Source organism: Saccostrea echinata, unplaced genomic scaffold (genome assembly GCF_033153115.1).
Source record: "Saccostrea echinata isolate AGI-Se365-2 ecotype Australia unplaced genomic scaffold, CSIRO_AGI_Sech_v1 ptg000006l, whole genome shotgun sequence".
NCBI classification, from domain to species: Eukaryota; Metazoa; Mollusca; class Bivalvia; order Ostreida; family Ostreidae; genus Saccostrea; species Saccostrea echinata.
The window spans coordinates 5,289,347-5,361,435 of record NW_026889755.1 but is presented as its reverse complement, the minus strand read 5'-3'; the positions used below and the strand labels follow the sequence as shown (position 1 = coordinate 5,361,435).

Here is a 72,089-nt window from a genome sequence, read left to right as displayed (position 1 = left end):
CATATGGGTGAAAAATTCTCTAGAGACGTTAGACAATACAAAACACAAACGTATAATTATTCTATCCAGAGGTGTGAAGTACATTTGAAAATTCCTATAGTACTTAATATTATGTGATGTTACCTGGATTGCTTTACGACAACTCCTTTGTGTTTATGTATAAGATCATGTTTTTTTATTTGCATTGTGGTTAGCTAAAAAAAAAAATGATAAAGTACAAAAACTTCCATCTTTCAATTAACAGAATAAACATCATGGTTATTTGAACTCTTAGTGTGATATTTATTGAATTAGTCCGAGAATTTAACTTCTTTTTTTTTTTTTAAATTCATCTTAGCATAGTAGCTTACAAGAAATTTTGAACTGATTTTCGATGTTTTAAACATGAAATTCCTTGTCTATTTAGGATCTCTTGGGGGCCTGTTCGAAGTCAAACTGTTCCATCAACGAGAAATGTTCAGCTCTTCCCTTTGGTTCCTTTGAATGCATTTTGTCAGGTATGTCGAATAAATCTAAATCAATAGACTCAGATAAGATAACGTTGTCAACGTAATCTAGAAATTGTTATGTAAAAACGTCATAAAGCAAAGACAGAACATTTACATCCATCTTTAATGAAATTTTTGATTTATATTTTTCTTAACCAAACAGAACATCGATATACTCATTAAAGCTGAACACGATTCGTAAAAGGAATGTGTCCGCCATTTTTGATCGGATTCTCGCTATATTTGAGGACCCCTGTATAAGGCGGCCGACTTAGTTCAGTGTAATCAATCGTCACCTGTGTAGACGCACGTATACTATACAGCACTCGGTAGCGACGAAAAAATAACTGTATACTTCTTCTTATGCAGGAAAGTAAGATATCAAAGAAACTTATAATAGTTGCACAGGTCAGTGCAGTATACAAACAAACACAAATACACGTAACTGCAATAAAATGTAAACAAAGGTAATGCAAGATAACCAGCACGAACACGCGTGTCGCCATGCCACGCCGATACCCGTGACAATAAAGCAGTCAGGTGTAACGAATGCGAGGAGTATACCCTTGTGCTGATATCGTAGATAGTAATATAAAAATGGCGTATGCCTATTTACGAGTTGTGTTCAGCTTTAATATATCAGAAACATAAAAATGTTCCTATAAATAAGGGGGAGAACACTTGCTATTTCTCCGCATTTTTGTTCAAAAAAGATTTCCGTTTCTCATAAAACCATCTGAAATCGTACTCATTGTATTTTTAAAGTTTATGATCATTTGAAAAATTTCGTTATATATTGTAACAAAAATAACTGAAATGTATGTACAAACCCTTATCTTCAAATGAATGATATACATCGACCCCAATTGATTTAAAGTGATACGATAAGGTGTGTGTGTGTGTGTGTTTATTTTTCCCCCATTATTGACCCAAAATCATTCTGCCCGCGGAAGCTTAACAAAAAAAAAAAAAAAAAAAAAAACTTGGACTGACTGTGACCAGGCCAATTACATAAGCATGACTTAAATTGCACATTAAAATTGGTATTCATCAAGAAAAGTTGTAGGTTTGATGGTACAACATACAAGTAGGTGAACACGAGTTATCTTTCCCAAGTGTGCGGATTACTTTCACTCGACCATGGAATATTCGACATGTGATAACATAATTGTTACCGTCTTCCTTGGAAGACGGTATACAGAGTTGAAGTATTTTACAGTCTTCGGACTATGCACTTCCTCTCTTTTGTGATTGGTAGAAATTGCATGATGAGAAAATTTTCAATTATTTCATTGGTTGAAATGCTGTTCAAGGCAAGGGAGATAATTTTCTGATGATTTAATTTTCGTACGACTAAACAATTTTTCAAGATTTTCAATCGTAAAAAAATATGACAAAACGAACAGTGGAAATTGGCTGTAATTAATTCAAAATAACATGCTATTTTTTTATAACAATTACCAAAAAAAGTTTCTATATTTTCATTGTTAACAGAATTGATCTCTATTGCATACAAGCTTTACAGCTTGTATGTATTTTTTCCCCTTGTTTGCACTGCCTTTCTAATTTCTGCAGCACTCGGCTAACCTCGGCCGATTCGCACCTCATCTACATATCACAAAGGTGACGGAATCAGTCGAGGTTTGCCGAATGATCTCGGCAGCAGAGTCGAAGTTTACTCAGACAGCTGAGCATCTGTTTCGCTTGGTAGGGCTTATGTCAGGAAAAAAAAAACAATAAAGACTATACAAAGCCAAGAAATTTTCAAGAATTATACGGCCTGATAAGTTTAGGTCAATTTACTTTTTAAGGTTGTTGCTAAAGACGGTAAGCTTTTTGTAAAAGCTTTACTTTTACAGAAATATTTATTTCACTTGTAATTTACAGTGGGTAATTATACATTAAATTGTACGTGTAAAAGTTGAAATGCCAGTCTACGTTAACAATGCATTAATTTAGATTAATTAACAAATATTGATACATGTACATTGTGAGCAGTAACTCCAGATGCATTAAACGCGTGGAATAAGATGGATATTTAATCAGCTTGATTTAATTCCATAATTTCAGCCGACACAAGTTAATTGTAAGTTAGATTTTTTGTTTAAATTATCATACCTATATTACTACTAGGAAATCTGCGTGTATTAAGAAAGAAAACACGTTTTCTCACTTCTTTTCTTTATTTTACCTAAACACCTAACTCAGCGTTAAGATTTATTTTCTCACAAAACTCACGTTTACCGAGGCATATCTGAACGCAATGAAGCCAGACATTTTTTGCAAAATCTATCAACTTATATTCCTCGCTATATGCTACTCACTACTTTTTTTCTATTGTTGACAGGTACATTCTACGATAGTAGTATTTTGAAGATTTTTTTCAGAAAGTACAAATATTTAGATTTCTTCACAATGCACATAATTTCTACCTATACTTTTGACAAGAATTAGGTTAATATTACATATTTGTTTAACGTTCCTTCGAGAATTTTTTACTCATATTGAGACACCACCATTTGTCGTTGGTGGAGGGCTGCAAATTTTGACCTTTACTCGGCACATGGGACCTTTTTAGCAGTGAGGGATCTTTTTCGTGATAGCACCTACTGCCATAGGGGACTTTGGTTTATACAGTTTTATCCGAAGGACTGGTTTCGACCTCCCGAAATGGGATTCGAACCATCGGAGTAAGGATCAATTCCTTACTCCACGACTCTAGAGCAAACGTTCTAATCACTGTTCCACAAGGGCAACAATTGAAAACATTTAAAAATCAGATCTTATTGATGTGATTACACCAACCTACCTGAAATTAAAACTGCTTGAAAAACACGCAAGTGCACAACATACCCTCTAGATCCATCCTCTAATCTTGTCAAAGACGTTTATTCATACTTTATTATTTCATTATTATTTAGGGGAAAAGAGCGTTGAAGTATTCACGTCGGCATTTTCTTCCAGAAGGAGCTTTGCAAACTTCACTAACGGGTGTTAGTGAAACCTGAAAGTGCTCTCTGGTAGAGATTGTCTCGGTCAATTTACTGCACCCAGAAAAAGGAGGAGACACCTTTATCCATAGCAGCCATACTGAACCCCCTAATTAAGATTATAAATAAATGACAATTGCAAAATAATCTTGTAACATTTAGAATATAAAAAATAAAAATTTACTGACCAACACAGGCATCGTGCATGTAACATCATAAACATGTTAGCTGAAGCTTAACGAACGTTAGAGCCTGTTTGCGTTTCCTTTTTTTTTTTTTATTTTTGGTCTATCGACTTTTCTTATTTTACCCAACTAAATTCTTTGTTTTTCTTGACATTTGAAATAATGTAGAATTTGAAAGTAAAATAACACACTTTTACAAATTTATTACCAATCTTCTCATGCTTATAACTATATAATTACAAGCCAACCTGAATTTCCACAGCCTTATAGTCTAATCTAATGATAGACAGACGAACAAATAAGGATTTAAATATAAAAAAAGAATGTAGCAGGCGAAGCCAGCTGTGACCCTCCTTGTCTATCCATTGCGTGCCTTTACAATTTGGTAATTAATATCGGGATCGAAATACTTTAAATGAAAACGAAAGTAAAAACTGACAAGCTTCAAAATCTGAAATAATCCATTATTTATGCTGCAGAATTGAACACACATGTAAAATACATTTAAGATACTTTTAAAAAGAGTTTCAACTGAGGCGCAAAACATTGAGTAAAATGAATCTATAAAAGGATATGCTTCGTTGCGTAGAACACACGTTTTATGAATAGACGCGAACCAGTTTAATTACTGCGAACCAGATTTTAAAACTGTTGAAAGTACACACTACAAAACCTCACTATAGGCAGTTTTTCCAAAGAAATGAGTATTAAACGCATTACTGTTTTATACTATATTTACATTTTATTGGTACATGTATATGGTGTTAAAATAGGGATTTCGTTGTTTAATCAATATTGATTTTACTGAAACGAAATCAACAGGATTTACTCTACGTCAACCTTCCAGAATCGCTTGTACTCCTTGGGTTAACCGATGTCAGGGTACCAGATCTACCTCCCAGATTCCCAGAACACGCTAACGCCTTTGTTTGTATGTTGTTTAACGTCCCTCTCGAAAATATTTTACTCATATGGAGACGCCACCACTTGCCGGTGGAGAGCTGCAAATTTTGTCCTATACTCGGCACTTACGGCCATTGAGCAGTGAGGGATCTTTTTCGTGTCCGCACCTACTGCGACACGGGACCTCGGTTTATACGGTCTCATCCGAAGGACCGGTCTCCACGCCCCACAGTGGGATTCGAACCCGCGACGTAAGGATCAACTCCTTACTTCGCGACTCTAAAGCAGACGCTCTAACCACGCTAACGCATTTGAAAATCTTCGTAAGATAACTAGTCAGCCCGGGGGCTGACAAAATATACACTGGCATTTCAACTTTCAAGTACGACTTAATATACAATTACCAACAAATTAAGGTGGCGGAGAATAGTTTCGGATTAAGTACCGGATCCAATTACCCGCAAAATAAAGTGGCAGAGGATAGTTTCGGATTAAATACCGGAAAAATTATTTTTTAAAAAACGGCCGCCACTGACCCAAGCCATCAAAAATAGGTAGAGAATGTTCCTTCGCCAAGCGCTCGGCACTTTGAAGTGAAAATAGTGGGTCCTTCGGATGAGACCTTAAAACTGAGGCCGTGACGAAAGGCGTTGGCACGATAAAGAACCCTCATTGCCTAATAGCCCTGAATGCCGAGTAAAAGGTCTTAATTTGAAGCCCTTCACTGGTTTATGGTGACGTTTCTATATGAGTGAAAAATTCTCAAACGAGAGATAAAACAATATACAATCTATCAACCAAACGTTGCCCTCGTGGTGCAGTGGTTAGAGCGTTGCTGTAGAGTAGCAGTTGATCCTTAAGTTGCGGGTTCGAATCCCACTGTGGGACTTGGAGACCGGTCCTTCGGATGAGACCGTATAAGGTAGTGTATAGGTCTAAATTTGCAGCCCTCCTCCGGCAAGTGAGGCGTTTCCATACGAGTGAAAAATTCTCGAGAGGGACGTTAAAGAACAAACAAGGGAACAAAACCGCTCCAAACTAGGGCTGGGACGATACAACTTTTTCTTTATCGATACGTATCAAGATATTTGAACCACGATACGATATGCATCACGATACGTTAATTAGTTATAAAATCTTTTTTGTATTGAAAAACATTGCTTCACAAATAAGAATAATTTATTCAAAGAAACAAAATTATTTTACACAATTAGTGTTAATTATTATGTATTTCATATTTATATTTAGCATATTTATTTTATATATTAAACCCGAAATGTTAAGTAAACAAAGAAAAAAAACAGGAGTCAGAATGTTTTTTCTTACGCATCGATATGCATATCGTCCTCACACAGAATCGATATTTCGATACATGTATACTCATCCCAGCCCTACTCCAAACAGAGAATTTTACAGCTGTTAGGGTATCTTTCTGTAGGGTAAGGAGTAAGGAAATTATCCTTATGCTGCGGGCTCGAATCCCACTCAGGGGCATAGAGTCGATCCTTCGAATGAGTAAATCGAGGTAAGGTTTCGCAGTAGATGCACGATCAAAAAAGATCCCTTACAGTTCAATGGTCCTAAGTGCTCAGTAGAGGTCTAAAGTTTGCAGCCTTCCACCTGAAAGTGGTGGCGTCTCAGTATGGCTGAAAAATACTCGAAGAGTCCATAAGCAAGCACAGAAATCAAAACGACAGTCATTAAACCAGTAAAGCTGAACTTCATTCTTTTTTACTGACAGACTGTGGAATTCCCAACATAACAGGAGCCGACATTGACAGTGCTGGACGATGGGACGCTATTGGTCTTAGAAGACAGATGCATCTGAAATGTTTAGACAAGGACAAACAAATAGGATCAGGGCGTCTTTTGTGTCAGTCTAACGGGAAGTGGACAGAGGATCTGAAATGTGGTATAGTTGATTTCAAAAAATAAATTGATATTTACTTATACTAGAGCATTGACACATTTTTAGATGTGATCTCCCTAAAAGACAACATATTTCTTATAATAACAACAAACTACACGTGCAAATGTGTTTATCTACGAGTTATTTAAATAATCATTGAAAATTACCATTGTTCATTTATTTTTTTAAAGAAATAACAAATATCTTTATTGGTAATATTGAATTTTGTAGATTGGTTACGATATAAGAGTAGTGGCTATAAGTTTTTCTTGAAATCAGAAACTTGGGATAATGCAGAGGTAAAATATTAACTACTTAATGTTGATATGTTTTCTAAAATAAAAAGGTCAGACTCAGTCTCAGTCTCATAATGTCCTCATTGCATATAAAATAACAGAAATGCGTGTCAATTCTTGCATTAAAACATATGCGGTTGATTAAGTCACCCAATTTTTTTTATTTCAGGCAATATGTAAAAGGCACGGATCATCCTTACTAGGAATCGAAACACAAGAGGAAAACGCATGGATAAAACAAAATTTTTATAAAGGTATTTAAAAAATCATAAGCAGTATGAAATTTATTTCATGAAGAAAATTGTATCCTTAATACTTAATAAAAGTAGAAATTTGGTTGTGTATCAATGCAAAATATTAAAACTTTAATCCAAAAAATCAAGAGTAAAAATGCTAGAAAGTAATATCAACTCGCTAGAATTATACACTTTATATTTAGCCGTAGGGAGCACATTTGTACAGTATTGTGTTAGAATGACAAGTCGAGCCCCTCGAAAATATCAAAAGTTCAACGATATCCGCTTTACTATAAATTGTGTATTTTTAAACACGTGTAGCTATTATTCTTACTATTCTGAAAAATGCTAGGAGCTGGTTGTGTAATGTTTATTTATTCTGTAATAAAACATTTTTCTAATGCGTATCACATCGGTGTATTGAGTTTATAGAAAGACGGCTACATTTTACCCAATTCCTGAGGAAGTTGCTCCCAACACTTTTCATGTTAAGGAATTTGTCTTAAAGAAAACAAATAAATTTTATAACGGAAAGTTGAACTTTTGTGATCTTTGTAGTAATGCATATATGTTCTAATTTTAAACCTTTCACGTGACCAACAGCTGATGTAAGCTATGTCGCTGTGGCCGAATTCAGCACAGAGTTTTCTCGGATGCTTGATCAGACCTTTATTTCCGGAGGAGTGAAGTTTAAATTGTTCATAGTAAATTCATTCCCAAATGACACTAAGGACTACCTGGTCCAAACTTTCAAGGACAATGCATTTAAACTTAGATGTAACTACACTTGCTTTAGATGCTTGATATAACGTACATTTTCCGGGTAAGACAACAGGTTAGTTTTTTATGGAGGTTCATTCCCAAGTTACAATGAGTCCTGAGTAGACCAAACCTGTACGGATGCATATACGGATGGACACTACCAGACTTGCTTTAGATGTTAGATCTGACCAAAATTTTCTAGATTTGATACAAAGTGAAAGTAAAAGTGAGAATGTTAATTCCAATATAAGCCTTACCTATACCAATCTTGTAGGGATGATGCCAGACCTACTCCGGATGCTGGATCTGATCTACATTTTCCAAATAGGTGCATGGGTTTTAGTCCTACCTAGGTCAAACTAGCATGGGTGATGCATTTTTTATTGATGGACACTACCACACTTGCTTCGGATGGTAAATCTGACTTACATTTTCCGGATGATTGAAAAGGTTAATGTTATTTTTGGAATAGGCTAATTACTTCCAGTAGTTGTAGATCCTAGCTGGATCAAACTTAAAAAGATGTTGCATCTAGGAATGAACACTACCAAGTTTGCTTTAGATTCTGTATTTATTTTTATTGGTAGGTGTAAATATAGCGGGAAGGGGGGTTCTTCACAGTTAAGATATCATACTGTTTTACAAATCGTGTGCATTGCAGAACAGCAAAAATAAAATTCTCTCTCTCTCTTCAACAGTAAAATGGATTGTTTCTACATGCGCATAAAAATACAATGATCAACATACAAAGTAACCTCTACGCCCGCTTCTCCTCACCAGACACACACACACATGCACTTCTAATTTTGCTAACCAATGTAAACATGCACTCATACATGTATATCACGAGCTTTTAATGGGCCATTTCTCAATTTTGGGTAATTGCCGGGGTAAGAATGTAGGTGATGGATATATGATACAGATTGATTTATAAATAGAATTGTCAATTAATGTTAAGTTACTACTTTATACGTATTCAATAAAAATGTTAGAGACAGAGATAAAAAAAAAATATACAAGTAGATTTAGTAATGTCCGTAAAAGCTGTGACGTTTGTTTCATAGTCACAGGTCTGTCTGTTTATTTAGTAAAGTGAGTTTCCCAATTGTTATATGTTTTGTGATGTTTCGCGTTGAACACAATACAATATATATAAAATATATAAAACAATATATATACATACATACATATATATATATATATATATATATATATATATATATATATATATATATATATATATATATATATAGAAATATATATATATATATATATATATAGTTTGATTACATTTTGTTTTATTACATTTTGCGTTGTCCTCAAAGCAAAAAATTTAGTAACGCAAAATGTAACAACCGGAAAGTGCATTAGTACATTTTGAGTTTATCCCAACGCATAATGTAATAACGCAAAATTTAATAATCCAAAAATCGGAGTTATAACATTTTGCGTTATTACATTCTGTGTTGATCTCGACGCAAAATGTTATAATCCAAGTTTATTATATTGTGCATTATCACATTTGGCGTTGTTGCAGAGCTTCGTTATTTTTGATAACGTTATCTTTGATTACCTTTGGTTGTTTTTTGTCATCATACTAGGGAGTGCTATTTGGCTGGGAGCATCAGAAACTGAGGGAACCTGGATCTGGAGCCACAACAACAATAATCTGGATTTCGAAAACTGGAGTAGAAATGAGCCGAATAATGTAGATCCGAGTGGAGGAGAAGCGGACTGTGCTGCTCTCGATAGAAACGGAGAATGGTTCGACCGAAGCTGTACAAACAAATACTCTTTTGTTTGTGAGCACATGTGACACATTAATACTGAAAAGGACCTCAAGAACTACAGGACAGGGGCCGTTCTTTGTTAAATCATTGATGGTGATATTTTTAATCAATTGTTTCTCCGAACTGAATGATGTCTTTGCTTGCTGTTGTATTGATAGAAATGCTTGCTATTCTTATCTTCATTTTCATACTGTTTCATTCCTAGATAAATATGAGTTAATTCCACCTGATGTAATTTAATGCTTGTATTGTACCGGAAGTAGTTCTTGATAATTTTGATTTTAGCATTAACATTATATACGCTTAAATTCTTTTTTTTTTTTTTGATATAAACTAGTATTTAAATCGTATTTTGAATAAACCTATTTGACCTTGTGTTATAATGCTTATTTATTAATTAACAAGGGTTATTCGGAAAGTAATCAATTATTTACATGTAGTATCTCGTATAAGAAAGAAATCAATTCATTAAAACTCACAAAGAAAAGTCATGACGTACAAAAAAACTTTTTAAAAAAAATATAGCATACTGTACATGTACATAAATTGACGTTTTCAAATTTTAGCGCAGTCACTAGATATTCAGTGAATTTGCGCTATGCACGTCTGCACCATGTATTTGTTTCAGGTCCAATAAATATAAGACTGCTGTATGGGTTCTATTTTTTTATTGAGTACATCTTGATGAATTGAGCCCTAAAATTGTAAATATATTATAAATACATGTAAATCTACAAATCAAATAATTACAAACACAAACAATCATATATATCACATGAAATACAATGGTATAACATTATGCTCAACATTATACTTTCCTTCATGATACAGTATGTACAGTACTCTGAATAAAGGGCAATAACTCTTAATTTCAACTGAACAGATTCATGGGGCTTTACAGATAAAACATAAAAAATAAAGGTAAAAATGGATTTTGGTAATTAAGCTTGGTAAATCAAAAATATTTGTCAAAGACACTTTATAACCAATAGCTTCATTAACTAATTCAAAGTAATAAAAATATCTAAAATAAATAATACATGTTCTTACCAAAGACAATGTGTTTGGAGGCTTCAGATTTATATATTTACAACAACTTGTCATATGGTAACCCAGCACCTAGTCATCAAAATAACATAAAACAGTTCAAGGTGCTGCATACACACTTAAATGTAGTTTTTAACATTCAAATTATTTAAAACCAATAAGTCTTTTAATCAAGCTAAATAATTAACTTATTCAAATCTTAAGCTTTAGATAAACTTTATATTAACTTTAAATGTCATAGTCAAAAGTATAGAGAATTAATTTAAACAACAAAATTAGTAAAATTAGTAAGAGAAATCTAACCTGCTGCTACATGTATCAGGACCAAGGTCTGGCTAGAAAGTGAAAAGCATGAACTGCATGGGATACATGTACCACCTGACTGACCAAAATGACTTAACCGATAGCAAGACAGGGCAAGGCCTCAATTATAATAATAATACATCAAATGACACTACCAAACTGGACAAAACACTACATAGAACACAAAACACAACACAAGCACATGGCCAGGTAAACTAAATTACATAAACAAACACATTTAATATTTTAATAAATTTTATTAATCTGACCTTACTACATATTGGTAAAGAATTAATTCACGATATTTATAACGCCACGCCAAATCCGCTAAAATATGAAGCCCTTTTTTTTAAGTACACATACAGTATATAGTAATCAATTTGTCAATTGAACATTCCGCAGAGATTTAAGATTAGCCTATATTTTTCCTTGTACATGAAATTTAATGATCAGGAAGGAGGTCATGGGCACAGAACCAGTCGGATGTGCCTACTTGTGCTGTGTTTTTTGACAATTCCAAATTATTCTACATTGGAGCTTTTTTATTGTTGAAAAAAAAGTTTCTTGTGGAATCTTAAGTTGTTTCCTAATACTTGTGTGTAGAAAAAAGTTGATGTTCCTTCTTGGATTGTAAATAATTTTTGTACAAAGTTTATTCAGCGCAGTATTATGTTTACTTGCCGTTTACCTGGTAACAGTGAGTAACATTCACCTTTTTACATATGCTGCAACATTAAACTACCATGTGTGAAAACGATCTGGAGACTCTTAACTCACTAACGGTTGACTACACATGTAAAACATTGTACCTTACGGACAGATGATACAAACTTTTATCAAAAATCTTGAAAATATCAATAAAAGTTTTGTTTATATACAAAGTAAAATGAATAAGTTTAACCGCATAGATTTTTTTTTCATTCAAAATTTTCACAATAATTGGAATTAAATTGACAGAAATTTGTTTAGATTAACAAGGATGGTTGAAGAAAGGTGGGATTTTAAACATCATAGAAAGTTTTATATTTCTTGATATTTTAGAAATTTATTATTCTATTGATTTACAACCAACATACATGTGTATGTCAAAAATATAAACACCAATCCAGGCATCCATTTTCTGTTTGTACCATCTGTCCTTAAGAAAAGTTTAAACATTGCTGTGATGTCATTCCTTTGTTCTTGTAGTCTAAAAATTTACCCGTGGCAGTCCGATATTAGTGAGCAATCTGATATTAATCATAATACATGTGTAAGACTGTCTCAGTACTGATATCCTTCAAAATAGGACTCTTACTGAACAGACGAAATTCAAGTGTGCTTATTTAGCAAATACCAATGTTTGATCTTAAAGTTATGTGTACATATTTTTTTAAAACTGAATATTGTTTAGTGATCATACAGAATTGGAAAGTTTTTTTTTAAAAAAAGACTCATTCTATAATAAAAAGGGATAAAATAAAAGATTCAAACACGATCTCTCTGAACTTGACTTCAAGTCAACTTGACCTTTCTGACTTCAAGTGGTGTTTTCATCAAGTGTTAAAATTTCAAATATTATCTTATTCTGAGTTGAAACCAATGAATATTAAAACAGCAGGGTTGACTGGTAAATCTCTCATTTTAATCATAGAAGAGTTGTAATTCTGGTTATATTAAGAAATTATCCAAAAATTATCCAAAAAGTAATTTTTTATAAAAATTCCCCCCACACACAATCTCTTATATACATATACACACTTTTTGTTCCTGTAAGGTCAAGCACTGGCAAGTTTAAGATTTTTTTTTTTTTAGAAAAGTGTATTCAAAAGTAGAAAAAGGTTCGTTCACCCCCTTTCTTAATAGGAATTTCGGGTTAAAAAGGTTTATTTTTGGGGGGGCTTGTCAGTTTATTTTTTTGGAGGTCCCCCTTTCAAAAGCGTTGCTACGGGCCTGTACTGTTATTCTAAATGCCAGTATTTAAAATCAATAATTACATCTCGCACTAGCTTCATATTTTCTCTTTGTTCAGTTCAAATCAAGGTCCTAATCTGTATTTTCCTTTCCATGTACTATGTCTGTATCATAATCCAATGCAATGGTAAGTTCTATGCACACAATAGAGGATATTTCAGTCCTCTTACCATTTCCAAACAATTATATAACCTCAAAGCCCATAATTGTGAAACAGATTTAAAAAATACTCAATACTTTTCATTCAAGCATGCATTCTTGAAGGCATTGCTTCATTGGCCATTAACACTTTTGTCTTCTGTTAAAATATCGGACTGTCTCGGGTAAATCAAATTGTCATTTAAAGAGCAATGTTTTAAGTACGATATATGCCTCACACAATTCTGTATGAAAAAATATCAGAGAGTTTTCGGCCCTAACCGTTCTCAAATTGTCTGATTTTTTTTTCAGTAACAGAACTGTATTCGGCATATATCCATTACTGACATGCGGTCAGACGGAGGTAAACAGTTCACCGATTATGAATACACAGGAAGAAAGACCGTCTTTAAGCAATCGCTTAATGGTGGCTTAATGGTAGCTTAATGATGGCTTATAGAAAACTGTAGAGGAGTAGCCTTTTAAAAGAATTTTACAGAAAATTCGATTTTAGTAACCATGGAAACATCATTCAACAAAATAAAACCAATAAAAACAATTATGTATCTCAGTGTAGTCTACTTTCGTGCTAATTTATACTGAAATAAGACCAACACTGTAGAAGGAGTAGTGTTTTGAATGTATTTCAAGGAAATTTCTATTTTTAGTAACCATGGCAACACGATTTATCAAAATCAGAGCATTGTGTATCTAAGTATATTCTACCTGTGTGCAAAAATATACTGAAATCAGATCAAAACTCTTGGAGAAGTAGCATTTTGAAAGTATTTCAATGAAATTTGTATTTTTACCATGGTAACACCGTTCATCGAAATCAAAAACCGATACAAAGAATTATGTATCTTAGTGTAGTCTACTTGTGTGGTAAGTTATATTGAAATCAGATCAAAACTTCAGAAGGAGTAGCGTTTTGAAAGTATTTCCCAGTAATCATTATTTTTAGTGACCATGGCAACATCGTTCATTGAAAAAAAAAACGATACACAGAATTTTTGGTCTTAGATTATTGTACTTGTGCACCAAGTTATCTTGAAATCAGACAAAACTGAAGGAGGAATACCGTTTTGGAAAATTGTTTACAGATGGATGGACAGACAGACAGCTGGACGGACGGACGACGGACACCTTACTAGTGCATTTAAGCTCTTCTGGTCTCTGACCAGTAGAGCTAAAAACTGAAGCCCCGTGTCACAGTAGGCGTTTGCAAGATAAAGAACCCTCACTGCTCAATAACCCTGAGTGCTGAGTAATGGTCCAAATTTGAAGCCCTTCACCGGTATATGGTTACGTCTCTATATGAGTGAAAAATTTTCGCAAAGGACCTAAAACAGCATACAATCAATCAGTCACTTACAGTACCAACCAGATCCAACCTGACACCCAAGCAGTCCCAGAAAGCAGTCCCCGGGACTTCTTTGGGACCGCTGTGGGACTACTCTTGAAAGCAGACTCGGCAGTCCCAGGGACTTTGTTCACTCATGCATGAAAAAAGGTTCTGAGTGACATGATAGCTCCGCCCCTTGTGTATTGTGAATTTGCAGGCTCTCTGTTGTTGTTTTGTTTACTTTCAGCGAGAGGTGTTTAAGATAAAGAATTAAAAAAAAACCAAGGGTTTCATACAAAATTTTAATAAGTAGAGATAGATATACATATAATTACTAAATGTCTTCAGGTGCTGTAAATTTACACAATCGTAGTCTAGAATTAATTTAAAAAAAAAAAAAAGGAAGTCAGGAGACGACTTCTATCCCTTAAATTGAACTTTAATACAGGTGTTTGAAAAAAAATAACTAGGCCTATTTAATTAATGCTGTCAAATTATGTACTAAAGTTTGCATTAGCACTATTTAAAAAAAAAAACAACAAAAAACAAAATGCAAACAAAACAAACAAACTTGTCATTACAGTAAGATATTCAAAGGGACGTACTGTACTGATTTTTTTTTTTAATTGAAAAAAAGCATGCTAAGAAATTTTCCATGCTATTTTTTTTTTTACCGCCCTCGAATAAAACCTAATAGATTATTAAATGATTATGAAATAGAAATATTCTACAATTCTTCAGTCATTTAAACAATGTGAACAATTATTGGGGGATTTATTTATGAATTTGTTTTTTGATTTATAAACAAGTTATTAAAAGAGTAAATTTATTTGAATTTATTTAAAAAATAACTCAATCCTCAAAACCATTACAGAATGGGTAAATTTTGATGAAAGACCCACATGGGAAGAAAAATCACATCTTAATGAAGCCCACAAGTATTATTGGGTCAGATATGATTCCAAAGTGGTATACTTTATCATATCTTGGAGAATGTCCAACCAAAATATCAGATAGCCCTCTCCCTATCCTTGAAAAACCAAGTCTTCCAACAGTTATGTAGTGTTACTGATGGCCATGTGGATGTCCACAAAACTTTATTAAAAGTCAAAGACCGATATTTCTGGCATTATATATCTGATGATATCAAAATATTCTGTAGGAAATGTGACATCTGTCCTTCAAGAAAGTTGCCCCGTACATTACCAAAAAGACACCTTCAGAAAAATCTGATTTAAATCAGATCCTTTGATCCGCTCACATAGATTGCTACACAAGGATCTGAAGAAACCCCATTCAGGGTCATCTCCTGGTGACCTTTCTAGCAAAAATATTCATTAAACGTTTCACAAATCAGAAAGATCGTTCTTCAGCGACATTCGGGAAAATGAATGTAGAAGAAAAAGTAGCTGTGGAGAAGATCTTATCCTTTCGTACAAAACAAAGAGCTAAAAAAAAGCACTAAATATATTTCTGTAAAGAAAGGACTCATGTCGTTCTTAAGGAGGTTGATTCCTGCCATCAAAAGTAATGAGAATTTTTTATCAAGTATATTTTTAGATTTTATACACATAGCTTACTTAAAAGTCAAAACAAAAATGGGGGTCAATGCGCTTCTTTTGGCGCTACAGAGCATTTAGTTGACCTTTTTGCACTGTAAAGAAGTCTTACACATAAATCAATTTTTAAGGTCAGACGATACGTTCCTCAAATATCTGTTTTGTATATCATCATATTGTATGGAAAATATTAGAAATTTTAAATACTTTCTGATTTCTAAACTGGTTTCTAATTGTCTTTTAAAAATTGAAACACTAGAAAATGTGATATTGGCAAATTAAGTTTTTTCCCAAAAGGATTTTATAGGAAACAACATCCTCTGGTATCTTGCACAAATGCCTGGTAAGGTACCTCAATTTTTTGCGAGTAAGCATATTAAAGTAGCAATACTTCAATGACAAAATCTTAGAAAAAATTATATATTATTGAGTAACGTATCGTCTGTCCTTAAAGTTTTTCATCCAATATTTTTTATTCAAATAACTTAGGGGAACAAACACAGCCTTATTTCATGTTGAAAAGACACATTAAAATTTGTGACAACAAAAAAAAATTTCAAATTACTCCGCATGTTCAATTATTTGACCTTTTTGCACTCAAAAAAATTCATTTTCAATAATTTGAAAGTAATGACATTTTACTGAATTTAAGAAGAATGGCTAAAAGTATCTTATATATTCAGGAAAGAAAATAAAAAGTGGGGTCTGTGATGTAAATTTTTAAATATTACTAAAATAGTGCTAATTTTAAGCTTAAAAAAGGAATATTTTTTTTCTTGATTTTCACAAAATATTTGCTATATTTATGAAATATGATGATAAAATTCATGACAGTTTATTTGATATATAATTTAGGACCAGTATAAAACAGTTCACTGCACACAATAACTCTGTGTGCAGGCTGCATGGAAAAAGAGGAATCCAAACTTAAAATTCTTTAAATACTTCGAAAGAGAAAAAAAATGATCATTTTCTTCTAAATAACCTTCCGCCACAAAATATATTTCCTCACTTAATGCTTTTGGTATGGAATTTAATCATGGAGTTTTAACTGAATATAGTTTAATTGGCATTGTAGAATCCAAATTTATTGTAAGAATTAAAACTTTATGCAGAATTTTTGAAATATAGGTTAAGATATAAATCTGCTCAAAAGCTCAGAAGCTCGTTAAATTGACAGGTTACGGAAACCAAGTCACAATTTTCCGTTCGTGTATCATCGGGGCTTTCACTCTGTAACTGAATTCCGAGATACTTCTATATTCTTGCAAGCAAACGTTTGATTGGATAATTGAAAGGTCACTAGGAGGTGACCCCGAATGGGGTTTCTTCAGATCCTTCTGTAGCGACCTATGTGAGCGGATCAAAGGATCTAATTTTAATCAGATTTCCCAACAGAAATATGTGGTGGGAAAGATAATGGATCCACTCCCACTTTCAAAAAAAGGAATTCTTACGTTCTTGTAGTGGGTGACCATTGTACCAAATGGGTAGATGCCATCCCCATTAAAATCAAAAAGCCCAAATAATTTCCCATGAACTTTATAAAAAAAATAATACCCATATTTGGGGTTCCCAAGGCAATTCACTCTGACGACGGGAGATCTTTTGAATCCAGTATATTTCAAGAACTATGCAATATTTTCCGTTATTAAAAGCTTGTACAACCCCATATAGACCCAAATCTGATGGCAAGGGTGAACGGTCTAACCGCACTATTGAAAATATGCTACTTGCTTTTGTAAATTAAAAATCAAGATTGGGATGAATACATACCCCTCATTATGATAGCCTTTTGGTCCTCAGGCGACGAATCAAGAGCGTCTCGTCCCTACCAAATGGTTTTTGGCAGACTCATCCATTTACCTGTTGATCTTGTCCTTAGCTCCCCAAACCCTGAAATTGATAAACAAATATAGAACTGAATTTTCCAATCAATTAGCCCAAAAAAAGAAAAAAAAACTGGAGACTATCCATAATTTCGCCTGTAATAAACCCCCCAATTATTATCCAAACATAAGAGAATATAGCTAAAAGGTCCACCAACATTTTTATAAACCTGGTGATGCTGTTTGTTTTTATTCTCAAAACATATGGAAAAGTTATCTGGACAGGCGCATATGTCATTATATGGCATTAATGATGTTACTTGTAAAGTCAAGGAAAACCAAAAATTAAAAAAGTCCATCATAACCATAATGGAGACCACAAACCTTCTCTACCCTTGTAATGTGATGAATGGATCCGAAGTCACTGTCCTATTATTTTCTGCCAATCCATTACACACCGCCTTACCAAAAATTTCTAATACTTCAGATTCAGCGCGACAAATGCTTAATATATGAAAGGGAATTTCCTTGGCCTGGCACCGTGAACGTCATATCACCACAGCTTACAGTGCTTGACCTGCAATTTTTTTCTTTCAAGACCAGACCAAAAACTCGGCTGCCAGGGACACACTTTTGCAACTTGTGAAAAGAACACGGAGATACAACGGAGAGGAGGACCTTGAATTGAAGCATTCCAAGAAAGTCGCGTCAAACTTTGTGATCCATTCATGAAGCCTGCCACTCCCAATCTAGGAAACACAAATCTGGCCGCTTCCAAACCTACAACTTAGCAGACCAACCCACAAAAAAATGCTATGGTAAATCTCCAAAGAAAGCCCCAGCCAAAGCAATACCAGCATTAATGGTCATAAACTTGCCAATTCCAGTTAACTCCGGAGACTCAGCAACTGCCCTCAAAATCACAAAATCTAAAAAATCTCCACATCCAGAATTTACCATCCTGTGTACATGAAATTCACTTAACAACCCCCCTCCGAGCCGACCAAAACAGCTGATATTTCATTTCCAAGTCCACCTTCACCAAAACAAGGGAAGGATATCCCTATCAACCTTGCTCTTTCCGAGTCCAATAAATTCCGTCTTTGATAAAACCACAGTTGTATCCAAAGACGAGGACCAGGTATCTAGGTTTATTGAGGGAATCATAGATCCTCTAGCAGAATATTCCGTTTCCGACCCCGTTCCCGCTGGTCAGTGTTATAAGCCTACAAATAAGAGAATGTTAAAGAAAAAAGCAATTCAAGATGCATAGAGTATTACTTTAAACATGATTGTAGAAAAAAAATGGAGTGGGAGTTCTAAAGCAATGGAACCTGTAATGGCAGTGGATGTTTTTACAACCATCAAAGATAATGAACATGAAGTGAAAAAACTTGTAAGGGATGATGATGATGCAACCACTATTTCATAAGTGAAGTGGATAAAACAATAGAGAAGTGTAGTGACAAATAGAGAAGTGTAGTAACATATAGAGGAGTGTAGTGACAAAAATAATATCATAAAGAATTTTACAAGTTATCTTCATGCATTACAGAAGAAATAAAAAAAAACCTTCAAAGGGTGATTAGTACAAAAACTATAAATCACATAAAGAAGTATTTTTCTTACGCAATATCAAAGAATAGAAATTCTGCCATATTGACAAAATAACCTTGTAGTTTACCCAGTCATTTATTTGGAAACAACCAAAAATGTGATGCATGATATCTACAACATCCTTAAACCTGTGTGCCAAGGAATCTTCCTGATGGAAAATGCTTGTCAAACCAGGATCTATTTGACAGGCTGCTGGAAATATTTACAACATATGCAGAAAAATCAGATTATCAACATTGGAAAGTACACAAAACAATGAATCTTTCAAAGGACTAGTTTAGTGAAGGTACATGTACATGAATCCTAAGAACAATTTTATTCGCCCAAAGTGGCAGTAGCTCTATGTCAAAAGAAGTTAGAACAAGAGGCCCAAGGGCCTTAACCGTCACCTGAGTATAATATAACCGGAATGACAAGATTACAACTAAGCATGCACGCAACTATCCTATATCACTGGGCAGGAAGTTTTGATGGACGGTTAAGTCACCAATACTACAAGACCTCTGTGATAATGATAACCAGTATGCAGATGCGAAATACAGAATTCTACAAACTGAATGTTTAATCATGAACTCAGTCTGTTGTCAGCAAGAAATTATTTTGGAATAGGTATGCAGGTATGTAAAAAAAAAAAAAAAAAAAAAAAAAAAAAACAACCCAGCATATTTGGAAGAATCCAGGTATAATAACACCCCACGCGACAAGTTAGGTAGATGGAATATTGGTTAAATGAATGATAATCTATTCAATTAATTTAAAATGATGAAAGACCCAATATCAAAAACAATACAGTATAAGCTTTTCTGTTAGACATGAACTTTAACATGTATAAAATATCTAAAACCACCATATGTGCCAAGAGGAGATAGCATCCTCTGTTGACTGGTCACATCCGCCGTTTTCTTCTGTCACGATTGGGCAAACGAAAAAAAAACTGTAAACAATTCAGGGATTAAATAATGACTTTACAATTTTTTGTTTGTTGTTTAACGTCTGTGATGAAGTAGAATTACGGTGCTTATCAGTTTTGTTGTTTTATGTGTAAATAGTTGTAATTATATCCTTAGTTTGGACCCGTAGTTGGGAATGTTCGTAAATAGGGCTATTTTTAGAGTAACCGGTTTGGTCAGTGAGAGTCGTTGCTATTTGTCAAGTGTCCTGTAGTCGATGTTCCATGGCGAATTCCAGAAGTTAGTCTGGTAAACGGGTAGCAAAGAAGTCGGTAATTTTACTACATGGGCATTTCTTTCTCCAGCCGGTAAGCTATAATTTTCTTTTGTGTATATTTTGTGGGCTTTGTTCTAATTTTACCAGGTTGGGATTCATCCCCCGATATCGGGATTTTCTCTGAAATGAGGAATATTTCCTTTTATGGTTATAATACAGTCGCGCCAAAGCAGGGTTTTTTCATGCATTTCAACTCATCCGCGTTCGTTATTTATTTGAAGATAGTCGCAGGATGTCAGCAACTGTAGTAAGTTGAACACATTTATCCGACTTTGTGTGAGTCAGAAATTTTACATAATGTTGTCTAATTAATAGTAATTAACAAATATTAAGATAACAAGAGTGTTTAAGACCATTAACGACAACAAAAATGTTGAAATTGAAAGGTACCTGGAAAGTTTACATGTTATGCCTCCGTTTTGAATCGTCACCTAGCTGTGACAATTGTGATTTTATTTCATAAAACTGAAGTAAGGTATAACAATGTATTCTCCCTGGCTTCCGGTAATCCCAGCCTATTTAAAGAAAGAGATCTCGCGAGATCTTCCTTCTTCCGTTTGGCTTCGTTGTTAGCAGACGACTTAATTTTTTTGTTTTATCTAATCTTCTACAATCCTTTCGGATTTCGTATTGTATATTAGTAATGTTTCGGACATGGATAGTCCTGTTTGTAGCCCAGATGGGGCAGTAGATTTTGGCCAAGATGGCATTTCTGCAAAAGCAGATAGTAATTTGTGTGGCCAAGATGGCGACCCCAAAAAGTGGGGTGGTTATTGCATCCCTAAGAAAAGTTTGCGCAAGGGGGCTATTAATAAAGATCGTTATGAAGACGACAGTGAATCGACCGATCCTTATGAGGATCATAGTTCATCAGATGAGGAAGGCGAAATTGACAATTTCACTTACAAGTCGCCCCTGACACTGTCGCACACCCGAGACGAGCCACAGGCCGACTCTGACGATGAAATGGACGCTAAAAGTTTTGACCACCCACTCATTGATGAGACGGAATACATGCTAGATAAAAACAAGGCAAAGTATGCCAAAAAGTATTTCAAGCTTCATTTGTCAGAGGACAAAATTCGCTCCAGCATTTTGGAAGACGCGCCTATACCAGGCAACCATTTTTTGAATCCTCCAGATATCGACAATTATCTCTCGGACTTAGTGGCGGATCACAAGTCAATGAAGTTCTTGAAAATGCACGATTCTTCACTAAAATTTGTACAGAAACGAGTTTCTCAGTGCATGGGACCCTTATCTAGAATTTTGGACGAAATGGACAAAGCTGATGAGGGCAGCAAGTCTAGTCTGGAAATAGAAGTGGTGAACTTCCTTGTAAAAACTAAACTCATGATTGGTCAAGTGAATGTTGCGTGTCTTTACGAACGAAGACTGAATTTCCTTGCAAAAATTCTCGAAAGTACTAAGAAAGCTAAGAGCATGTTACTTGAAAACGAGACGAAACTTCAGGACGATTACGTCCTCTTTGGGAACGACTTTTACACCACCCTGTACAGGAAGTCGAAAGACAGAAAGAGTGCACGAGAGATGTCAAGGGACATCGCCAGACCTGTCAACAAGAAACAAAGACAGAGTGTTGACCAGCCCTTTGGTCAGGGACCCTCTGGTGAACAAAGAAAGTCCAGAGGGTCGAGCTACTCAAGAGGCACAGGCAGAGGCGCCATTACAAAGAAACAGAGGTATGTCAAATTTATCAATTACGTCACACGTAAACATACCGATAGTAGTAGAACAGATGTCAAAAGTTCTGAGGGATCATCACAATCTCCACTCAGGTATAGAAAAGTTAAAATTAACGGAAATTGTACAAAATCAAATCCCCTTAGGGGCAGGCTAAAACATTCCGTTTCAAATTGGGCAAAGATTACAAAAGACACTTCAATCTTGGCAGAATTAGAAGGGTACAAAATAGATTTCTCGAGAACACCCAGTCAAACATCAATCCCCGTGATAATTTATTCAGAGAAAGAATTTCAAATTTTAGATACAGAAATTCAGGAGATGTTACAAATAAGTGCGATGGAGATTGTAGATCCCAGGAACATAGTTCCAGATCAGTTCATAAGCACTTTGTTTGTACGCCCCAAAAAAAGGTGGGGGGTCACGTCCCATTTTCAACCTAAAACGACTAAATTTGTAATTTACGAACATTTCAAGATGGAGGGTTTCCAAGTCGTGAAAACCATGATGATCAAAAACGACTTCATGTGCAAAATCGATCTGAAGGATGCATACCTTTGTATTCCAATACACCAAGCTCACAGGAAATACCTGAGGTTCAGTTGGGGGGGGGGGGGGGTCACCTCCTACAGTACACAAGTCTGCCTTTTGGATTAGCAGCCGGTCCCCGTCTGTTCACGAATGTTATGAAACCTATTGTAGCAACTCTGCGCAGAATGGGGATTCGACTGGTAATCTACCTGGACGACATTTTACTTCTGAATCAAACCAAAGAAGGGTTGATGAAGGACAGATATTCCCTTATTTGGTTATTGCACAACCTGGGGCAGACCTGCCTACCCTTCCGCTTTTGGCGTAATTCTTCCGCTTTCTACAACGAAATTACGCTGTTACGCCATGAAATTTAATTTTACGCTTTTAAATATTTTTCCTAGACAACTTAATGAAAGGCTAACTTGGGAGTTAAAGTAAAGGCTTTCCTAAATAAAAACGAGAAGAAGGTAATTAATACTAATTATTAGAGGGGTTCGGTTCTTGACGACATGATTATTTACGATACAAACAACATACGTAATATACTTTGTAGTTATGCCTTTTAAACGGGTGGCCTGCCAAAAATTAGAAAAAAATTTTGAATGATATGTGCAGTAAGTAAAGTCAGTTTAATTTTCAATTCCGTTTAAACTTACATTGCTTAGAACAGCATAGAGACAAGTAAATGTAAGGAAAACCAAAACGATAGCGCAAATATGTAGAATTTTATTAACATGCAAATGAAATCTGGAATAATGTGATTTTCTATAAATTTTCCAAAAGTTCATTAGGCATGCAAGTTAAATAAGTTTGATATGACTGCATTTAGGATACCAGTACCGTTCACGGTAGCTCAGTCGGTAGAGCGCTCGCTCCGTGATCGGGAGGTCGTGAGTTCGAATCTCGGCTGCGACTGACCTAAGTCGATAAAAAATGGGTAGCAACTGTTCCTTCGCCATGCGCTCGGCACTTTGAAGTGAAAATTGCGGGTCCTTCGGATGAGACCTTAAAAACCGAGGCCCCGTGTCACGGCAGGCGTTGGCACGATAAAGATCCCTCACTGCTCAATGGCCCTGAGTGCCGAGTAAAGGTCAAAATTTGAAGCCCTTCACCGGTATATGGTGACGTCTCTATATGAGTGAAAAATTCTCGAATGGGACGTAAAACAACATACAATCAATCAATCAATAGGATACCAGTTTTACAACACATGGACTTTTTGTCAATAAATGATTTGAAAACGGAACACTCATGCTTGCTTTGTTTAATGATGTACAATTGCAGGTTTACCTCTGAAATTCCGCCAAAATGAGTATTGAAATGACACACTCGCAATGAAAAGGGTAGGCAGGTCTGCCTGGGGTGGTTGATAAACTGGAAGAAATCAGTGCTAGAGCCCAAACGATAGAGTTTTTGGGTCTAAAAGTGGACTTAGTAGAAATGAGTGTTTATTTACCTCGGGACAAAATTCAAGACATAAAAATGAAATGCCAAAACGCATTAGAATCCAACCACATTACATCACATTAATCTTTCTGACTTTTTTGAAAGTAGAACAATCAAAAAAGTAAGAGGAAGTTTGTACCATCATTTCTTGCTGGAAATCTTTTGAAGGATTCTAATATTCAAGTTATGGAAACATCTCAAAATAAAAAGCAAAAATTAGAAAAAGAAAAAAAGCCAGAAATATCAAAAGGGAAAGGAAAAGCACTAGATAAGGGGAAAATTCAGCAACTTCAAATTGAGTCCCAAACCAGGAACATCTGGCATTCAAAGCAAAACATCTGGTCCAATACCTGTAGATACTTCAGATGATGACAATTTTACGGAAGACGACGAAGTATGTTGTATTTGCAACAAATGGAAACCTGAGGAACTTTCACACATGGCAGTAATCAGTTTTGTTGGTTGGGGACAATGTGGCATTTGTGGACATTGGAACCATCTTAAATTTTGTTCTGAAGTAAATGTTCTCCGGAGAGGAAGTTAATTCAAATGTCCACATTGTGTTTAAACAATTTAATACATGTAATAATAAAATGAACTCAATTAAAGTTTAAATGATTGCAAATTTAATTTCAGTTCCTTTTTTAAAAGTGATATTATATTTAACTAAACAAAAAATAAAATAAATACCTAATTACTGAACCAGGCTTCCATACATTCAGTACCGTGATACAATGGAACTCTCCATTTTGAAAGGTAAATTAGACTACTGTTTTAAAAATAGCACACAAAAAACGAAGAAAGGTTGAAAAAATGGGGTTCCACTAAAAAGTTAGCCAAATGTAAGCTTTATAAATAGCAACCATTGACATGTTAAAATTACAACATGTAATATCCTTTTTTAAGGAAAAGAATTAAGTACTGTGATATAATGAGACACCAGAGGTGTGTTCAGCAGAGCGAACGCTCGCGATTGTCCGCTAGCGCCCGCTTCTGAACGGAGGTGATCGCCAGAGAGTTCGCGATCGCTCGCGAACTTGCTTCTTAGGTAGTTCGCATCAAATCCAATATGGCGTCGAATGTGTCGATCGATGGATGAGAAGCTGTATTTTTCATGAAAACTGTCTAACTACTGTGTATCTTCATTCCGGAATTTGAACACCTGAAAGGTTTCAACATGATTATAAAAATACCACAACAAAGAATACCAAACAAAGCTCAAGATCGGTCGTGTTTCGGTTTTATTTGCTGTAAGATGTGATGGAAATGAGAAGTGACAAACTTTTCACCACTTTTTGTCTCTGTGTTAAATATGTAACAGATAGAGTTACTTATAAGTGGTTTGTCTGTCATATCTCTTTAACGTCTTACTCCATCAAAACAATGGCATCCTTGGAGGGCTAAAGCTCCGGCATGTCCAGTGTTGCATGTATACAAGATTTATCGATACACAATGCAAATTAAAAGATGAAAAAAAAAAAAACAATAAGAAACATAATGAAAAAAATCTTTAAATGCATTATAGATTAGTTTAAATTGAAAAAAGCTACAGAGAACCACATTTTATAGTTCAGAGTGCAAGTACCAGATCACAATTCAACTGTAAACATCATTTAGTGATTTACTCATTTGTTGTTATATCTTTCATATGATAAGTGCGTAATAGAATGAGATGCTTAAGATGATTTTGACTTGCTCAGCTTAAAAGTTGTGTCTCATTAAACCAACAAGAATTAGGCCCAGATACAGAATCATATGTGATTTATTTTTAAAATCTCACATAGGGATATATATTTTATGTGCAGACTTAGATATTAAATTCACATGTACATGACATAATATTATTTATATTTTTTCATTTTTGTCTTGGATTTCCTGTTATATAAAAATTCGGTCATTATTTCTTTCACAAAATTTGAAGAGATTATAATTTCCTAAGCCAGTAGAACCTGCTTACGTAATAGTGGACACAGCCACAATGGGTTCAGTTCATACTTTATTGTTGATGTAGATGGATATATTAGATGACATAACAATTGTTATAGCCCTGTAAAATGCCTCAGTATCGCAAGCTACCAAACGATACGATACATATCATGATGTGTCATGCAATACATGTATAATGATACAGTTGTCAACAATTGAATTCACTGATACCATTACATATTCTTGTTTGCTTACCTCCACAGATACTGAAAACATAAAAAGAATACCTTTATACCCATAACCAAAGTTAATTATAGGTTGACCTATAGTATTAACATTGTATTTTTTCTTTGCTACCTTGTATTTAGTCATTGGAACATTAAAAATTTTTATGTTGCAGGAAAATTTAAAAAAAAAAAGACAATGAAAATTAAATTGCACTGTATAACAATACGTACATGGTAATATGATATGTGCATTGTGGGCCCTTGCGATCAATACGGTCGATGTATCGCTGAATTGTTACTTTGATAACTTTAATACCAAGTTTACTCTAACCCAGGAATTAACATCCCCACTAACCCTACTAACCATGAATTTAAAGTTAAATAAATGACTCTACAGTATGTCATTTTCTGTCATCATAGGAAAGTTATTACGCAAGTTTTACAAGAGGAGTTGGTGGATATTGACCTGACTAAACATGACTATCTTCAAAGTGTTGAAAATTTTTTGACAGCTGCTATCTTGGATAAAACCTTGAAGCTGGAGAGAGGGAGAATTACTGACTATGTTGAAACAACAGTGCCAAGTTACAGCAATCCAATGATTCACTCTCATTTTGGAATGAAACGCTCTTCAATAAATGTAATGTTATTTAAATGCTTGGGTTTTTATGTTTTATTTTATTAATTGACGTATAAACACATGATAAAGCTACCCTATGCATCAACACTGATCATTTTCTTTCATTGACATACAAGTATATTAATTACGAAGAAGAGACATAAAAATGATTTCATTCATAAGTAATATTTACCATAATATAGATATCCTTTTTTAAAGAGCTTACACAAGTTCCCTTTTTAGTTATTTGTCCAATTCCCCATTTTTGTATTTTAAGGTCATAATTATGTTCCCCAAACGAAGTTTGGGAACATATTGTTTTTACTCTGTTTCTTATTATTATTATTATTAAGGTCTTTCGTCATCACGGAAGACCTTATAGTGATTCTACTGTTTCTTATTAAGGTCTTCCGTTTCAGTCGGAAGACCTTATAGTGATTGTACTGTTTATTATTATTATTATTATTAATTTTTTCCCATTTTTTGTCCAAGCGATTTCTCAGAGATGGCTCAATGGATTTTCTTGAAACTTTCAGGGTTTATGACAAATAAAATAAACTAAAAACATTTTTAAGGATTTTGCAAAATTCACTTCCGGTCGTCAAATATGTCCGATTTCCGTTTTTTCAAAAGAGTTCATGTCCGGACGTTTTCTCAAAAACGGCAAAAGATTAAGACCTCAAACTTTCAGGGATTATAGATCATGACAAGTATGTTTGTGGAACATGTTTAAATCCGTCAGCCGTCACTTCCGGTCGTCACAGGAAGTGATCAAAGAAATCGAAAATTTCAACTTTTCTTATTTTAATTAAATCTTGCATCACTTAATTGCATCTGTTTTGCAGTTTCGAAATATGTTGGTCCCACTGGAAACAGAAACGTCAACTTCCGGTTACAAGCGAAAAACTACATAATTTGAGCATTTTACTTTCCCATAAATATCGCTTATAGAAGAAGTATTTGAATTGATTTTTAGATATGTTATTCAGACTGCAAATGTCTAGAGTAACGTCAAATATCTTGGTAAAATTCACTTCCGGTCGCGTGTTTTACTGTCCGCAAAATGAGAACTTGTCAAAGTGAGATCTCAGAAACGGTAAGAGATTAAGACACCAAACTTATATGAGTAATAGAGCTTAATGAGTAGGCAAAACCCTTTGGGTTAATAGCGTCAACCGTCACTTCCGGTCTTCACAGGAAGTGATCAAAGAAATCAAGAATTTCAACTTTTCTCTTTTGAGTTAAATCTTGCATCATATAATTGAATCTCTTTCACAGTTTCTATATGTGTTGGTCTCACTGGAAACAAAAAACGACAACTTCCGGTTATAAGACAAAACTATGTAAATGGGATTTTTAACTTTCCCAAAAATATCGCTTATAGATAAAGTTTTTGAAATGATTTTTATTTATGTTATTGAGACTGCAATTGTCTAGTGTGAAGTCAACCATCTTAGAAAAATGTGCACTTCCGGTCGCGTGTTTTTCTGTCCTCAAATTGAGATTTTGTTCACCAAATTGCTCAGAAACAGTACATTGCTGAAGTCTAAAACTTTCAGAACTGATAGAGAGTCCTCAGTTCATCTGCATAATGTAAAAATCGTACGTTGCCGTCACTTCCGGTCGTGACAGGAAGCGATGAAAAAAGTAAATTTTTAAAGTTTTTCTTTCTTTTTACAGAAATGTTTGGCTAATACGGATGTTAGATAGACTGTAACAATGCAATTTATTTTCACCGGAAGGCCCAACCGAAAAACCGGAAGTTGTCTCAAACATGAGTAGTTTTTCATAGAAACTTTTAGGGAGGATCAGTTGTGAATAATTTAGGTGTAGAATGAACATTTTATTCGTTTGGAGCACTTTCAATCATGACGTAGTACATAAAGAAAACAGGAAAGTAATTCCGTTTTTTTTATTGTATTTACATATCTTTGGGAACCTTGAGATAACTTTTGTTAATTATTTAGAGTAATCTTATTGACAAGATTGTGGTTTTTTTTCCCGAAGAAGTCAAGAAAACGGAAGACCTGTTATTGCCTAGGCAATAAGTATCTAGTTAAGGTCTTCCGTCTTCACGGAAGACCTTATAGTGATTCTACTGTTTCTTATTATTATTATTATTATTCTTTTTTTTGACAAAATTTTGTGCACGCGATTTCTCGAAAAGTATTCAGTCGTTTGCAATGAAACTTTCAGGAAAAATCAGTCATTGTATGAACTTTGTTCATCACAAGGAAAATTTGGAAAATTCCATTTTGGTTCCAAGTTACAGGCAATTTCCTGATTTTAAAATGAAATTTTGTCGCCCCTTTTTCTCAAGAATGGCTAAAGATATGAACTGGAGACTTATTGGAGAGCATAGAACGTGACTTCTCGATTTGCAGAATCGCCTTTTCGTTCGTCGTCGGCACTTCCGGTCGTTTACGGAAGTGATCAAAGAAATCGTAAAATTTCAACTTTCTTTTTTTAAATCAATACTTACATCACATTATTGCATCTCTTTTGTAGTTTCGAAATATGTTGGTCCCACCTGAAATAAAAACGTCAACTTCCGGTTATAAGAGAAAAACTACATAATTTGAGTATTTTTCTTTCCCATTAATATCCTTTGTAGATAAAGTATTTGAAATGAATTTTAAATATGTTATTTAGACTGCAAATATCTAGAGTAATGTCAAATATCTTTGTAAAATTCACTTCCGGTCGCGTGTTTTCCTGTCCTCAAATTGAGAAGTTGTCTGAGCAAGATCTCGGAAAGGGTGAGAGATTAAGACACCAAACTTATATGAGGAACAGACCTTAAGATGTAGGCAAAACCATTTGGGTTCAGAGCGTCAGCCGTCACTTCCGGTCGTAACAGGAAGTGATCAAAGAAATCGAAAATTTCAACTTTTCTTTTTTTAATTAAAAATTGCATCACTTTATTGCATCTTTTTCTCAGATTCGAAATATGTTGGTCCCACCGGAAATAAAAACGACAACTTCCGGTTATAAGAGAAAAACTACATAATTTGAGTATTTTTCTTTCCCATTAATATCCTTTGTAGATAAAGTATTTGAAATGAATTTTAAATATGTTATTTAGACTGCAAATATCTAGAGTAATGTCAAATATCTTTGTAAAATTCACTTCCGGTCGCGTGTTTTCCTGTCCTCAAAATGAGAAGTTGTCTGAGCAAGATCTCGGAGACGGTGAGAGATTAAGACACCAAACTTATTTGAGCAACAGACCTTAAGATGAAGGCAAAACCATTTGGGTTAAGAGCGTCAGCCGTCACTTCCGGTCGTAACAGGAAGTGATCAAAGAAATCGAAAATTTTAACTTTTCTTTTTTTAATTAAAAATTGCATCACTTTATTGCATCTTTTTCTCAGATTCGAAAGATGTTGGTCCCACCGGAAATAAAAACGTCAACTTCCGGTTTTAGGAGATAAACTACGTTATTTTTATATTTAACATTCTCATATATATTGCTTATCGATAAAGTACTTGAAATAATTTTATGTATGTTGTAGATACTGCAAATGTCTAGAGAAAAGTCAGAGATTTTTATAAAATTCACTTCTGGTCGCGTGTTTACCTGTCCTCAAAATTAGAATTTGTTCTAACAATATTGCTCGGCAACAATAAAGGACTGAAGTCTAAAACTTTCAGGACTGCTAGTCAGTCATCAGTTTATTTGAATCGTGAGAAAATCTTGTATCCCCGTTACTTCCGATCGTGACAGGAAGTGATGCAAAAAGGTGAATGGTTAATGGTTAGCACGTTGGATTTTCACGCTGACGACCAGGGTTAAATCTCCAGGATGTCTGAATTTCTTTTATCACTTTTTAAGCTTGAATTTTCGTTTTTATTTTCAGAATCGGACGGAAGACCTCTCATTGCTCGCAATGAGTTTCTAGTTATTATTATTATTATTATTATTATTATTTTGACCAAATTTTGTGCAGGCGTTTTCTCGAAAACTATTCAGTAGTTTTCAATGAAACTTTCACAAAAAATGAGTCATCATATGAACTTGTTTCATCACAAGGAAAATTTGGAAAATTCGCTTCCGGTTCCAAATTATGGGCAAATTCCTGATTTTTAAATGGAATTTTGTCCGCGGCAAACCTAAAGAACGACTAAAGGTATGAACTGGAGACTTATTAGAGATTATAGAACATGTCTTTTAGATTACCAGAATCGGCTTTTCGTGCGTCGTCACTACTTCCGGTCGCTACCGGAAGCGAATCTAAAAAGTGGAATTTTTCAACTTTTTTGTTTTTCAATATCTTTCGGTGATCTTAGTAGGGTTAATCGAGACTCTTTTTAGAATGCATAATATATAATTTGTTTGAAAATTTATAATAAATATCATAATTAATATTAATATTTTTAAGACAAATATTATGCAGCGATATCTCGAGAACTATTCAATGCTTTTTCGTCAAACTTTCAAAATTAGTACGTTTTATAAAGCCATTGTTACATTTGAAAGAATTTTGGAAAATTCTCTTCCGGTTCCATTTTACGGACAATTTCCTGATTTTTAAATGGAATTTTTCAGATCTAAAGAACGGCTAAAGATATGAACTGGAGACTTATTAGAGAAGATAGAACATCACTTCTAGATTTGCGGAATCGCCTTTTTGTGCGTCGTCAATAGTTCCGGTCGCTACCGGAAACGAGTTTAAAAAGTCGAATTTTTCAACTTTTTTGTCTCTCATTATTTTTTAATGAAATTCCTAGTGATAATAGAGACTCTAATAAGAAATGGTCCAATTAGCGTAAGGGTTAGCGTGTTCAATTTTCACGCGGGCGACCTGGACTGGGTTGCTCAAAACCTTGGTCAGCGCTAACCGCCGGTTAAATCTCTTATCCAGCGGTTAACTTTTAACCATTGGTTAAATTCTGTTGCTCAAAATTTATCCACTGGTTAACTTTGCTATCCAGTGGTTAAATATTGGCCAAAGTTAGCCAGTCCACAGAGGTGGGTTAAGTCTCTTATCCAGTGGATAATCATGGCTACCTTGTTATTGTTTTTAGTAAATTTTGGAGAATAACAAAAGAAAACAAAGGTTTATATGCATTGTAATCATGAATTTAATGTTAATGAGTACTATAACAAAGACACAGTCAATTATAAGTCAAGTAGAAATGGCTTTGCAACAATATGGAAGAGGGGTTACAACACTATCAAAGATATGATAGGATTTCATGTCTTCAGCATCAGCAGGTGTTTCGAATGGGTTCTTTCAAGGCTAAAATTGTTGGTGTTGCAAAGGATGTCATCAAAAGGCAATTCCCTGATGATAGAAAAAAAAATGATGATAAATATAAATATATATATGTACCGGTATGTAAAAATTAATAAAATTGTTTGTCATTTGTATATGGGCTTAATAATGGATACAAGTAAATTGATATATTAGTTTGGTAAACAAACATAAATTATTAAAATACATTATTGCCCCCCGCCTCCCTCTCTTCAAGTGTCTTGTTTTTTTTTTTATTTAACCATTTTTTTTAAAACAATATTAATTATCATTCGCTACACAATTATTTTTTCATTGGCCCCATTTTGTTAAGCAATGCTTCTTGCCTTCTGCGTTAAATAAAGAATGTACTATAATTCTTTGATTTTACATTCTTTTTGACTAGGTCCCTCTATGATTATAAATAAATAAAAAAATAATTATAGAAAATGATTTGCACATTTGATATCTTTAGATACCTATATATAGTCCTTTATTTTCTCTAAATATTGATGCTTATTGAAAGGTGTGGTATTTATGTAATAAACGTTGGATAATGCATTCATGCATTGTAGTTACACAGGGTATTGATACGGAGTGAAATGCCTTAGTGACGAACTCACTTTATCTATATATTTGACCAGGACCTTTCTGTTATTTACAAAAGTGCAAATAGTAGTGACTACCAACCATCAGTGTTACAAAGACAGATATAAATGTGATGAAAGTTTTTTTTCTTTGTAAGTATTTGACTTAAAACATTGAAATGAGTTCCTTCTGGCAAGGCATTTAACGCGAGAATGCAACCAGTGTGAATTTCCTCGGATGCATAGCAGACGACGTTTACATAGTGATAACAGGTAAAAGTGTTCAGTTATTATTTAAGCATGAGACGATGCAAATTGATGTACTTACCTTGTAAGTATAGCCAAGTATTGAATAGGAATAATTCCGAAGAGATATGGCGAGTCAGTATGCATTTTCTTTGACACTAGATTTAATGAGGGCTATGGTGTTCCATCATCAGTCTTTACACAGCCTACTATCCACCTTGGCTGTGGTGCTAATTTTCCTATTAATACCACTCTATGTTCTTCTTGATCCTCCACTTGAATTTACAGCATACTAGTATTTTAATTTTAGCCAAACCTGTGCTTTCATGACTTTTTTGTGACTTAAACTGTTTTTTTAGTGTTGATAACTGTTACATCTATGGGTATTTCTCCACTTTTTCAATACAGCTGTAACATAATAACTTCTCACTTTTTACTCATATTGTATTAAACCATGGTAGCCATTTTTTGGGGTTGACAAGTGGACAAATGTAATGAATTGTGGGATACTAACCACTGGTTAAATCATTTAACCTATGGTTAACTAACCAGGGGCTAATTTTATTTTGAGCAACAGATATTTGACCAGTGGTTAGTTGGCCAGTGGATATAGAATTTAACCACCGGCTAACTTAACCAGTGGGCAAAATTAACCAGTGTTTTTAGCAACCCAGTCCTGGACTCAATCCCCAGAATGTCTGGATTTTTTGGTACCTTTTTTCAGCTGAAATATATGACTGTATCTTTGAAATGATATCTGGGTTTGTTTTTTTTTTCGTTCGAATTACCCGATATTTTTATTATTATTTTGACCAAATTTTGTGCAGGCGTTTCCTCAAAAACTATCCAGTGGTTTCCAGTGAAACTTTCACGGAAAATAAGACAAATTATGAACTTTATTCATTACAAAGCCAATTTCAACTAAACCTGGTATAGAATATACTTGGGTGAAAGGGGTTCAGATTCGTTCAAATGAATGGTCACGCTCTCTTCCAAGGGGATATAATTACAAAAAAGTGAAAAATTAATGGCATATTTTAAAAATCTTCTCAAGAATAACTTGGCCAGGAAAAATAAAACTTATGTGGAATCATCCTCAGGTGGTGTAGATTGTAGGTGGGGCCACAATGGGCGATCAAAGTTTTACATAGGGAGTATGTAGGAAAAATCTTTAAAAGTATTCTCGTCAAGAACAGCAAAGCCACGATTGGTGATATCTACAGTGCTACCTTGGTATATTGCCAACTTTTGTCCAAGACAGATTTTGGCATGAAAACGAGGGGGGCAATATAACGAATTCTGCCATAAACTACAATTCAGTGGGTAATCAAAATAAATAGTTTACGTAATTTATTTCATTTACAATCTGTTTATGTCATGCTTGCGCACATATGTATAAGGACAGCTCTCATTTCTTTTTGGAAAAAAGTCATTATTATTTTTTTTTTTTGTTTACAATATTTTGACTGAAAAGAAATAAAATGTCAAAATATTGAACACTTATTAATTTCCTGCTCTTTCGCCATGTTCTAATAATTTAAGAACCCGATGACAAAGATGTCAGTAGTTTTATAGCCTCTGGGTATAAAATTTTTTGAGAATTATCATTAATTTCATCTAAATCGAAAGTAGAATTTTTCACCGTCTCAAGAATTTCTGAATCAGTAAAAAAGTTCGGTTGGTAAAGTGTCTTGACTGACGATTGGTAAGTCACATATCAAGATACGTCAGCCCGTTGTAATAAACATGTATTTTCATGTTGCTAGTACTTGTGTTCTTCTCTTCCGATTCTGTTTCGATATTTATCAATCAACCCAATATGTGCCTAACAATTTATGAACATTTCAGGGTTAACGAAATCCCTAATATTTTCACATGCGGAATTATAGTTAGTAGTCTAAAAATAGAGATTGAGTTTCCTTTTAATCGATAGAATAGCTTGTTAATCTACATGATTCAAGGGGACTAAAATGAATTTTTGCATTTATTAAGGTTTGGTGTATTATCCATGATCATAAGCAATAATCGGCGATTTACAATCAAAAAGATCGAATGTTGATCAATATTTTTTTCCTCGTAATCCATATTTGTACGCTTTCTCTTGCCTGACGTTTCCATTATTGTGATGAAATAATTTTCTATCTTATGAAAACACGCCAAAGACATTGTTAATTTTGAGTTTTATTCCACAATCATCTTAATTTAACTGAATTCCTTGTCCAGCCAGTCACGCTTCACCGCAACCACTGTCAAAGCACGGATGTGTTGTCCAAATTTCTGACACACTCTAGATAATTGGCATTGTTATCGAGGATTTTCTTATTTAATTTGACCTTTTGTTTCCCGAAACCAGTGGCGGATGGCAATATAACGGGTGTATTAACACAGGGGGAAATCCGTTCTTGGAAAATTCCTGGCAATAAGCGAGGGTGGCAATAAAACAGAGGGCAATATACGGAGGTATCACTGTATATGGAAGCATCCTCAGGTAGTGAAGATTCTTCCAAGTTTGTTCAAATCATGACCCCCGGGAGAAGCGTGGGGCCATAATGGACGATCAAAGTTTTACATAGGAATATATACGAAAAATCTTTAAAAATCTTCTTCTCAAGAACAGCAAAGCCATGATTGGTCATATTTATTGGAAGCATTCTCAGGTAGTGTAGATTCAAGTTTGCTCAAATCATGACCCCGGGAGTAGGGTAGGGCCACAATGGACGATCAAAGTTTTATATAGGAGTATACAGGAATATTTTCTCAAGAACAGCAAGGCCATTATTGGTCATATTTATATGGAAGCATTCTCAGGTATTGGAGATTCAAGTTTGTTCAAATCATGTCCCCAAGGGAGCGTGGGGCTACAATGGACGATGAAAGTTTTACATAGGAATATATACATATAAGTGAAAAATAAATGGCAACTTTAAAAAAATCTTCTTATAAAAAATCACTTGGCCAGGAATCATCCTCAGGTGGTGTAGATTGTAGGTTGGGTCACATTGGACGATCAAAGTTTAATATAGGAGTATACAGGAAAAATCTCAAGAACAGCAAAGCCATAATTGGTCATATTTATGTGGAAGCATCCTCAGGTGGTGTAGATTGTAGGTTGGGTCACATTGGACGATCAAAGTTTAATATAGGAGTATACAGGAAAAATCTCAAGAACAGCAAAGCCATAATTGGTCATATTTATGTGGAAGCATCCTCAGGTGGTGTAGATTCAAGTCTGTCCAAATCATGACCCAGGGGATAGGGTGGGGTCACAATTGACGATCAAAGTTTTACATAGGAGTTTGTAGGAAAATCTTTAAAAATCTTTTTTCTCAAGAACAGCAAAGCCATAATTGGTGATATTGTAATGGAAGCATCCTCAGATAGTGTAGATTCAAGTTTGTTCAAATCATGACCCCCGGGGGTAGGGTGGGGACACAGGACACAATGGACGATCAAATTTTTACAAAGGAATATATAGAAAAAATCTTCTTCTCAAGAACAGCAAAGTCATGAATAGTTATATGAAAGTATCCTCAGACAGTAGATTCAGATTTGTTCAAATCATGACCCTTGGTGGTAGAATTTCAATCCGAGGTTTCCTTAAATGTCCGCGCGAAATGAACTAGAATTTCAATGTAATGTTTTCTCAGACGTCTGCGTCAAATGTAATACAATTTCAATCCTGTCATGCGTTTTCTCGAAAACTATTCAGTAGTTTTCAGTGACACTTTCAGGAAAAATGAGTCATTATATGAACTTTAAGTTCATATAATGACTCCGAGAAAACATTACATTGAAATTCTAGTTCATTTCACGCGGACATTTAAGGAAACCTCGGATTGAAATTCTTTATTTATCAGAAAAAAATGGAAAATTCCTTTTTTTTCCAGGCTGTGGGCCATTTCCTGATTTTTTAAATGAATTGTGTTCGAGCCAAATCTATAGAACGGCTAAAAATATGAACTGGAGACTTACTACAGATGATAGAACATGACATATAGATTTGCAAAATCATCTTTTCGTGCGTCGTCAGTACTTCCGGTCGCCACCGGTAGCGAATTTCAAAAATGGAATTTTTGTGTTTTAATTATTTTCAATGATATTAGTTAATACAGAGTCTTCTTAGAAAGCTAAATATATTATTTGTTTCGAAATTGATTGATCCATACTCTAGATATTTGTCACATTCATTATAAACACCTTGTCTTGGTGGCGTAATGGTTAAGGAGTTGGATTTACAAACAGGGGATCCGGGTCAATTCCCAGTATGGTCGTAATTTTTTTTTATGCTTAATTAATGGTTTAATGTTTAAAGTGATGTGTTAATGTTCGATTTTTCACAGTTTGCACGCAGATGAGATAAGTAACATGATTAATTTGATTGAAATAGCTTTAGAGTTCATATTTTTATAAAATATTGTAAGAATTAACAAATAAATACAGTTTATAATTTCCATTGTTCTTATTTTGTGAGATAGTATGAAAGCACGTACATATACGTGCACTATGAGTCAAAACTTGAGAACTGAATAAAGCAGTGATTTGGAAAGAGGTAGCATTCAAAGTGCCGAGGAGTGACAAAACAATAGAAAAGAGATATCCGTTGACCACAGTCAATATTTTTGCAATGAAAAAATCATAGCAATTTTATTTGTACTACATTAGTTTATTAATGTGGTTAAAAAAATTGAATTAACAGAGTGTGTAACGACGCCCAATTTTCTTCGCGGTTTTTAGTCATGCTATACGAGTAGTTAATGAAAATACACTTCTCAAAAAATCCTTGATATAACTTATGTCAGGAGTGATATACTTCAATATTTTTTCTGAGAGTTTTTATTACATGAGATGATCAGAATGAAGAGGGTTTTTATACATTATTTTGCATTGAAACATGTCTTTGAAAATTTGGTGGTAGTCGAAGAAAATGTCTTTACATCATGACTTGTAAATGTAAATACACTAGTTTTAATTTGATCATCTCTGTAAATAAAAAATCAAACCAAAAATTGTCAAAAAAAAAGAAGCTTATTAATCATTTAGCATCTAACTAGTAATTGTTCAAGGGAATTTGCAGAATTATTGGACAGATTTGATTTTAATAGCTTTTTTTGGTATCGATATTAACCTGTACAAGAAAAGAAATCAAAAGGTTGAATGAAAGTTTGTCGCATCAGAAGATTTAGAAAATTTTACGATTTTAAAAAGAATCCCCATTTTTGCAACTTGTAAATACTGCCGAAACACTTTTCAAACTCTATATTTAAAAAAAAAAAAATATTTCGCAAAAAGAGCTTTATCGTGGACAATATTGACATGCAAGCATCAAAACAAGCATTTTGATAAACTTATTTAAAGTCAATTTCAAGTCTATCATGTTCAGTTTCATAAATCTGTCAAATTTGAAGTGTCGTTAAATAATGAACCTTCTGCTTTTCATAACTTTTTTAAAAATCTATTTTGTTATGAAACAGGATTAAGTTGTCATTTAAACTTCTTGGTTTTGAACGTTTTATGCGTTATAAAATTGGTGATGGTAAACTGGTTTTATACACAGATGCTGAGCAGTCTCCATTTAAAATAAAATAAACCACACATGTTCCCATCAATAAGAAATCCATTCAATAATTTTAACAAATTAAGGAAAAGGCATGTTTTATAGTCTACTGTGTTTTTAAATGCACTGTTACATGTATACCTTTAGGATTTTATAATCTACTTTGTTTTAAATGCACTGCTATAGCTTTGTGATAGCTCTAATATACTGGCATGGCCTCTAGACTTGCTTCCATTTGCTCTGTAATATATACATGATCCAGTATAGTGTTACCCTCAGTTGTTGCAAAGTTTACCTTCTGTTTAAATCCGTTTGTCTCTAACATTCTTTGAATCGATCCTTTGAATATCGCATCTTCATTGAAATCCCCGAGTATAAGGCATCTGGAATGCAGTACTTTAAAGAAATCTATAACCTTTTGAAGACCTTCAATAAAATAGCTGACATTAAGAACACTTGGTCGGTATACAATGATGATTACTGTGTTCTCCTCACAAAGCTCCGCAGCCATTCCCTCGATATTTTTTTGAGGTAACACATGAACTAAAGCTTTTTCCTTCCTATTCTGGTAAATTCCAACACCTCCCCCTTTCGCTATGCTTAGTTTTTTTGGTAATGTCCATACTTTCGTCACAACACTGTTTCCTTGTAACGTGCTTGAATTCAAAGTCGTATATAGCAAAGTCTTTGGTATTGTCATTGTACGTCAGCCATGTTTCGGTAAGACATATAAAGTTTGCATGCAGAAATCTGGTGTCACTTTTTAGGTCTACAATATGCCCTCTTAAACTTTGCACATTAAGTAAGAGAATTGTTTTGAACTTTCCATTTTCAGCGCAGAAGTCTGGATTATCTTGCTCCAGTATTAATTTCTCCATTTTACTCAGTGCTGATTTAATGTCTGGATTAGCGTAAATCTTTTTTGACAATGCATTTTCATCTCCAGTTTCTATGAATAAACCATTTTGTGAAGTGACACGGCTAATAGCAACATATGCTTGTCCTGGAGCAAAAGTGCGATCTAAATTAACAACAACGCTGTCTGTTGTCATTCCTTGAACTTTATGTGCTGTACAGGCCCATGCAAGTTTCAAAGGAAACTGGTGTCGAACAACATTCTTTTTACTTTTCTCCTTGATGTCTTCTTGTATTCTCTGAATCAATACTTCATTTCCATGTGTTGTCTTTTTTCCTTGTTGTCTCCCAATATCTTCATTATCAAAAATTATTTTAATTCCTTCTAATCTTTTTCTTTCTTGAACATTTCCAAAGTCAAAACTTGAAATATGTCCAATTGCACCATTTACAAGTCCATCTTCCACATTGATATTTCTTGTCAACATCACTCTAGCATTCACAGAAAACAACAAAGAAGCAGAGAGACCATCTGTTCCAGTCCTGATGAAAGGTTTCTCGCGCAAAGTCAGCCTTCCTGTAGTTTTGTCTTTCTGATAATCCTCAGCAGTTATTTCTATCAATTCTTCAAAGTTTGTTCGCAACATCTTCAGATTATATTCATTTGCTTCCTCATTTGTAGGATACACATGCAGTGCCTCATCTGGCCCATCTCTGATGCATTCTTTTAACATCGTTTTTGCCTCTTCTGAAAGTGGTTCCTCTATGGTTCGAATCCTTAGTGAATTCAAAATTGTAGCAAACGCAGCATCGTCACGTTGTCGCATTATTTCTTCCAATTCAACGATTTTGAAAAAATCTAACCAGTAGTCTACAGGATATTCACCATTTTCCTTGTACAATATTTCTAACTTTCGTTGTTTCACAGGAGGTAATTGGTAGAAATCTCCAGCAGCTATAACTGAAATACCACCAAAGGGTTTCTTGATTTGAACCAAGCGTTCATGAATGTAGTACAAGAGTCGCTTGTAAACCATTGACACTTCATCAATGACTAAAATCTGCAAAGAAGCTAACTTTGTTCTCATTGCATTCAAACTTTGTTCTTTCAGAGGTTCATATGGAATTGGTAGAGCTTTAGTTAAAGAAAATACATGGTGAATTGTGTTTCCCCCGATATTGAAAGCTGCAGTTCCAGTAAAAGCTGTGAAAATAACAGACAGATCTGAAGGAGACGTAACCATTTTTTCAAAAACTCGAGATGCTTCATACTGAATAGTCTTGACAAGGTGGCTTTTTCCTGGTTCCTGCTCCTCCAGTAACAAAAATATGTAATGGTTCTACTTTTTTTTCCAGACACTTTTTTCAAACACCATTCACGAACTAAGTAGAAAACCTGCTTTTGCCTTTCATTTAAAGTTCGCAATAAAGGGAGGATCTCTTGCCTCAAGTTTGAATTCTCCCTTATGTGATATATCAATTCTGAAGAACCTTCATATTCAATCTCATCAGTGATTTCTGGTTCTTTATTTTCCGATTGTTCTATTCTGCTCTTTTCGTAAAGATATTCTTCCCGATTCCTTGCAGTTTCTGGACGAAGGTTAGCCCAAGCATCTTCAGGTTCACCACAAACTTCAAGAGTTTCTTGGGCATTTTCAAGAGCATCTTCATTCTTTGAGAAATTACAACGATTGGTTTCAACCACATTTCTGACTGATTGTAATTTGTCTTCATTTCTTATCCTGACAAAACCGTTTTCAAAAAATGTCTGATAGAAGTCAAACCCAGGTGGTTTTAGTTGATCTTGGGTATAATAAGGAAGGAAAAGCTGAAGTATTGATTGATAATACTTCTCCGGTGCATTTTCAGAGTTAAATCTGGGATATCTAATTACAGCTGGCTTAGCTCTTGTTCTTTTCTGAATGTAACCATTTCCATTTTTCAATTCATAAACACCTTTTTCTCCCTGAGGAATCTGAGATTTCGCTAAAACACGATACTCTGAGCAAAATTCTGAAAGGCACATTTCAAGAAAAGGATGTAGATCAGGACGACTTTCGTATCTTTCCACTATATTTGTTATCCAAATGCTGTTTTCATCATCTTCCCCAATACTTTCATTCTTTTGTTTTTTCATTTGTGATAGAGGTTTACTTAACCGAGTTGGATTTTCACCAACAGGAATGAAAACAACTTTTCTTGAACTCTGTTTCATTTTAAGATTGCAGACTCTGTACACTGCTTCCTGGGCACTTACTCCTCTATGATTCAGATAAGCTGATCCAGTTTTTTCTTATTGTTTGATGCGCACTTAAAATTCCCTCTCTAGATTCTACTTGAGTTTGTTTCAACAGCATTCCCATTTCCCTTTCCGACTTTGAAATATATGAAATAATATACACAAAGCAGCTAAATGGGTCAAGGATATACTGTATGTCCATATTTGCATCCCAGCATTTGAGAAGGCACGGGTTGTACTGGTTTGTCCACATTTCGTCTGGATTTCGTTTCAATGTGGTACTTGTTTTTGCAGACAATACCCTATGTGCCATTTCATAAACATCTTGTGACAATTCTATATCAGTGAAAATTTCCTCTGTTGTTTTGCATGCGTTGTCATCATTCAAAACTTCATTCCAGACATGCAGCAGAATATCCTTCGCTTTGGATTTACATAATCCTCTATCATTCTCCGAGTCATCAACATCATTCTCACATTGCCTTGTAATAAATGTTCTTTCTGATGGTGGTCTTCGAAAGTGGAATCTACAATCTGTTCCTTTTTTTCTACACGATTTTGAGTGATTCTTGCTATGTTGCTGAACACCTAAAACAATATTTCGAAGTTCTGGGTCATCATTTTCAGAAGGTAAAGCACATGTGATATATCTATCGATGAATTCACAAACAGTTTCCTCGTCTTCTTCGTCAAATTTGGGTGCATTCTCAACCCAACACAAGCAATGCATGTGTGGAGAACCCCTTTGTTGAAATTCTACTCTCACAAAAAAGTCAACAACATTCCCTATTGGTTTTGATGGTGACAAAATGACATGCCTTTGAAACATATGGAATCTATGTTCAAACATCCTGGCCACAGTAACTGGATTGCTTCTCAAAATTTCACTTTTTTCTGACCAGTCCAAATCAGACGGGGATCTACAATCATTTTCATGACGCAATATTGATCCAATTATTTCGTTCCACCTTAACTCAGCCGCAGAAAATGAACAAAACCATGTTGGGATACCTAATTGTCGAAGCATAGCAAAAAGATCCTTTTGAGTAGCTGACCCAATATGCAGGTGTTCCTCGAATAGGTTGCATAAAACGTAAAGCCTCATCATTCTTGAGGATTTTTGAGAGTACATCTGGATTCTGCAACATTTCAGATGTTACTGCTTTCCCACTATCAAGCTTAGATAAAGACTTTCGGATTGAAATTTGTGTTTTCTCAATAACTTGGTTCAGTTCAGACATGAACTGATAAAAGAAAATGTAATTTGTGTCTTTAGCAAATCTGTTATCAGCATTCATAAGCCTGTTGTTAAAATATCTTGATATGGTTATCTTCACATATCGATCTTCATTGAAAGAAAAGTTACCACTTGAAAATAAATGTGGAAATGTCTTTGCTTCATTCCCCTCTTCTTGTAACATTCGTATTGGATTTTTCCCTTCGCCTGGTGCTATATTGTAAATATCGTCAAAGTAATGGTCAAGAACTTCTTGTGCAACATCAACAGGCTGTAAGCAAGTGTCAGTAACGACTTCTTGAATTCCATCTCTTTCTTCCTCATTCAGTTCCTTATCTATAAATTCAGTGGTCTCATTTGATAGCAGATCATTTTGGTCGCTATTTTCTTCCCATGTGGTATTGATTACTACTTCCCGATACCATTTGTTCTCTTTTTTTAAATAAGCAAGTGCCATCTTAATGTGATAGGGATTAACAAACTGGTATTCAAAATATCTCTTTCTTCCTCATTCAGTTCCTCATCTATAAATTCAGTGGTCTCATTTGATAGCAGATCATTTTGGTCGCTATTTTCTTCCCATGTGGTATTGATTACTACTTCCCGATACCATTTGTTCTCTTTTTTTAAATAAGCAAGTGCCATCTTTATGTGATAGGGATTAACAAACTGGTATTCAAAATAGCCCTTGTAAGCTAGCTTTCGTTTCAGCTTAACTCTTAACAATAAACTGTCATCTCGATTTCTTGGTAAACTCGTTGCCTTTCTAATATTTGATGGCACACAAACAACAGGCCCATGTACATTCTTTTGACCACCTTGTGGAAGAGCCATTACTTTCATAAAAGGAGTATGTAAAGCAATTAAATGCTGCTCCAAACTGTTTAAATTGTTAAGTTCACATGGAATTTCCTCCAGTGACATTTTATTAACAGCTGCCTCTGCTGGAATATTGCCACTCAATATTTTTCTATGACAAGTAAAACATATCCACAATGATGACTGTGGGCAATGCACTGGACAAGACGATGTACAATCATGACAGTATTTCTTTTGTATACAGGTCTGCGCAATTTCATTCGCTTTATGCCTTTCTTGATACATGTTAAGTGTGCATCCTTGGACTTGATGTTCAAACAATAAACGATGACAACAACAGCATGTGTACTCTGGGCCATCTTGTATACTTTCTTTATACAATTTCGCAACTTCCTCTTCGTTTTCCAGCTTTACTTTTAGTACCCATCTTTGATTCAGAACATTTTCTATCTTCTTCTATTTATCATCAGCACTGATATGATACTTCATCCTATTAACAGTCTTTACCTTAAGTTTATGTACTTCATCATTCTTGTACTTTTCTGTACTTCTTTGTTTCACATCTTTTCTGTGTTCTTCATCATTCTGGTACTTTTCTGTACTTCTTTGCTTCACCTCCATTCTGTGTACTTCATCATTCTTGTATTTCTCTGTACTTCTTTCTTTAACATTCAGTCTGTGTCCTTCATCATTCTTGTGTTTCTCTGTACTTCTTTCTTTAACATTCATTCTGTGTACTTCATTATTCTTGTATTTCTCTGTACTTCTTTCTTTAATGTGATAGTGATATTTTAATTTATTTTATTAAGTGAATATTATATTATATAGTTCAGTGACTTAATATTCACGTGTATATATTTTATTTTTAGCATCGCGCAGCATTTCGTTTTCACGGAGTTTTGCGCTCACCGTTAATAAAATTAATAAAATATTACAACTTCATTTGGTTTTAATCTTTACTTATGTTCTAGAATTTCTTACTTATCCTGAGGGTATATAATGTTATTGGTCAGTTTTAATAACCAAGCTAGCGATTGGTTAGGGACGTTTTCCCGCCGATCTCTTTGTTTGATCACTTTGACATCGAGAGACCATTGAGAAAGATATACATATACATATTGTGGTCATTATTATTATTATCCTTAATTTTGAGACGAGACCTCAGGACAGTGACTGTAAGTTGACTTCTATTTCTTTTATCTATACTAATTCTTATTCTATACTTTCCGATAATTCATCGTCTTTGATTTTTAATGTAATTTTGTGAAGATATACTGAGTTCAACTTTATCATTATTAACTGAAGCTTAAAGTATAAATTCTTTGAGTATGTAAATAAAATATCAATTATGCAGAAGTGTATATAGAATATAATTATTGTTTAATAGGAGTCTATATATCAAGACCCGTTATTTTTATCGGGTGGCCCATTGTTTGAGCCTTGATCCACAATCAGGTATACCTGCTATTATTTTCTATTTATTATGTATATATTATTGTAAATAGATTTGTGAACTATTCATTTTATTGTAATAGTTCTGTTTGGAATAGTTCGATTTATATTCTCGTTTTCAATACGTTGATGTAAGGGAAATAACTCTTATTTCTCCATGTATTTATTTCAATGCTCAGTATAATGTGTAATACTTTTATGATCGATTATTATAAAGTAATTCATGCCTAAATTCATGAATATCATTATAAATGTAATATGTTTGTTTCTTTTCTAAATACTTATAATTTGTTATTGATATTTTCAGGGCTTTTGTTTGTTGGTTTATAATACATTCAACATTCACAATAAACTACATATGAGAACCTTAGCCGCAGGAGTTTGTCTTCACTAAGAAAACCCTGTTACAATAACATTCATTCTGTGTTCTTCATCATTCTTGTACTTTTCTGTACTCTTTTTTTTTAACACACTCTCTGTGTACTACATCTGAAATATATTTCTCAATGCTCCTTTCCTTCATGTACTGATTGTGGACTTCATCTGTTTCATATTTCCTTTTGTTAGATTCCTTCAGTTTCAACTTGTGTTCAGCATCGAAAGTGTATTTGTCCACACTCCTTTGTTTTGTTTTTGCTTGGTAAATTTCACCACTTTTATATCTATTTTTTCCATCTGCTATTGCCTTCAATCTAAATTCAAGGTCAGTCTTGTACTTAAGCTTTGCTGATCTTAATTTCCTTACTTTCCTTTCATGATCTTTACTTAATTTTTTTGCAGATAAAGTGAAGCGTACTTCCCTCATGCGGTTTCGATTTCTACGTCTCTCTCTCTGTATCCTACTTTGCCAACATAAACAGAACGTGTTTTCACAGAACTATCTGTTTCTTTCCCAGCAACTCTCACCACTACATTATAATGATACTGATTTTCATGATCTAGATAAATTAACCCTGTGGAATGAACACTGGCTGAAGGTTCCATCAATTGTCTTGAATATGTCACCCAATGACTCTCTGTATAGGTATGTACATCAGTACTCAAAAGATGCCAGAGAGCTAGAGTTTCTATTTCAGTTGCCCATGTACCATCTTTTGACATATCTGTTAAAGACAAGTGATTTTCTACAGAACTTTCTGCACATCTTATAAAAGGTTCAAACATTTTCCTATTGTGTAGAAGATGTTTACACACTGCTGTTCGTATTACGTAATGATAATCCTGCACTCCAGTCAAACAGAAAGAAACTGCCCTGAAGAAACAATTTCCGTCCCTTTGAATTAATTGAAGCGATAAAGAACCCTAGCTGCTCAATGGGCCAGAGTGCCGATTATAGGTCTAAAATTTGAAGCCTTTCACCTGTATACAGTGACGTCTCTATATGAGAAAAAAAAATCCTCGAATGAGACTCAAACAACATACTCGTACAGACAACAGACTTGTTTATTCATTTCACTCAGTCCTACATATATACAATTTAATCCATAATAAGAGCGTGAAATGTCTGAAAAATATTTATATTGCTCATTTACAATAATACACAACTCTTAAATTTATAATCACCATTTAACCACCTTTTTCACTCACTTTTAAACACATTCAAAATCACAATCAAACAGGATGTTAATATTAAGAACAGACCTGAAATCCTAGAATTAAACACTCAAAGACAATGAAGTAAACTGCTACACCCAAGACATCCTGTCAACTTAAACACAAAGACTGGTATGACCAGTTCTTCACAAAAATACACTACCCTACAGATTTCCCTCCAAAACTCCCTCGACCAATGAAATCTCACTGACGGGAATGAAATCTCACTGACGGGTCACTTTTCAGGCCACTGACCTCTCATAGCTCTTTCCTATAAGGGGAACATATATTTAATATAATACTTAAATAGTTGGTAAATAATACTAAGGCTTCTAAAGTATAATATACCTTAAATGATAAATTGCGGAAATATAAATATAAATAAGTTAAATGAATTTCCTGTAAATATATATAATCAAACTATTTTAAGGAAATTATTATTTATACAAAGTATTAAAATGCTAAAATTCTAAAAAACTCTTTTTCAACTATTCACACTTTACCAAACACGTCTTGATTCAAATTCACCTAATATAAGCTCATCATTTTCACAAGGGGGAAAGTAAAAGGACTTATCACTCTCTCTATATATTGAATTTAAGCTATTAGGTGCCTATTGTTACCACAAGTCTGCGTTAATCCAGTGTATTATTGGAGTTCGTATTAGTCAGAACTTTAAAGATGTACAACACACCCACCCCCCAAAAATTCCTGTTGTTTAATTTCCGTTATTTTTGTCTATTTTATACACGAGTATATTGGTTGATTGTATGTTGTTTAACGCCCCATTCGAGAATTTTTCACTCATATAGAGACGTCATCATATACCGGTGAAGAGCTTCAAATTTTGACCTTTACTCGGCACTCAGAGCAATTGAACAGTGAGGGATCTTTATCATGCCAACGCCTGCCGTGACTCGGGCCCTCTGTTTTTAAGGTCTCATTTGAAGGACCCGCAACTTTCACTTCAAACTGCCGAGCGCATGACGAAGGAACAGTTGCTACCCATTTTATATCGACCTAGGTCAGTCGCGGCCGAGATTCAAACTCACGACTTCCCGATTATGGAGCTAGCGCTCTACCGACTAAGCTACCGTGAATGGTTACATGGTATATCTACTATGTGTATGCACATTTTGGACAAAATCGTTTAAGTCGTATTTGGACAGGAAGTTCCAAAAGTTACCCCCCCCCCCTTTTAGCTGTTCACGAGGAGAAGAGATTTTCAATCAACCAACTATAAAATCCTTGATTTTCAAAAACCTCGAAATAGTCTGGCTGTCAAACTTCATCGACTAATTCGTTTGACCATTAAACACACAAATAAAGTAATTTTGTAGAAGTATATATCGACACAAATTTTTCTGACCACCTTAAAGTGAAAAAACTATGGTTCATCTTAGCCTTGAAAAATGCATATTTTTCAATTTTAAATATTTTTTTATGATAAAAAAAACTATCGTTTAAAGTTGGAAAAAAACTTTATGTAGCTTGTTGCAAAAATAATCTTCGTAAATTTTTGTAATTTTTTTAAACGACCCGTTTTGAATTTAGATCGGAAAATCACACCCTGTGCCTTACTCTGGAAATCACGTTTCTCAAGCGTCTTTCAGACTTGGATATAATGCTATGACTCTACAAATACACATAAAAAATTCCGAGTTGGAAAATATCTCTTGCCTTAAAAATTATGTTGACATTCTATTTTATCAGAATTTTCAAATGTAAAGCGCATTTAAATGTAGATTTACAGGTAATTTTTTTACTACAAACCCCCCGCCCCCTTTCCCCTTCCTTTTCTTTTTTGCGACACAGACTATTCGAATTTGATCAAACATCGGATATATTGCAGAAGTATTTAGTTTATTATTTATTACTGAAGTACTAATTTGGTAACTCGTGTATGCATATTAAATATTGTCTACTAGTATGTTTTGTAATTAAGTAAAACTTACTTACTAGGATTTTATGCCCACGTGTCCGGTAGCCGTATGTAGTCCACGTGTATGCATTCATATTTCATACCTGGATATGAAATTCAACTGTCATTGAAATTTACTTTTATTTGATGATTTTTAATGTTATTTATTGTTAAAAGTGAACCCACAATGGCGTGTGTTCAACTCTTCTGTGATATAAATGGAATATTTATAGTTTCTTTATATTTTCAAACAATAAGTTAAGGAGTGTGTGGGGATACATGTACCAACTCCCCCCACCCAACCCCCTACGATATTGTATGCAAACTTCCGTTGCTTCTATAGATAAAATGAATATTTCGTATTCGTCCATATTAACTTCAATTTATCAAACTTTCAATTCTTTTATTTTAAACTGATTCATGCCTACAGTGATGTTTTAAATCGAGGAAATGCTAACCGACACTGTGACAGCAGGTCGGACAGTTTTCTGCAATGAGATATTCAGGAATTCAAAGAATTTCTGTAAACAATTTTTTTCTCGCTTCCGATACTTACTTTGTATTTTTTATAGCATTCAGTTCTCGAGTTCAGCCCGGTCTGATAAATTTATCAGTGTATTCGTGAAAAACATAATTGTTCGGAAAATAGGAGGAATAACTCAACTAAAGGGATGGAAAACAAACATATTCCAGATTTTTAGAGTTGATGCTCTTTGACCAGTGAGCTTCTGAGAACGGTGTCGATAATTACATTGTAAAATATTTTTTTTTCTTATTTGTTTTGTATATATATATATATATATATATATATATATATATATATATATATATATACTTAGGGCAGTTATATTAGTTTAAGAGTTGTTGTAAAATGTGCTTTATAAATAAATTTAATTCCATTACAACGTGTATTGGTAACGATCCTCTGATAAAACTAATGTCCAAATAACTGTATCTCACTTCCATTCTCAATGACCGTGTAGTGTAGGACAGCGCCGCGAGAATTCCATCGACATCGAAAGCAAGTTTTTTGACTTGCCTAGATAGCCGAGCGGTCTAGCGCGCTGTTCCTGTACTGCTAGGAGACAGATTCCGCAGGTCGAGAGTTCAACCCCGCGCTGGGGCGGAAGTGGGTATCCTTATAAAAGTGAATTTCTCTGCGCTTTCTATATATATATATATATATATATGAGAATAACAAAATATTTATTTATTAAATGTCCAGATAAACCTGTAATCGGAATATTATGTAGCAAATTGTAAGGAGAAAAAAACAATGTAACATAAAAAAATTTAAGCTGAAAAATGCTGGGCTTTGATCATGGATACGGTTTACATAATATGAAATTTTGTTTCTTCCTTTTAAAAAAATAAATGACAGAATTTGGTACTCATAAAGAAATCACAGTCAAGCCCTAATCCCATTTTTTATTTCTAATTAATACATCAGAATCGTATCGTTCGTCATTTTGACGCTTTATTATTAGCGTCAAATCTTACCTATCACGTTAAACGTTTAAATGAAATCGCAAAGAGGTATCTCCCCCACTGTGTTGTACGTCTTTAAGTTGTTGTGCATCTTTGTATGTACACCACAAATGCAGGTATAGTTTCCTCCTATCTGCTGGCCGAGCAGGATAATCTTCACTGAAAACTCCAGCTTTGTTTTGCAATACGATGCCATCACTAGTTTGTCGGGACTGACTGCCAGATTAAACCTTATTTATGTCATCTGGTCCACATCTGTATTGTCCAATCAAGTATATATAACAGAGGCAGATCTACAAGACTCACTTTGGATACTGCTAATTCTTTCTGTGGGATGAAGCTCTGCGAATTCCTTGCTCATCGGTTTGATAATACACAGAATCATACATGAAGGACACCATGAAGCTGACATAAGATATTTTTAAAAGGTCAGGGTGTTCATGCCAAATTTTCACATGCCTTGAACTTGTTTAAGTTGTTCATTTTCATTTCTTCTCTTTTAGTATTTCTCTCAGAATGTTCAAAGTTCTTCCACTTGCTCCTCTGTCATCTTATACTGATCGGGATCACTGGTGCCACCTTCTCTCTTATAAATATTTCACCTCTTGCAATACTTTATCTCATGACTTAAATAAGTTTTCAGTTATTCTTGATGTTGGGACTGATACTTTGGTAGCAATTCTTTTCTATATTCTTCTTTTTCTTTAGTTAACACTGTGGAACTCTGCTTTGTTCTGCTCAGAGGTACAGTTTTACCAAAATTATAGTTATCTCTTATTTTCCTAAATTTGTAATGTATTAGGAAACTCAGTATCTTAATAACCATTTAAATATTTAAAAATCATTCAAATATGCTGTTTCAAATTGACTTGGATTTAGGGGCAAAACAATGCTATCGTTTGCAGTTCTTTGAAATGGATTTTGAGCTTGAATACTGTTCGGTAGCTCCATATTTCAATTTCAATCATTAGATTAAAGCTCTGCATTAGAAATTATCCGTTAACGACATATACGGAATCGAGGAAAGGTCATGTGTTATATCAATATTTTGGCTTCATCAATGGGATTCAATTACTTGATTCAAATGCTCTATAATCGCAAAATTACAGTTCATTAATTTCATTATTTCACCGTGCATACTTTGAACAGTACAGATGGTTTATGATTTTTTAGGTAGTACAAACAAATTCCTCTGTATGGAGATTAATGCAGCATATTTCCTTATATATCTCATAATTTGCGGAGTTCAGCTGATAAAGGGAGGACAATGTCAGGTATTGAATATTCAATTTATCCAGATCTTTGAATAGTTTTAAAGAAAAGACACGATGAACAGGGTTTCCGTGTATACATGTACCAAAACAGGTGTCAATATAATTATCTTACTTTAAATGTAATTATCTGAAAACATACTATGATTACGATTAAAGCATATGCTAAAATGCATTTGTTATCGGCCGCAGCAGCAGCTGATCTATTTGCGATTGTGTTAGAAAGTGCACATGGGGAAATGAGACGTTATTTCTTTATTAATTCAGTCAAATAACTCTTTCATGAAAATCATGAGTAAAATATTTTGAAAATTTGCTTTAAATTAAGTCTTAATTGTTGTTATATTTCATTTTCCATGAGATAATTGTTAATTAAAAGAGTTTACAATAGGTACATGTAATCCCCAACCTGGGAGTGTGTAAGATATGAACGCAAATAAGATTGATTTTCCGGATACGTGCATATTAAATAAAAATTGAAGAGTTTTTCAACAAATAAGAATTGTTTTGAATATGTTATAGCTGCAAATGAAACAAGGATATTTTTTCTACATTTTGCACCGCGCGGTGCAGCATAGTTTATCGGCATAATCACGTGACAAAGATCCAGGGTATCAGCACGTGGTTCATCTTGAGATCTTAATATAAATAGGCCTACTTCTTATTGATGACAATAAAATTTTAATTCATTTATTACTGCCTTTATTACATAGATGAATCAATTTGATGAACAAATGTGCTTAAGATTATATTTTTTTTATTTTTTATTTTTTTTGCTTTGAAGACAGTAGTAAATAAAAGCGATCCCTCTTTCAGCTTTGAATATCTTGTGCTTTCCTTGGATGCTTGATTGAGAAAGTACTTTTTTGAAACAGAATATTTTTGTTCTTACGATAAAGGATTAATTTTAATTGTAAATAATTGTTACAATAGAAGCTCATCAAGAGAATTTTTGTCCTCCCTGGATCCTAGATGCAACGCTTGTAAAAATAGTTATTTTTTTTTTAATATTTTCAAACTTATTTCAGCAGACATGCCCTTGTTCGACATCCGCTACACCTGAAGTCACTTATAAGGAAATAAGGCCTTATGGGAACGTGGATTTTCAGCCATTATATATCAGTAACAAGAGTATTTGATATATCTACCTTCACTGTGACGTATACAGCCAAAATTTAAGATCCTGATGACTCCGTAAGTGGATTCAATGGCACTTTGAAAAAGGGTACGTACTTTTAATTTAGGTCTTCTGTATTAATTCAGTAGAAGCAGGGCATGACTCAATTGAGTCAGTCATAATCTCTGTTAATGAAGGTGTTAAACATTTTCGTGTAGAAATATTTATAAGTTTTAATTATCGTGTCGGTATTTACAGACAAACACTCGATCCTTTGTTTCCTTACATTCATATCAAACTAATCAATGATGCCATATGATTTTCAAATGCAGTAAGTTAAAGCATACGTTGATTTCACAGTGAGAATTATAGCATAAAAACAAATTTCAATTAGTGTGTCGTAGGGGATTTTTTTTTTTTTTGAAACAGGAAACACAAAAATAGTTTTACGCGATGGCAATAAAAGATTCAGTGCAGTAAAATTTCACTTCGCCAGTGAAGTTTTCGTATGACTGATTTTAGAAAAGTGAATGATTTATCCCGCGTGGATTTTCTGAGCAAAATATTAATTATTGCACATGCATCATTTTATAAGTTTAACATTAAGTGACGTACATAAATACTGCAAATTAATGTTTTACTGATTCCTAGACACCATTGATTTTTAGCTCACCTGAGCCAAAGGCTCAAGTGAGCTTTTCTGATCAAAATTTGTCCGTTGTCTGTCGTCGTTGTTGTTGTAAACTTTTCACATTTTCATCTTCTTCTCAAGAACCACTGGGCCAAATTCAACCAAACTTGCCACAACGTATCCTTGGGTGAAGGGGATTCAAGTCTGTTCAAATGAAGGGCCACGCCCTCTTTCAAGGGGAGATAATTAGGAATTAGTGAAAAAATAATGGCATCATTTAAAAATCTTCTTCTCAAGAACCACTGGGCCAGGAAAGATGAAACTTATGTGGAAACATCCTCCGATAGTGTAAATTCAAGTTTGTTCAAATCTTGACCCCCGGGGGTAGGGTGGGGCCACAATGGAGGATCAAAGTTTTACATAGAAATATATATAGGAAAATATCTTTAAAAATCTTCTTCTTAAGAACAGCAAAGCCATGATTGGTCATATTTATATGGAAGCATCCTCTGGTAGTGTAGATTCAAGTTTGTTCAAATCATGACCCCCGGGGGTAGGGTGGGGCCACAATGGGGGATCAAAGTTTTACATAGAAATATATAGGAAAATATCTCTAAAAATCTTCTTCTTAAGAACAGCAAAGCCATGATTGGTCATATTTATATGGAAGCATTATCAGGTAGTGTAGATTCAAGTTTGTTCAAATCATGACCCCCGGGGGTAGGGTGGGGCCACAATGGGGGATCAAAGTTTTACATAGAAATATATAGGAAAATATCTTTACATATCTTCTTCTTAAGAACAGCAAAGCCATAATTGGTCATATTTATATGGAAGCATCCTCAGGTAGTGTAGATTCAAGTTTGTTCAAATCACGACCCCCGGGGGTAGGGTGAGGTCACAATGGGGGATCAAATTTTTACATAGAAATATATATGAAAATATCTTTAAAAATCTTTTTCATAAGAACAGCAAAGCCATGATTGGTCATATTTATATGGAAGCATCCTCAGGTAGTGTAGATTCAAGTTTGTTCAAATCATGGCCCTGGGGGTAGGGTGGGGCCACAGTGGGGGGTCAAAAATTTCATAAAAGTATATAAAAAAAAAAACTTTAAAAATCTTCTTCTCAAGATAAGCAAAGACATGATTGGTCATATTTATATGGAAGCATCCTCAGGTAGTGTAGATTCAAGTTTGTTCAAATCATGTCCCCCGAAGGTAGGGTAGGGCCACAATGGGGGATCAAAGTTTACAGAGGAATATATAGGAAAAAATCTTTCTCTCAAGAACAGAAAAGCCATGATTAGTCAAATTGATATGGAAGCATCGTTGGGTAGTATAAAATGAAATTTGTCCAAATGAGCACCCCCGGGGGAAGGGTGGGGCCACAATGGGGGATCAAATTTTTACAAATGAATATATGGGAAAAAATCTTCTGCTCAAGAACAGCAGTTATTTGTTATATTGATATGAAAGCATTGTTAGGTAGTTTAAAATCCCCATTCCCCACCTCTCTCCCCCGTTAACTTTTCAATACTGAACTGATTTTTGCATTTTTTCCTAGCCAATGTGCTCAGGTGAGCGATGTGGCCCATGGGCCTCTTGTTTAATATAAATTAAAATCTCATATGGTCTGCTATTTCATTTTTCTTCCAGGTTGGGGGTGGGGGGTTGATGTTCTGTAATTCACACACCCACTGTCACTATCTTCGTTTCTTTATTAGTTGACACTTTGTACTCGAAAGTTTGACCACTTCCCCAATCATGTTTTGGTTTTTTTATATAAACCTCGAAAACCCCGTCCGTGAGTTTATTGCATAGCATAAAGCTCATATAAGGATTTGAAGCGGGGCAACTTGAAAAACATCGCAAAATTAAGTCCCTCAAAAATTAAAATATTGCATTCTAGCTTCACAATGCTTCGTCCTGCTACAGTTCATTGCTAAATTGAAGAACATAGGTTAACGTAAACCTTGATGCACTGATTAATAGGATTTTTCTCAAATAATTTCTTGTTAAATTTTAAGGTGTGTATTGAAAACATTGTCCACCTTAAATATTTATTAGATTGAAACAGTTATATACTGTGGTATTGTAATCTTTATTCAGAAGAATTTCGTTATCTTTACATTTTCAGTGTATGATATCAAGAACAATACAATCCTAAAGGCACGACTTAAAGTCTCTGCTCTAGAGAAACGGACTGGGAATCATCCTGTCATCGTTCTGTCCTCACAATCTTCGTCGTCTACATTCACCCTAGGCATCAATACAATGACAACAAAAGCCAGGCAGACGTATTTCAGTGGCACAGCGTGTTCCTACAGAATTTCTAGTACCGATACCTGGAATATCATCGGATACGATTCAAGAGCCTCCTGCTATAGACAGTCACGAAGCGTTTATTCATATTTCAAGGCAACATTGAAAGGGACCAGAAAAGGATCGAAATTGATTTTTGATGACAACAGCGGGGAAAGCGTATCGAAAGCCTATTTTAATTCTACAAGTAGTGTGGATGGCAGACCAGCTTCGTGCTTTGTTAATCCTACAAGAATGCTGGTAGATGGTATAAAGCTTGATACGTTAAAGTTCGAATTATTGACGACTCCAGACACCCAGGCTCAACAGCTGGTTGCTTTTACCCTTTGGAGCTTTGATCTTGTATAATTTGCAAATATCACATTATAGTATTTAAAAAAATGGTTTTATAATTCAGCAAAACGTATCATCCTTCCCTTGTAAAGTTTTCAGGTTATTTATTAGCATGATAAGAAAGAAGGCAGCAAAACTGTAAATTGTATACTGCTCTTGAATATTTCACTTATAAAGTAGCAAAGTAACAATTCGAAAAAAAATGTTCCATAGATGAGATAACATTTATTTCCCTTTCATTTAATGAGGATTTTTCTTTGTGACTTTACTTGCGAAATTATGTGGTAAATTAATTACTCAACAGAATTGCGATTATATATATATATTTATATACACTTTAAAACACTTTTTGAAATATTTCAACCGTGTTACCGGCCTTCATCAGTCGTGTTTATTTAAATGCATAGCAACTAACGTTGAACAACGTATTATGACGTCACAATGTACACACAATGGAAAGACAACGTCATGAATCAAAATTGCGCGAAAAACATCTGAAAAGATTGCGAGAGTTGCAAAAGTAATCAAATGATACAAATATTTGGACTCTAAATAATGTAAAATAAATTATTTCATGTAAATAAACATGTAAACACTGCGCCACGCGGGCGACTGGCTTTTGATTTGTAAAATGAAATATGAAATTTTAGGTCTTAGAAACGTTTTCAATCGTGCCAAACAGTACCAAACGGTTAAGGATTCTATTTTGTGGTTGCATTTCGTTGCCAAACTGGAGTGAAAACAACTTGCACTTTTTTGTTAGGTCTGCAACGTATTTAAAACAGTCTTATACACTCTCCTTATAAATGGAGAGTAAAAAAATAAGAAATTAGTATGTGTATTTAATAATAAAGTGAAAGAACACTTCATTGTCATATATGAATAGAAATATATAAAGGTCATGATTCTAACCAGTGCTATGATAATAAAACTGGACAGAAAAAGTTGATAAATTTGAAAAAAAAACACTGACAATGTGGGACACTAGAAAGTTAACTATATACGGAAAATGTACAGAAAACATATCTCAATACTGTTCCAAATATCGCGATACGAAATTCCCAACCGAAACCCGATCAAAAACCATCAAAATTAATGTAATCTTTCAAATTCTTCTTAACCGAGTGGCTTAATGCCCTCAAGACCAGACACCACCCAAATCATTATCTTAAGGGTGATGTCAGATTTAAAACCAAACGACCCTTTTAAGGGTCACCCCAAATTTTTCGAAAAGATGCCTCGAACAGCGTGTACAAAAAAATCAACACCACGTGACTTATAAAATATCTTAGCTCCCTAAAAATATTTTTATCGTACTATATTCTTTCGTTTTATGAACATATTCTATGAGATGTGATAAAAGAATTAGTTTGCATATTGCCTTTTAAGGTTTTTCTAAACCTTAAAAGGCAATATGCAAACTATCTACCCTCCATTTACATTTGATGGAATAAATAGACTGTATGAACAGTATGTTTGGTTCCAGCCAACAAAGCTTGTAACAATATCGTCCTTGTAAGGCTTACTACATAGTATATTGTAACTATTTTAGAAGAACTTGGTACGTCTGGAAATCCAACTTTTACTCAGCAAGAGAGTTATCTTTGTCAGCCATATTAGATTTCTCAAGATTGCCAACCTCAAGCTGCTATATAAGCCGCAGCTTTGTTTAGAGCTCTATGTATTTTGCTTTTTTGATTTGAACATGTTTTATTATGTACTGAAACATAAATGGATTGGGCAGCAGGCATAGTCTATATAAGCCCTCTCCACAAACCAAATGTATGTATTTTGCTTCACGGACTATACTCTAAGGATGTCTCCTTCATACTCTCTGTAATAATACTTGGGCGGAACGAAACTGTACAGATATTAAAAGTAATGTTTATGTGAACGATTCATCGCGTCAACCCGATTGAGAAACGCCCACAATAACTTAAACTGGAATTTTCCTCAAAACGAGTATCCTACTCTTCCTTTTTTATACATGCACATACTTTTTGTTTGCATTATCTTCCAGTGCCCATATCTCAGGTAAAATTTATATAATGCAGAAATGTAGGGTTTCCTGCAAATGTGTGGAATAATGATTTTTCAGATCAGAACTGAGGATTCTAGCAGCATTTTTTTAGGCAAGAGATGTTTTTCAGCTATATTATTGGAATATATTATTAAACCGCGGGAAGTGTTGTACTGTTCGCTCTTTTGATTAAGGAATATGTTTCTTTTAATAACAGTCATGTGATGACATCGTGGTGGTGCACCTCTTGACCTCAGAAACTCTGTTGTCTTTTAAGCAACAGTTAATAATAGATTACGTTTTAGGAGGAGTAGTGTTTTAAAAGTATTTCACAGAAATTTCTATTTTTAGTAACCATGGCAACACCGTTCATCGAAATCAAAAACCGATATACAGAATTATGTATCTTAGTGTAGTCTACTTACGTGCCAAGTTATATTGAAATCAAACTGTAGGAGGAGTAGCGTTTTGAAAAATTGTTTACAGACGGGCGGACGACGGACACCTTACTATTGCATAAGCTCTTCTGGCGACCGTTTCACTAATAGGTCGTAGCTCGTAAACGTAGACGTAGCACGTAAGTGCGTTTCACTAAGAGTTAGGACTTGCGAGTTACGATTAAAGTTGATCGGTACTATGCTCTCGTAGATAACCTCGCGTACTCGTAAACACAAACAAAATGGCGTCATTAATACTTCTAGCAGACGAAAACGTACCGTTGGTCGTTTTTGGAAAAGCGACTGGAGTTTTAGAGGAAGCAGTAAGGGATCCGCAAGGGGGTGTATCCGGACCCCACCCCAACACCCACCACTTGTATAAAATTCATATAGTAAAATACCCCAAAAATATGAAGGGAAAGGGTCAAGTCAACTTTTTAATGTTAGTAAGAATACCATCCACTTTGACCCTTTGACCTTGACACAGGAGTTTGACCTACTTTTGAAAAACTTTCAACCTTGGCCATAACTTTCGAATGGTTGGTGTTAGGGCTTGCATACTTCACATATGTAATCCTTGTGACAGGACCTTCCTTTGGATACCAACCACTTTGACCTTGACATAGGAGTTTGACCTACTTTCGAAAAACTTTAACCCTGGCCATAACTTTCGAATGGTTGGTGCTAGGGCTTTCATACATTACATATGTAATTCTTGTGACAAGACCTTTTAGATACCAACAACTTTGACCTTGACCTTGATGTTTTACTTACTTTTAAAAAACGTCAACCTTCGCCATAACTTTTCAACAGTTGCAGCTAGGGCTTCCAAATTTAACATTTTTTATCTTTTGGCCTGGATTTTGACTTGCATTTGAGAAACTCTAACATTCGCCATAAGCTGCCATACGGGGGCATCAGTGTTTCACAAACACATCTTGTTTTAAATAAGGTTTTGTCCTTTGGGTCGATCTATTTTTTTTTTTTTTTTTTTTTGAGTTGGTATGGAACACCTCACTCCCTTTTCTGGGAAAAATTACAGGAAAATTCCTCAATAGATAGTTTTCAGTAGGCCCAAATTAGCAAGAGTTATTTCCCGTTGGCCGCCATATTGGAGGTCAACATGCTCATATTCCTTCATTATTCAACCAACTTTAACTTTTTATACTGGCCATTGTGGGGTAAGGAGCATTGTTTTTCTGAAAAATATACATTTGTTAAAGCCTCCTTTATGTCATAATTTTTATTCTAAAAAGATTTTCCCCAAAATATTTTTGCTACACCCTCTTAGATTTGGTAAGACAAAGAGGAAAAATTACCAGGTTGACCACCAAGATGGCGGCCAAGGGAAATAACTCGGAGAGAAAATACGTCATATGAAAACTATCTATTGCGCGTTAAATTTTTCCGCGAGTCCATATCGGTTTTCCGCGAAAAATCCTTGAAGTTCTTTATCGTGAAGTACTATTATTTTTTTTTTTTTACTTTTCCGCGAAATCCTTCTTTATTTTTTATTAACCAGGTAGTACAATTTGCTCCTTGTCTACCACGGGGATGAATTAATGTAAAAGTCACTAAAACATCATTAATAGACCAAATAGATTGTAGGTCATCTACACAATAACCTTTACATCTTTACAATGTCAAGGTTATGTGAAATCCTATTTAAAAAGGTTGTGAAGAGAAACAACATCACAAAATCAAAATGTATGAGTAACACGTATAAAACATCGTTAGAACATGCTGTCTGTTCAATAACCCGTAGATCCTCATATATTCATGTGTCGGAACAATCTGCAATTTTGAAAAAAAAGAAGATAAATAGCTGATAACTTCGATGTTTGAATATTTCTAAAACTGCTGAAAGAAAAGAATAAACGAAGGTCCACATGCATTCCTTTTTTTAAGGATGGGCTCTGCATGTGGACATGCATCGCAGATAAAATATTATAATAGGTAGACACAAGTAAACTTATATAAATCAAGCCACAGAAAAGTAATGTCAAGTAATTGTGGAGAAGTGAACAGCGTTTTGTTTTGTTTGTTTGTTTATTTTGAAAATATAATGCAGATAAACAGGAAGACCAAAATCTTGCGAGCCATACTAGTAGTACACACAGAATCATTTTCTTAAACACCTGCAATCAACATCAAAGAAAAAGTTTAAAGGTCGTTTAAGTTTTTTGTTTTTTTTACAAAGCTTGTCAATTACGGTTTGTCAAGTTAGCAAACAAAGCTAATAACCTTGCTTGTGCCAATGCGGGGCTCGGAAAGTCAGAAATCCGTTTAGAATGTACTGTTTATGTACACCTCTTTTTTTCCCTTATGATTTAAATATTTTCAAAGCCAACCATATCAATTGATTTAAAGATTTGTCTTTAATTACCGAAAATAATTTAGTAACCATGGTATGCTATCACATGTATACCAATAGATCGAAATGTACGTTGATGAAAATGAGATAAAATAAACGTACATAATAAAATATACATAAAAGCTGGATTTATTTTAAAACATGACGATCCATTCTTGTTCATGACGTCGCATAAAGCAACGTCATTATATCGCAACGTTATCATAAACTATGCTACTTTTACGTTTATATAAAACATAGATAACACTTTGTACATGCATATTTTAATAATTTCATGAAAATAATCACTCGATCGAAGAGTTTTGAGGAATATTAGTTAATTTTGACACGGGGCCAAATTTTGCACAAAACGCACCTTGTCCTTTTGAAAGAAAAGTTGTGTAAAGAGGAAAACATAAAGATACCGATTCCATAAAAATGTTTCACAAATTACAATCAATAATTTAAATGCCCTACAAGGCCACCTTGACCGGTCAACAGTGGAGGAAAAAAAAGGTTGAGAACTTGAGATGCGGGAATATAAATGTAAGAAGGAAGTTTCAAATTTCTATAAATAAATTTTAGTCGTATTTTGTGGTCCAAATTTCAATCCCAAACTTCAAGGACTTCTTAAGGTACAATATAGAACAATTACACACAGCTGTACACTTTGAACTGTTTTAACTTACGGACTATATTGGGTTTTCTGACTAGTGAACCTTCCGACTAGTGAACTGTCGGACTAGTGAACCTTCGGATTAGTGGACCGTCGGACTAGAGAACGTTCGGACTAATGGACCGTGATCTCTTAACGTACTGTGGGAGCATTGAATTTGTGTTGGCTCAATTCTTCGCCTACCCCATGTAAACAAATTTACATCTTCAACGAATAAAGACAAAATCTACTTGTCAAAATTTTATTGAAAAAATTGTGTATAACAGAGTGAACAAGAAGTCTGTGAGCCAATGCTCACTAATAATACCCCCGCTCCGATGTGAATACACAAGTTCATTTTTGGACAGACACAGGGATAAACAAGAAGTTGACATCGGATTCATACAAAAATGAATCCCACCATATGACATGCCTAAACAATGAGTGTGCTAAACTTTCAAGCATCTGCAAAAAGTAGTTGCTGAGAAATCTTCAACCAATTTTTTTTAATGTATGGTACGGACAGACGCACGGATTAACAGGAAGTTGACGTCGGATTCTCACAAAAATAAATCCCACCGTATGACATGCCTAAACAAGGAGTGTGCTAAAATTTCAAGCATCTACGATGAATAGTTGCTGAGAAAACTGTGACCAAAATTTGTTATGTATGGTACGGACAGATGCACGGATAAACAGGAAGTTGACGTCGGATTCTCACAAAAATGAATCCCACCATATGGCATGCCTAAACAAAGAGTGTGTTAAAATTTCAAGCATCAGCGATGAGTAATTGCTGAGAAAACTGCGACCAAAATTTGTAATGTATGGTACGGACAGATGCACGGATAAACAGGAAGTTGACGTCGGATTCTCACAGAAATGAATCCCACCATATGGCATGCCTAAACAAAGAGTGTGTTAAAATTTCAAGCATCAGTGATGAGTAATTGCTGAGAAAATTGCGACCAAAATGTGTTATGTATGGTACGGACAGACGCACGGATAAACAGGAAGTTGACGTCGGATTCTCACAAAAATGAATCCCACCATATGGCATGCCTAAGCAAAGAGTGTGCTAAAATTTCAAGCATCAGCGATAAGTAATTCGTAGAAAACTGCGACCAAAATTTGTTACAGACAGACGGACACACACACAGACAGACAGACACACAAGGGTAAAACAGTATACCCCACTCTCCTTCGGAGCGGGGGTATGATTATAAACGCACAAATAGATACATTTGTTTTTATGTCCCAGAAATAGAAGATTCGGGGGTATATAGTTTTTGCCCTGTCCGTCCGTCTGTCTGTCCGCAAAAACTCTAACATTGCCTATAACTTGATTGGTTGAAGCATTGTCTTTCATATTTCAGATGTGTATTCCCTGTGACAAGAAATTCCTTGGGATACCAACATATATGACCTCTAGACCTTGACCTTGGAGTTTGACCCACTGCAAAAAATATTTTAAGTTTAACCTTGGTCACAACTTTTGAACAGTTGGTGCCAGGGCTTTCATATTTTACATGTGTTCAATGTGACAAGACCTTTCCATGTGTGTAAATATGTTTGACCTTGACCTAAATTTTGACCCATTTTAAAAAAACTTTAACCTTAGCCATAACTTTTGAAATTTAGTACCTATGCTTTCAAATTTCACAGGTATATTCCTTTTGACAAGACCTTCCTTTGGATACCAATAACTTTGAACTTGACCTTGGAGTTCGACCTACTCTTAAGAATTTTAACCTTAACGTTTTAACATGCAGTTAGTGTTGGGGCTTTTATATTTTGCATGTTTATTTCTTATGACAAGGGCATTAATCTTGATCTTGAAGTTTGATCTACTTTTGAAAAACTTTAACCTTCGCCATAACTTCGGAACAGTTGGTGTTAAGGCTTTTATAATTTGCATGTGTATTTCTTATGACAAAGTCTCCACTGCGTACCATTAATTTTGATCCTTTGACCTTGACCTTGGAGTTTGACCCACTTTTAGAAAACGTTAACCTTGATAAAAACTTTTGAATGGATGGTGCTTAGGCTTTCATATTTAACAGGTTTATTTGTTGACACAAGTCCTTTCTTTACGCAAAAATATTTTTCATCTCTTGACCATGGACTTTGAATTGCATTTGAGAAACTTTATCTATCGCCATAAGCTGCCATACGGGGATATCAATGTTTCACTCACACATCTTGTTATATGTGTTCAATTACCTTAAGTACGAAAGTCCCAATTTAGGAAAACCGCTCTCGAAAAGATCAGAGTGTTATGACATGCGAAAAATGAGCAAAAATCTCCCAATTAGCATTTATTGGCTTCAGGGTAAATATTTAAAATAAAAGAAAGTTTGTTCATTTTCTGTACCTAAGTTATCGTCTCCTTTTAGCATTTCGTTTTAACCTTCATTCCCTGTGACCCCTATCCTATTTTAGCAATGACATTTTTGTCTTCTAACTTATCTAATTAATCTTGAAAATACATTTATATTCACAACTTGAGTTCTGATAACTACTACCGCCAAGAACATTTCAGAGTTGTCTATGACTAACAAGAGGCCCAAGGGCCTTATCGGTCACCTGAGTATAATACAACAATGTAGAAGTTAAATGCACTGATAGATGAAGCTTTGTTGCTTTAAAGCAAGAGAAGTAGGAAGATCAAGATCAACAAAATAATTAGTCTAGTATTCAGTGTCAACTCATAAATTAAATTCTAATCTGTCCCCCACTGAACACTATCACCATGCAGACTATTAACAAACTATTAGTGCTTCTTTACTATTTTTAAACCCATATTATGACCTCTAGCATTGACCTCTCTTATGGTCTTTGAAGAACTTTTAATAAGATAAGTTATTTTTGTCTCATTTTTATTAACCTATTACTTACAGGTCTCCCTGATTATTAAAACTAAGAAAGTACTTTTTGAATTATACGATAAACATTCATGCATAATTATCTTATTCTATTAACCTTTCAAATACATTATTTACAGTGATTAATTATCAAAGGTCAATGGAAAAGGGGAATAACTTCTCTCAGTAGAATACAAATTAATAGAGCCCTGCCCAGGACCAGAATGCTTAGACAAATGGTTCAGATGTTCAAGAATCTGGTAGAAATACACTGACTTATATCATTTAAACTTTAACTCAGTTTGCAATGCATTTTCACTACAGATTCAACACAGCCTTACCCTAACACCAGAACCCAAGGCCCAAGGGTCAAGAAATTTACAAATTTGGAAGAGTTACCCTCATCATCATACATGTAACTATGGACTTCAAAGAATTAACACTTTTCCACTATATTATCAAAAGCCCCCCTCCCCCCTCGTTATGCCAGAACCCTTTACCCTAGGACCACAAGATTTAAAAATTCTGTTCGAAGCTCCCATTTTCATCATAGCTAAGCAATTTATTTATCAGCTCAACACTAAGCAGACAGGATTAATTAATTAATAGAATTAATGCATTTTCCCTATACAATCAATAGAGCTCCCCCCCCCCTCCTCAAGAACCCCAAAAACTGTCGCCATATATTTAAAAATTTTGTAAGAGGCATCCTTGCCTATCATAATCATGCACTTAGTTTGCTTAAATATTCTCCAGTAGCAGAGAAGAAGATTTTCAAAGAATCAATGCATTTTCACTATATAATCAATAGAGCCCCGTCCTAACACCAGAACCCCTGACCCTGGGGCCATGAAATTCACAATTTTTTAAAAGGCATCCTTATGCATTATAACCATGAACTTAGTTTGTTTAAATAATACCCAGGAGCAGAGAAGAAGATTTTCAAAGAATTAATGCATTTTCACTACATAATCAATAGAGCCCCGCCCTAACACCATAACCCCTGACCCTGGGGCCATGAAATTCAAAATTTTTGAAAAGGCATCCTTATGCATCATAATTATGCACTTAGTGTTGTTTAAACAATACCCAGAAGCAGAGAAGAAGATTTTCAAAGAATTAATGCATTTTATCTATATAATCAATGGAGCCCCGCCCTAACACCAGAACCCCTGACCCAGGGGCCATGGCTTTCTCAATTCTGGAAGAGGCCCACCTCCTCATCATAACTATGTACTTAGTTTATCACCTTAATCCCCAGGATCAGAGGAGAAGATTTTCAAAGAATTAATGCATTTTCACGATATAATCAATAGAGCCCCGCCCTGACACCAGAACCCCTGACCCTGGAGCCATGAAATTCACAATTTTGGAAGAGGTACTCTTGCTCATCATAACTATGTACTTAGTTACTTTATTAAATATCCAGGAGCAGAGAAGAAGGTTTTCAATGAATTAATGTATTTTCCCTATATAATCAATAGAGCCCAGCCCTGACACCAGAACCCCTGACCCTGGGGCCACGAAATTCACAATTTTTGAAAAGGCACTTTTGCTAATCATAATTATGTACTTACTTACTTTATTTAATACCCAGGAGCAGAGAAGAAGATTTTCAAAGAATTAATGCATTTTCACGATATAATCAATAGAGCCCCGCCCTACATGTAACACCAGAACCCCTCACCCTGGGGCCATGAAATTCACAATTTTGGAAGAGGCTCTCCTGCTCATCATAACTATGTACTTAGTTATTTTATTCAATACCCAGGAGCAGAGAATAAGATTTTCAAAGAAATAATGCACTTTCGCTATATGATCTATATAGCCCCACCCTGGAGCCAGAATCCCTGACCCTGGGGCCATGAATTTCACATTCTAATAGAGGGCTCAATGCTTATTACAATGATGCCAACTGTTTGACTGCTTGATGTTCAGGAGTAACGAAGAAGATTTTCTAAACTTGCATTATTTTTGGTGGTTTCAGCCCCACCCTTCAGACCCCAGGGGGGCATGGACCATGAAATTCACAATTTATGTTCCCCTTCACCCATAGATGCTTTATGCCAAATTTGGTTGAAATTGGTTAAGGGGTTTCAGAGAAGAAGCTAAAAATGTTCAAATGTTAACGCACACCGACGGACGAGAACGGATAGCAATAGGTACTCAGGTGACCTAAAAATGACAATTTCACGAAATTATGTCTACACGTATGCGCGAATCATGCCCCCCTTTTTTTAAAGATATTCAGAGATAAAAGATTCCAATTAAAAATAACGAAGAAATGACCCCCCCCCCCCCTCGGGAAACAAGAGCCCTTCTTTAAAAGAGTAAGTAGTAAGCAGGGTCATCTAGAGACAATAGACATCTAGGAAAGTAACCACCGCCACGAAATAGGTTTTCTCAGGTTAAGGAATTAAATTTATAAGGTTATTTATTGACTTATTAATTTTCACCAAGTCTATCTACTGGTAAAGTTGAACAGCCCCCGCCCCTTTTCGCCTCCAACAAACCTGTAAAAATTCAGCACTCCACGAATATTAGCTTGTATGAATTTAAATTATTTCACAGTATGCCGGATCAATAGAATCATCCATGAGCTGTTTTGTTTTTTCTTTCCCTGTCATGGTGCCCTAGATCTGCCTTTTCTCTGAAATAAGCTTGTAGAACAAATTGTTTGAAATGATGATATTTAAAAGAGATGTTCTGTACAAAATACCATTTTCTATAGAAAATATGCCTTATCCCTCTGAAATATTTACACACGTCTAATGTCTCTTACTTTAAATCTGACTTAGGTAGAACAAATTCCTGCAGGAATAAACGTAACATGAAAAATCTAATTTTAACTACAATAAAAGTCTACGAAGTACTACAAGTAGGCAAAAATATGTTTCATAATCTGCAATATTTATCAGTAGATGTAGGTTTTGAACCAGAGCTCCTGATAATTATGTTGCAACAATAAGATGTAAAATCAGTGAAGAAAACCGAAAGAATTAAAAAGCACCACTTTCATCTTCAATTTCCTCATCTTCATTTTGGTTTCATCGACTCCACAGATATTTTTATCATCTGAGTATTCTTTTTTCCCTATCAATACCATAAAAGAAATAAAAAATACATGAATCGAGCATGAAATATCAGGTAAAGAAAGCACATGAAGCAGAGCGTGAAATATTGCGAGAAAAGTTGCATTCTTTCTGTGCCACCCCTAACAAAAAAGTACTTTAGCACACAATAATTTACTATACTTAACTATAGTATTAAGGTTTTCACTATAGTTAATCAGTTTTTACTTTAGCAAGTCAAAGTTTTGTTTATAATGATTTTCAGCTTGTTATATATTCCATAAGCAATGTCTTTTGGTCTTTGAAGAATCATTTAATAAGTTATTTTTGTCTCATCTTCATTATTACTTACAAGCCTACCTGATCATTAAAACTTTGAAAGTACTTTTTGTATTACGCAATAATTTTTTTTTTGCATAATTCTCTATTCTATTAACTTTCAAATACATTATTTACGAGGGCTGTTCGGAAATTATTGAGACATTGTTTATATTTTTCTTTCTAATCAACGTCGTTCGTTGAAAATTTGCATATACGTTTGACAAACACTAAGAATTAATAAAAGCAAGAAATATTTTACAAATATTTCATCTTTTCTTTTCAATTAAATATTAATGTGTCAGTGGTAGGGGTACCCGGCGCAGTCACGAAATCAGATTTTAAAATTACGTAACACCAACGTTCAAACTCCCGATGGATCCATATTTAGAGCGAGAATAATTCAATTTTTCTATTTTACTTTGACTTCATTTTGTGCAAGTTTATTAGAATTTTGATCAGAAATTCGGCGATTATAAAAAAAAATTAAGGGCGGTAAAGAAATCTGTTAACGACAAAATGGATCTTGACGTCACGGCAGCACAGCGAGCCTGCCTAAAATTTAGTGTAGCGCTATGGAGAACTCTTTTCCTGACTGAAAGACCTGCTAAAACAATAACAATAAGAAAAACATGTCTTAGGGTTTGTTTTTTCATTGACATATATTTTTTTCTTACCAATAAGAAGCACTCTTGTTCATCAGAACAATACACTTAGTTTCTTTACTTTATAACCAAGAGCAGAAAAGAATATTTTCAAAGAAATTATGCTTTTTCACTATATAATCAATAGAGCCCCCCCCCCCCTTCCCCAACCCTGGGCCATGAAATTCACAATTTTTAAAGAGGTACTCTTGGTCATCATAGCTATGTACTTAGTTACTCTATTTAATACAAAGGAGCTGAGAAATAGGTTTTCTCAGGTTGAAGAATTAAATTCATAAGGTTATTTATTTATTTTCACCGAGTCTATCTACTGATAAAGTAGAATACAAATTAATAGAGCCCTGCCCAGGACCAGAATGCTTAGACAAATGGTCCAGATGTTCAAAAATCTGGTAGAAATACGCTTACTTTTATCATTTAAACTTTTACTCAGTTTGCAATGCATTTTCACTACAGATTCAACACAGCCTTACCCTAACACCAGAACCCAAGACCCAAGGGTCAAGAAATTTACAAATTTGGAAGAGTTACCCTCATCATCATAACTATGGACTTCAAAGAATTAACACTTTTCCACTATATTATCAAAAGCCCCCCCCCCCCCCCGTTATGCCAGAACCCCTGACCCTAGGACCACAAGATTTAAAAATTCTGTTCGAAGCTCCCATTTTCATCATAGCTAAGCAATTTATTTATCAGCTCAACACTAAGGAGCAGACAGGGTTAATTAATGATTAATTAATAGAATTAATGCTTTTTCACTATATAATCAATAGAGCCCCGCCCTAACACCAGAACCCCTAACCCTGGGGCAATGAGATTCACAATTTTTGAAAAGGCATCCTAATGCATTTTAACCATGCACTTAGTTTGTTTAAATAATACCCAGGAGCAGAGAAGAAGATTTTCAAAGAATTAATACATTTTCACTATATAATCAACAGAGCCACGCCCTGACACCGGTACCCCTGACCCTTGGGCCATGAAATTGACAATGCATTTTCACAATTTTGGTAGAGGGCTCAATGCGTATTACAATGATGCCAACTGTTTGACTGCTTGGTGTTCAGGAGTAAAGAAGAAGATTTTTTGAAATTGCATTATTTTTGGTGGTTTTAGCCCCACCCCTCAGGCCCCAGGGGGCCATGGACCATGAAATTCACAATTTATGTTCCCCTTCACCCATAGATGCTTAATGCCAAATCTGGTTGAAATTGGTTAAGGGGTTTCAGGGAAGAAGCTAAAAATGTTAAAATGTTAACGCACGACGCACGCCGACGGACGAGAACGGATAGCAATAGGTCACCTGAGTGACTCAGGTGACCTAAATATGACAATTTCACGAAATTATTTCTACAAGCATGTGCGAATCATGCCCCCCTTTTTTAAAGATATTCAGAGATAAAAGATTCCAATTAAAAATAACGAAGAAATGACCCTCCCCCTCGGGAAACAAGAGCCCTTCTTTAAAAGGGTAAGTAGTAAGCAGGGTCATCTAGAGACAATAGACATCTAGGAAAGTAACAACCGCCACGAAATAGGTTTTCTCAGGTTGAGGAATTAAATTTATAAGGTTATTTTTTTATTTATTAATTTCCACCAAGTCTATCTACTGGTAAAGTTGAACAGCCCCCCCCCCCTTTTCGCCTCCAACAAACCTGTAAAAATTCAGCACTCCACGATATTACCTTGTATGAATTTAAATGATTTCACAGTATGCCTGGTCAATATAATCATTCATGAGCTGTTTTTTTTTCTTTCCCTGTCATGGTGCCCTAAATCTGCTTTTTCTCTGAAATAAGCTTGTAGAACAAACTGTTTGAAATGATGATATTTAAAAGAGATGTTCTGTACAAAATACCATTTTCTATAGAAAATATGCCTTATCTCTCTGAAATATTTACACACGTCTAATGTCTCTTACTTTAAATCTGACTTAGGTAGAACAAATTCCTGCAGGAATAAACGTAACATGAAAAATCTAATTTTAACTACAATAAAAGTCTACGAAGTACTACAAGTAGGCAAAAATATGTTTCATAATCTGCAATATTTATCAGTTTCCTCATCTTCATTTTGGTTTCATCGACTCCACAGATATTTTTATCATCTGAGTATTCTTTTTTCCCTATCAATACCATAAAAGAAATAAAAAATACATGAATCGAGCATGAAATATCAGGTAAAGAAAGCACATGAAGCAGAGCGTGAAATATTGCGAGAAAAGTTGCATTCTTTCTGTGCCACCCCTAACAAAAAAGTACTTTAGCACACAATAATTTACTATACTTAACTATAGTATTAAGGTTTTCACTATAGTTAATCAGTTTTTACTTTAGCAAGTCAAAGTTTTGTTTATAATGATTTTCAGCTTGTTATATATTCCATAAGCAATGTCTTTTGGTCTTTGAAGAATCATTTAATAAGTTATTTTTGTCTCATCTTCATTATTACTTACAAGCCTACCTGATCATTAAAACTTTGAAAGTACTTTTTGTATTACGCAATAATTTTTTTTTTGCATAATTCTCTATTCTATTAACTTTCAAATACATTATTTACGAGGGCTGTTCGGAAATTATTGAGACATTGTTTATATTTTTCTTTCTAATCAACGTCGTTCGTTGAAAATTTGCATATACGTTTGACAAACACTAAGAATTAATAAAAGCAAGAAATATTTTACAAATATTTCATCTTTTCTTTTCAATTAAATATTAATGTGTCAGTGGTAGGGATACCCGGCGCAGTCACGAAATCAGATTTTAAAATTACGTAACACCAACGTTCAAACTCCCGATGGATCCATATTTAGAGCGAGAATAATTCAATTTTTCTATTTTACTTTGACTTCATTTTGTGCAAGTTTATTAGAATTTTGATCAGAAATTCGGCGATTATAAAAAAAAAATTAAGGGCGGTAAAGAAATCTGTTAACGACAAAATGGATCTTGACGTCACGGCAGCACAGCGAGCCTGCCTAAAATTTTGTGTAGCGCTATGGAGAACTCTTTTCCTGACTGAAAGACCTTCTAAAACAATAAGAAAAACATGTCTTAGGGTTTGTTTTTTCATTGACATATATTTTTTTCTTACCAATAATTCATCAAGAATAAAAACAAAAGCTCCGGACGACCATCAATCATTACGGACTAAATAACGTTGACCCGCGTTGCATAAATCGGTACTGCATGATGCTACTCAATCTCTATATGACACATGTATATTTTACACTGGGGTAGTAACAGCACACATTTTTCTAAAAAAAATTTTTTTAGAGAATAGTTTAAGAAAAGAGACAGTTTGGTTTTTGGAATGTTATATGTGATAACAGAGAAATTAGAGTAAACGCGTCCCGATCTTTTAACAAGCGAAAACATCTCCGACTGACGTGACGTTAAAATGACGTAGCAATGCTGCTCCGTGTCGATAGACATATGCATGTTTATAATTTTACAGGAAGTTATCTAATTATTCTATAAATAAGAAATTGTGCACTTTTGTTTTATACGTTCTTTATAAAATGTTGAAGAATTTTCATCAAATTAGCACTGTCCTTTATGGAGTTACAGTAAATGTCACAATAATTTCCGAACAGCCCTCGTACAGTGCTTAATTATCAAAAGTGAATGGCAAAGAGGAATAACATCTCTCAGTTGCATACAAACTGATAGAGCGCTGGCCAGGATCACACTTGACCAAATGGCCCTGATGTTCAAAAATCTGGTTAAAATATCTTTGCTTATGAAAACTTTTTATTATGTTTCCT

The 72,089-nt window shown here is 34.5% G+C and overlaps 1 protein-coding gene across 1 annotated transcript; it reads left to right on the top strand.

Annotated features, from left to right (window-relative positions):
• Positions 1–21,231: 21,231 nt before the first annotated feature.
• On the top strand, positions 21,232–24,127 carry LOC133180102 (uncharacterized). Its single transcript, XM_061314679.1, has 2 exons — positions 21,232–22,376; positions 24,100–24,127. The coding sequence occupies exons 1-2, from the start codon at positions 21,232–21,234 to the stop codon at positions 24,125–24,127; spliced, it is 1,173 nt and encodes a 390-aa protein (XP_061170663.1).
• Positions 24,128–72,089: the final 47,962 nt, after the last annotated feature.

Coding starts and splice junctions, on each gene's coding strand:
- LOC133180102 (XM_061314679.1), top strand. CDS start 21,232: ATGGATAGTCCTGTTTGTAGCCCAGATGGGGCAGTAGATTTTGGCCAA. Junction 22,377..24,099: donor TCATCACAATCTCCACTCAG/GTATAGAAAAGT, acceptor GTACAATTGCAG/GTTTACCTCTGAAATTCCGC.